The sequence below is a fragment of the Archocentrus centrarchus genome, unplaced genomic scaffold (assembly GCF_007364275.1).
Source record: "Archocentrus centrarchus isolate MPI-CPG fArcCen1 unplaced genomic scaffold, fArcCen1 scaffold_134_ctg1, whole genome shotgun sequence".
NCBI classification, from domain to species: Eukaryota; Metazoa; Chordata; class Actinopteri; order Cichliformes; family Cichlidae; genus Archocentrus; species Archocentrus centrarchus.
In genome coordinates, this window is record NW_022060179.1 from 1 (window position 1) to 63807 (window position 63807).

General features: G+C 43.8%; 4 protein-coding genes across 5 annotated transcripts; 1 reads left to right on the forward strand and 3 right to left on the reverse strand.

Moving 5' to 3' along the window:
- The first annotated feature begins 935 nt into the window (after positions 1-935).
- Positions 936-7442, forward strand: LOC115775442 (uncharacterized). The gene is made up of 2 exons (XM_030722978.1): positions 936-1185; positions 3515-7442. The coding sequence occupies exon 2, from the start codon at positions 5874-5876 to the stop codon at positions 7203-7205; it is 1332 nt and encodes a 443-aa protein (XP_030578838.1). The 5' UTR covers positions 936-1185; positions 3515-5873; the 3' UTR covers positions 7206-7442.
- Positions 7443-13358: 5916 nt separating this feature from the next.
- LOC115775441 (PX domain-containing protein kinase-like protein) lies at positions 13359-31909 on the reverse strand. 2 transcript variants are annotated; one of them, XM_030722976.1, is made up of 17 exons: positions 31671-31909; positions 27743-27793; positions 27282-27329; positions 24968-25154; positions 22960-23037; positions 22189-22262; positions 20148-20222; positions 19710-19814; positions 18614-18715; positions 18311-18472; positions 17991-18108; positions 17759-17837; positions 16268-16316; positions 16103-16180; positions 14157-14243; positions 13915-13978; positions 13359-13684 (listed from the first exon to the last, which is right to left on the reverse strand). In XM_030722976.1, exons 1-17 carry the CDS (start codon positions 31770-31772, stop codon positions 13497-13499), a joined length of 1647 nt encoding a protein of 548 aa, XP_030578836.1. In that variant the 5' UTR covers positions 31773-31909; the 3' UTR covers positions 13359-13496. The 2 variants fall into 2 exon arrangements, with proteins under 2 accessions (XP_030578836.1, XP_030578837.1); XM_030722977.1 differs by lacking the exon at positions 22960-23037.
- Positions 31910-33279: 1370 nt separating this feature from the next.
- LOC115775443 (hydroxyacyl-thioester dehydratase type 2, mitochondrial-like) lies at positions 33280-33940 on the reverse strand. Its single transcript, XM_030722979.1, has one exon. The coding sequence runs from the start codon at positions 33913-33915 to the stop codon at positions 33433-33435; it is 483 nt and encodes a 160-aa protein (XP_030578839.1). The 5' UTR covers positions 33916-33940; the 3' UTR covers positions 33280-33432.
- Positions 33863-38099, reverse strand: LOC115775444 (ribonuclease P protein subunit p14-like). Its single transcript, XM_030722981.1, has 6 exons — positions 38010-38099; positions 37257-37410; positions 37090-37174; positions 36814-36890; positions 36644-36722; positions 33863-33999 (listed from the first exon to the last, which is right to left on the reverse strand). The coding sequence occupies exons 2-6, from the start codon at positions 37346-37348 to the stop codon at positions 33943-33945; spliced, it is 390 nt and encodes a 129-aa protein (XP_030578841.1). The 5' UTR covers positions 37349-37410; positions 38010-38099; the 3' UTR covers positions 33863-33942.
- Between the last annotated feature and the right edge of the window lie 25708 nt (positions 38100-63807).

The window sequence follows — 63807 nt, forward strand, 5'->3', positions numbered from 1 at the left end:
AGGGGGAGGAATAGGAGGAGGTGGTGGTGGTGGTGGTGGGGGAGGCGCAATGTTGGATCCTGGGAATGAGAAAGAAGAATGAAAGGAGAAAGTGTGAGAGAAAAACAGAGGTTTCAGGTAACATTCCTCAGGAGCTGATTGCACAAAGATACTTCAGAAACTGTTTCTACTACCGGGCCAATCGGGGCCAGGGTGGTCAAACTTTGCCTTTACGGATCTAAAAAGGTCCCAATGCTAAACAAGTAGGTAAGGATGTCTTGCTCTGTCATGTGATTATGCTTCACCTAATTACGTCCACATAAACAGCAACCTGGCCAGTGTCAGTAGTTTCAGTAGATCATTACACAAGCAGAGAGTAGAAAATGTTTGCATATTCACATTGAAAAAGTTTCAAAATATGAATTTCCAAAATTCTTGTTCATTTAGAGCAGACTCTCACTCCTAATATGTCAAAGAAAAGTCATGTGTGGGGGGTGTTGGAGTTATGGTATAAATTCCATTCTGTTTATTATAAATTATCATATCTTCTGTTTGTATATTTTCTATAAGTTGTTTTATGTACATATGATACTGTTTTTATGTTTGAAATGGGAACACGTGGTGGTATTTCTTACAAAGGAAGTTGTAGTTACCTGCAGGCTGCTCTCAGCCTGCAGAGAACACATATAGGATACGTGTCTCGTATACGCCATGTTACATGCGCACATGTCACAGTATGCTTACGACCATATATGGTAAGGAAAAAGCCAAGAATGTTGTTTATTACATGTTGTAAACTGTGTTTGATGTAACCCACGTGATCTTATTGTGAAAATCCGAATAAAAGCGCTGCGCAGGAAGCAGTTCGCCAGGACAGATAACTTCCGCTCAGCTGAGAGCTGAGTTCAAGGAACGGATCTCTCCTCCTTGCGCAAGTTGAAATGAGTTGTGTGTTTGTCCTCTGAGTTTTTAAAATGATCTGAACCTATCATTTTTTGGTCCTTCGAGAGCCGGAGCGGGACAGTTGCTGACTGACGCTGGAGGAGACGAACACCGAAGACTGTCTGACAGCCAGGATCATCAGTTGACCTGACGAGAAGTCCTGAACCGTGAATTCGTCTTCAGGCCGGTGATTAGCTTCGCTCCTCCAGCGCCGTTCATCGCTCTCCCGGAGTCCGAGGGGACGTAACACCAACTGTAACACAGGTATGTGAAAGCCGCGCGTTATAATTAGGTAGGCTCGCCGAAAGGAGTCCGTTTTATCCGATAGTTACCGCTGTGGTTTTCGGTTCAGAAACGCACAGGTCTGCTCAGGTTGGAAGAACGTAAAAAAGAACTCCAGTGGTTACCGCTATACTTCTGAACCTTGGTCCAGATTTCTGGACCAGTGAGGTATAGGTCTGCTTCGGGCTGGAGAAAATTGGTTATCCTCAGTGGTTACGCTGCATTGGGAATGGCAGGCTGCACCCGCGGAGAAGACGGTACTGTGGGGTTTACTTTTGGTAATAAAAAGAAAGTAAATAGGCAACTCTCGCCAGGAAGAGAGGTTTCCCAAATTCGGATTTTAGAGATTTAAAATAGGCGCCGAAAATACGCGTATGTGTGTGTGAATGTGAGTGAATGAGAGCTTGAACGCCGCCTTTTGACGTGGAAGCAGCAGCGTGAAGGGATACCCTACGGGTGCCAACGAACTTTACGGCCTGTTGAAGTACACAGTGACGGGCGGATTTGTTATTAGGTCCCAGAAGGACACGTGGTCCGATCGGGACAAAGCACGGGAAGTAAAATGGGGATTATGAACAGTAAACTGAGTAAGCCTGCCCTAGAAGGGGATTTAAAATGCATGGACAGCATGTGGGCAGCACATTTTGTGATAAATGGAAGTAAAAGTATGGTCTTAGTGGAAAGTTGGAGTTAAGAGAATATGAAACTTTGGTGGGAGATTTAAAAATAAGTGTGGTAACAAAAGAAGGGAAGAGGAAAGTTGAAAAAGAAAGAGTTAATGGTGGCAAAAACGTGGTTGGAGCAGGCAGAAAAAAGGGCAGTGTGTAGAGAACAAAGAAGGTAAAACAAAGAAACTTGCTGCTTTGTTAAGGGCTGAGGATGTAGGGTGCAACCCCCACCTCAACCATCTCCCCAGCCCAAGCATCTCCCCCGCAGTTACAGGGGGCAGATGGTAATTTACAGGTTGAGGAGGAGGGGGATTTAGTGCAGTAATAAAATTTAACAGCAGGAAGGATGAGGCGATATCTATCTTTTAGGGGAAAAAAAAAAAAAAAAAAAACAAAAAACAACTGTAGCATTATTGAGCCATGGGCCTTACCATGCCTCAACAGGGGGGAATGGTAAAGATAAGTAAATATTTAAATGTAAAAGGTTTTAATAAATAATTAAAAAAAAAATAAATAAAAAATAAAATTTTTAGAGCATGTTTAATTTGCTATAAAAATAATCCACATGCATTCTATAGAATTGAATCAATGTAGGTTGTAAAAACTGTCCAGATGAGCATTCCCTTATCTGTAACCTACACACACCCTTCCTCCCTCAGGATCTCCTGTGTTAATGGGGGTCACATTTGTTAGTTTTATTGTCCTTTGGTTAGTCTTTTATGTAGGGACATGTAACTGGGGGAGGATCTCCTCTTCTTTATGGAAGGGTTAAGGAGGGGAGAACAGGGGGTGTAAAAAGATATAGGTGCATTGTGTTTCTCTGTAACAGGCAGAATTCATATACATACTCAGGAATGTATGTATGTGACTAATCCTTGCACGAGTGATAAAGTATGTAAAGGAATCTTCTCTGCCTCATTTGATAAATACATTTCTAGAACAATTTTGGTGATTGTTGGTAAGATCCAGTGAGTTTTTCCACAAAGAGTGACGAGTCTCTGGCCCAGCTGAAGAAAAAAAAGCTTCAGTCCTCTTGCATTTGCAAATTGAGGAACTCGAATTTTCACTTCTTTGTTGGACAGCTGCCTGGATTCAACAACCCTGCCTTAGAGGCACGGCCGTAACACCCACCAGCAAGTGGGTGGCACGCAGACTGAGGCACGTGTAAAAGAGGTTAAAGATAAGTTGTTTGACTTAAGGTGATTAGGCCTCATTGAATGTGATCTTTTTCTTTGTTTTCTAGACATTGAAGAAAACTTGTGAGAGACGTCTCACTAGGAAAAATGGGATCTTAGAGCAGTGATGTTAACCCTTCCCCTGACAGTGCCACATGAAAATGAGATAGAGATATGGATCCAAATATTTGGGATCTGTAAATTTTTGGGTTAGAGTGTGCAGAAAAAAGTGAAAATTTGTAAAACGACTAAATATGAAAAACAAATGAAATGTTTGAGTGTTAAGGAAAATGGAAATGGGAACGTAGGAATAGAAAATTAATAGTTAAAGAAGTCGGTGTAGAGCGAGATCTTAGCAGAACTTGAGCAGCAGAACAGCTGAAGTCCCAATTAATGGAGTGGCGGTTTTGGGGCCAACTCCATTTGTTGTTACTTGTGATACCTCATCTCTCTGTGCCCTTTTTGCAGGCAAATTTATAAGCGCTGAAAATCTCTGACCCAGATCTGGACTCCTGCCCTCTGATCAGACATCGTCTGGACCAGAATGATTGTCGGTAAAAACGAGACCCACCACCTCCACCTCTTCATTGAGTCGCTACTGCACCACAACCTGCAGACAAGCAGTACAGCTCCACCTCAGAAGAGCCCTTAATACTGCTCTCTCCTGTATGGAGACAGACCAGATCGGCTGCTCAGAGCAGAGACCTGAAGTGTGACAGCCGTCACACTGAACTGAGCAGCATGCGCAGGAGATGGTTAATGAGAAGAAGAACCACCAGAAGAAAAAAGGACAAATAAGATGCTGACAGAGAACAGCAACATTGACTCTGTACTGAATCGTTGTCACTAGGTAAAGTGTTGCCCGTGGAAGAAGAAGGGGTGACTTTTCCAGGTGCGTCGAGATGACAGATGTTACAACTGCAGCCTGATGGGTCATTGGTGAAACGAATGCCCAAGACTGGTGAAGGGAACACGGACTAACCAGACTGTGTCACACTGATCGGAGAGGAGGACTTCAGACAAGTCAGATGAAGGCGAGTTGCCTGATCAGCAGAAAAGGGAAGTGAGATATCACACACACACACACACACACACTCATTCATTACTGGCGTCTAACACACAGTCTAGCACACGTGCAGCAACCTGCTCAGCAGGTTTCCTGTAACATATTATTTTAATGCATCCATGTACAGTTGCATTGGAATTGCATAGGAAAATGCTTATGCTAAATTTAATTGTAAATGGGAAAATTTTTCTTTTTTGGTTGATTCGGGAGCAACAAATTCTACTGTCCGTGAATATGCATTATTTGTTTCATTTAAGTTAAAGTGGACACCACATCTATTCAATGTCCACATCTGGGAATACAGTTAAATAAGTTTTGCAGTTCCAAGCTCAGGAAAAATAGTCAGGACAACTGTTCACCCAGTCTTTTAGTGCCTAAAATGTTTTAGCTTCCAGGAGTAAAATTAAGTCTAACTTTGTCCGATTATATCTACCAGTGGAAACTAAGTCAAAATTCATTTTTCTAAAAAATTTAGATGAAATACGCAATTTGGTGAGTCCTAATTCTGATTTTATGCCAAAGTATGATGTAGGCCCTATTAGGGACTGTGAACCTTTTATCAGACTGAAATCTGCTTTTTGCCCTTGTTAAAAACAATATCCTCTTAAACCAGAGGCTGTTGCTGGCATAACACAAGTATTTAACTCCTTATTGGCTACTGGAGTTATTGTTTCATGTCTTCTCCCGTTTCTATTCCTTTTTTCCCTGTGGAGTTAAAAATAGGGCTGTTCCCAGAGCCCCTATAGTACCTAATCCACATGCCATTTTTTTTGTGGCTCCTTTCACAGATTACCTGATGGTGTCAACCATGTTGGCTCTGATCCTCTGTTTCAGGGATTCAAGCCTTTGCTACTCTGGAGGAGTGTCGTTTTTGAGCTAAGTGTACCTCCACCCTTCGTGGATGGTTTCTTCAAAGAAAGAAAGAAAAAAAAAAAAACCTTGTCTGCCTTCCCTTGGTTTGCAAAAATGGAGTCATGGGTCAGACCATGTCTCCAAAGGGGGGATACTAAGAATGATACTTTGAAAAACAAACTGGCCAAATGTTATGAGGAGACAGGACTTTCTTGGGTTAAAGTTTTGTTATTAGTGGAAATGTACATGCGCATAACACCATCAGAATTAGGACTTACTCCGTATGAAATAGAATAGAATGGTTTTACTGTCATTATATAGGATATACAATGAGATTGGAGGGTCACTCCTGTTTAGTGCCATATAATAAAAAGTCAAAACTTACTAAAATGAAAATAACATAATCTAATATAATCAAATATATAGAAAATAAAAGGTATATTAAAACTAAAGAAAATAAGAGATGTATAAAGTATACACTGGTGCATATATATATTATATTCATAAGAAATATATTCATTGTAATAGAAGGCAGAAGAGAGCTGTGATTTGAGTGAGTGGATGAGGAAATTTTTATAAAGCAAACAACTGATGCTAACAAGCGGCCAGAAGCTTCTCTCTTCACAGGTGCCACTGATACAGCCAGGAGACTGGGTGCTGGTCAAGGTCATCAAATGGAAGTGCTGGTCAAACCCGAGGTGGGACGGTCCATATCAAGTTCTACTGACCACACCAACAGCAGTGAAAATCGCTGAAAGATCTACGTGGATTCATCTGAGTCACTGCAAGAAGGTGGAGCCACTTACTTCGGAGTAAAGGTGGAAGTCTGGTTACAAAGGGGGAAATTCCTTATAGTGGTTTTTTCGTCTCAACCCAGTGAAGACAACAACTGATCCCTACTCCTTTAGAATGGCGCCCTTCTGCAGCCTCATAATTATTTTCAGCGTGAGCACACTGCTAATTTTAGGAGGAACATCTTCATTAAATTACACCCAGTACCCACATGAATATGCAACCAATGAATGGTGGCAGTTAATGAACGTCACAGCTCATGTTAATAATTGGACAAATTGTTGTGTGTGTGCACATATGCCAGTGGCAGGACACAATACTGGACTGAGGCCTTACAATGTTAGCTGGGAGCACTCATGGTGTCTCTATGGGTTGGCTACATATCCAGGGAGAAGAGCTAAATGGAGTGAAGCAAATTTTACCACAATTCTTAATGTAAAGGGGATAAGTTCTCCTATTAATAGAAACTGTTCTATGTTAACAGATTTACTCACTTGGCCCCAGTTAGCTAACCCCCTTCTTGAGGTGCTAATGTTGAATCATTTGCCAGAGAAAGCTTTTCCAGCATGTGTTATAGCAAATGGAACCATCAAGGTGGGTAGATTACCAGCCACTCTCTGTAATGCTACCTATTCGTACTGTCCACCAACAGATGAGAGACAATGCCTGACCTGCCTCAAAAATATTGCTTGTTATAATAATCTAACTGTACGGAGGAAGGAATGTCAGTCTGACCTGGCCTACAGAATACAGATGGACACTGGAGAGCTGAGTCAGTGCTCACGAGTAGCACCAGGACCCAAGGGAACAAGAGTGTTAGCGGACTGGTATTTCATCTGTGGTCACAAAGCATACGTGTCCCTTCCCCCAGATTGGGGAGGCCTGTGTAGTGTTGCATATGTGTCAGATCATGTCTTTTTCATGCAGTACCAGGCCAGTCATACACATCACAAGACGAAGCGACAGGTTGGAGAGTGGCTCACGAGCCATTCAGAAGTCCCAGAGGAGCTCCGGATTTGGGGAGTCGGAGCGAAGATTGCCCAGTCTATCTTTCCAGGAATTGGACTGGGATTTGTGCGTGACCAAGTGGAAATAAATCGCTATGTAATATTACGTCTGGTAAATACAACCATAGCTCTAGGACAAGGAACTTTAAAAGAGTTAAGTTCACTCAGAGCAATGGTGATGCAAAACAGGATAGTATTAGATCTTTTGACAGCGTCCCAGGGTGGCGTGTGTAAGATTATTGGTAAGACATGTTGTACTTACATCCCAGATGAAGATAATGCTGGTGGAGCCATAAGGGAGGCACTCGACAGACTGACTGAATTACAAAAATATGTACAACAGGACACTCAGGAAAGCCAGAGTGATTGGTTTTCCTGGCTAAATGCGGGAACTTGGTGGCAGGTATTGTTGAAATGCCTGACTCCTGTTTGTGTGTGTTAGTGTTGATTTGTGTGTTTACAATGTGCATTCTGCCCTGCATCAGATCCATGATAACAAAGATTTTTATTGGTTATGTTGTGTCATATTTGCAGCTTCAGATGGTCAACCAAGACGCTGAAATGACTGCAGATATTTTGTAAATATGTAAATATTTGGCAATGAATGAAACCCACACTGAAAATGTGCAAGCAAGTGGTGTGGTGTGGGAAAAAGATGCCAGTGAAGTTATGATAAACAGGGGGAAATGTTGGAGTTATGGTATAAATTCCATTCTGTTTATTATAAATTATCATATCTTCTGTTTGTATATTTTCTATAAGTTGTTTTATGTACATATGATACTGTTTTTATGTTTGAAATGGGAACACGTGGTGGTATTTCTTACAAAGGAAGTTGTAGTTACCTGCAGGCTGCTCTCAGCCTGCAGAGAACACATATAGGATACGTGTCTCGTATACGCCATGTTACATGCGCACATGTCACAGTATGCTTACGACCATATATGGTAAGGAAAAAGCCAAGAATGTTGTTTATTACATGTTGTAAACTGTGTTTGATGTAACCCACGTGATCTTATTGTGAAAATCCGAATAAAAGCGCTGCGCGGGAAGCAGTTCGCCAGGACAGATAACTTCCGCTCAGCTGAGAGCTGAGTTCAAGGAACGGATCTCTCCTCCTTGCGCAAGTTGAAATGAGTTGTGTGTTTGTTCTCTGAGTTTTTAAAATGATCTGAACCTATCAGGGGGGACAAATGTAATTCTTTTGTGTGTTATTACAATAAACTGGCCCAAATGTTCTGCAGGACTGTGTCAAAGGGATTTCTGACCTGTATCTGTTCATATTTTGGTTATTAGTAGCTTCTTTTTATCCAAGGATCATGAGATTATTTTAGGAGACATGTATTAATTTAATAATTGCAACTTCTGAAGCGTAATTTAAGTATTTCTTATGGTGACAACTTAAGAAAACACCAGCAAATAGAAAAATGCTGCGAAGGCACACAAAACATAACCGATGTTGAATAAAACGCAACAAAAAGTGTTTCTGGGGAGACAACGTGACAGAAACCAAAGCATGTGAAGGATTGCTGAGGCACACTTAAAAGAAGCTGAAGAGAGGGCGATAAAGATGCAGGTAATGTGTGTTTTAATCACATCATTCATATAATACAGTAGATAAATGTTTGCTATTAGCCGTTTACTGTTAGCTTGTCAGTTCTGCAGCTCTCCCGTCACATGATTGTCTCCCCAGAATCACTTACATTGTGTTTCATGAATTCTTTTTGTGACCTTTTGCTGTGTTTTTCTGTTTCTGTTGTGTAGCATTCAACTTCCTCTGTGCTGTGTGTGCTTCTGCACTTCTACCAAAACATGCCTCACAACTAGTTCCTTCATAATTGTTAAAAATACTTTATTATAGCTCTTAATATCTTCATACTGCTTAAACTGTGGTATCATTGGTCTTGTTGATGTATTACCTAAAGAAACAGGGATGCTGTTTCCAGGGAGACTTTATCTTTGTGAAAGCAGCACTCTCAGATATCAGTATGACCGGACTGAACTCAATCCACCATCAGTTTCAATGGAACACGACCCTACTCGCACCTTTTCCCAAAAAGTCGTGAAAGAAAATCGAGTCCAGTGGTTCTTAAATACACGCACATCTGCTGTCATATCACCATCAGTCAGTGGGTTTCTTTCCTCCAAACAGCTCTGACTGATTACAGCTGTGCTCATGAGCCTCAGTGCCAGTTTCTATGGCGATGGGCAGCTAAAGTTCCAGAACCTCCAGCATCATCCACAGAAACAGAATCCTAGGGTCTCTCTGATTGGATGACTCTTACACCAGTGCATTCTGGGACTTGTAGGAGACTTTTCCTCCCTCCGTGATGCCGACACATTGAACTGACAGTGAATTGAACTCAAACCTGTTAACGTCTCTTCCAGCTGCACCATTCTGTATCCCCGAGCTCCATGAAAGCCAGGGATCACAGGCAAAGCAGCAAAACGCGGGGAAGCGCTAACGTGGGAAAAGCGAAGGCCAATAGCTGCAACTGGAGTCCGCCGACTGCACAGCGAATAATCCGCAACATAATGAAAGGACATCCATCAGTCTGACAGATGGCAACCAGACCTGGAGAAACCTGTCAGTGCACGCAGGATGTTTGGAGATCATATTTTCAGTGGCATAACATTTTTTTTTTTTTTGGGGGGGGTGAACACATTAGAAACCATGAATATCCTACTTTAATAATTTAGTGACTGCAGAGCCTCTCGTCTGCAGTGGTGACTGATTATCTCCAGGATGGCTGGGTGACAAAATGACTTTCATTACGTTTGGCAGCCAGAGTCAGCGTGACCTTCAGAGATTTTTCATGTAATATTCAGATGACTCTTCAGTTACGTCCACATTTCATGGTTAATCGTGAAATTTGTGCTCAAATTTGTGACCACATGTTGGCATCTACTGTGCACCTGATTTACAGCTGCGGGCAGAAGTTTACATGTGCACTTATCATGGGCATGAATGTCACTGTAACTTTTTTTATTTCTCTGAACTGTTCTTTTTGCAGGGTGGAAGGACTGCACAGCATACATCTTTAATGACTTTCAAAAATGAGAATTGGGAGCACACATTTGAATTTATTTTGTGTTTTCTCTGATCCACATAGGATCAAAAGTAGACATACAAGTTCAAATATACACTGAGAAAGCTTGTAATAAGTGGTCCTCAAGCTTCTACAACGTCTATTAATCATTTCTGATTGTGACTGACTACAACTGGTAGCTGCTCTTTGGCAGCATAAAAAGGATTTGTTTGAAAGCACTCACTCAATGCAGAGAACAATGGGAAAGTCCAAGGAACTCTGAAGAGCTAAGAATGCAAATTGCAGATTTACACAAGTTGTACGCTAATATAAACTATTTGGATGTGTCACCACTTTGCCAAGGGACAGAGTTGACGGCAGACTCAAGCCTGACATGAACTGGGAACTGCTGGAACACCAGCATCGCTGTCCACAGTGAAGCCAGTTTCACATCATGGTGGACTGAGAGAGTGCTGACCAAGAGACGCTCCTGGTCCAAATGGACGAGCCAAATGCCTTCTGGAGAAATGTTTGATGATCAGATGAGACAAAGACTGAGCTGTTTGGCCACAATGACAGGAGGTATGTTTGGAGGAGTAAAAGCGAGGCTTTCAAACTTAAGAACTCTGCACCAGCTGTAAAGCATGGCGGTGGCAGCATCATGCTCTGGGCCCATTTTCCTGCCAGTGGCAGAGATACATTGAACAAAGGGGATGGATGGAATAATGAAGGCGAACTACATCCAAATTCTTCAACTTCACCTCAAATCAACAGCTAGATGGTTGAAACTTGGACACAGTTGGGTGTTCCAGCAGGACGATGATCCCAAACATATCAAAACTGGTTTTGGAAGCAGGCTAACATTAAGCTTCTGGAATGGCCTTCCCCAAACCCCCAACCTCAACCCTATAGAAAATTTGTGGACTACACCCGGGTCTGTGCCAGGAAACCATTACAAGCACAAACTTACCATAACATTCATGCCCATGATGAGTGCATGTATACTTCTGATCACAGGTGTATGTGTTGCATTGTTTCAAGCATGATGTTTTTTAACAGTCAGACTAAGATTAGTTATCTTACTGAGCTGGCTTTTAGCGGGGAAAATCACCCACAGGGAATATTTAATGTTTTTAGGATTTGGATTTCGGTGGATGTGCCAATCAAAAATATACTCTACATCTGTTTTAATGGCATCACTGACAATGTTTTCTCCCAAAGAACATCTCTGACTAACTGTCCTTGGATTTGGACCACCACGCCACCATAACATCACCCACTGGTTACTGAAGTCCGGCTATGAAGGCTGGAGCTGAGCATTCTCGCTGTCACCATTTTTGGTGTTTTGAAACCAGAGGTGATGAATGAGGGACGGATCGGACTGTGAAACTGCAGGATATCCTTGATAATCCTCTTTTCTGACTCTTAGAATGACCACAATTTACAAAATGGGCTTCATTTTTTTTTTTATTCACCACGACCCGAAATTACCAAATGAGCTCATTAACCCCCCGAGGAAAGTGTTTACTGAGGTGACAGAGCAGAGCTGCTGTTTTCCCAAACACTTCCATAAAGCTGATTTTCTTCCCTGAGAGTTTTGATAAATATGAACTCAGATTTTCTAAATGATTAATAAAAAGACCAGTTTTATCCAAAAGCCAGTTCTTTCAAGATCTTTGTGGACGAAGAATTATCTGAATATAAACCTTAAAAACAATTTAAAATTTTTGGTCATCTGCAGAAGAGCGCTATAAGACTGGGAGGAAAACCTACAGGTGTAAAATAAAATGACATTTCACAGCTACTATCAAAGAAAAGGTTCAAATATTACCACCTCACAGAGTGTGTGTGACCAAAAAAAAAAGAAATTTGGAAATGTGCCTCCCCACCCTAACAAATAACCAGCAGACAAAACAAACAAAACAGAGAGACAGAAAGACAGCTGACATGCTGTAACAGACTGACCAGGCAGAGCCGACCAATCACAATCTCCAATGAAAACAGCAGGTCAGAATCAGGAATCAGGAGTTTGACCGTCTGTGGTGTTTGGAAATCATTGCAGATTGTGAGGTTTTTGTAAAGATGTGCATACACCCCGTTAACAAGTTCTTTACTAACTCTTCATTTCAGGACTCAAACCTCTCTGAGAGCAGGATTAGCCAATGAGAGCCGAGAGACCGTGATTACATAACCTCACGCTAACACACATCTGGTTAATCATCATCCAGCAGTTTGGTTTGAAATAATCAAATGTTGATGTGACTGAACTGAAGACCTTTTCATAGCTGAGCTTGCTTTGCTCTCCCTTCAACATAAAAAAGAAACCTTCAAAAAAAAAAAAAAAAAAAAAAAGAACCTCTTTCTTTGTTTTTATAGATAATAATTAATGAACATGAACAAAGGGCGAAACTAAACAAAATGCACTAAAACTCTAAAAGCTTGACTACAGAAATATCCCATAATTTTTCATCTATTTTCTTCATTGGTGGATTTCATAAACGTGAAGCAGGTCTTGTAACGAGAAACTTGCTGGAAAGCCGGGGTGTACAAACAGCTTTAAAAAAAGGCACCGGAGACCTTCATCATCATCATCAGCATCAGAAATCATTTACTTTACCCAAAGACACGGTCAGAATGGAGCATGCTCTACGGTGGAGACAGCACAGGAAGGAGAAAGAGAAGGAGATGACGGTTATCTGTTCAGTGAACCAATCAGCATTTACACAGTATCACCAGGACAAGGAGAGGAGAGGAGAGGAGTGAGGAGAGGAGAGGAGTGAGGAGAGGAGAGAGGAGAGGAGAGAGGAGAGGAGAGGAGTGAGGAGAGGAGAGAGGAGAGAGGAGAGAGGAGAGAGGAGAGGAGACACTGACAGCAGGGGAGGAAACTGGTGTTCACTTTGTGTCGGCAGGTTGTGCTGCTGGCTTTGGAGAAATTTTATATTTTTCTTACTGTGTATGTGCGTTGTACAGTTTATGGATGTATCTCACTAACCAAGCTTAGACTAAATATGCTCAAGAAAAAAAACAAGATGGCAAATTAAACTATGTTTATAAGCTGTTCTCTGCAGTACAAGGGGCAACCTCTGAATGTTAAAACTGAAGCCAACACCCGGAGTCCGTCCCCGCAGACTCCCCATGTTAAAAGGTCCAGCTTTGCAGCACATTTACAGCTTAGCACAAAGAACAGTTTTGGCCTCTATGGACAGTTTCTTTCTTATCCACTGGGATAACTGCCTTATGGGCGTTGCCGTGTTGATTGACACGTGTCCTCCTGACACCGGGAGCTTTAAATCAGCACCTGTTGGGCCTCATCCACTACTCCGAGTCATCAAACTCGACCCCATCACTGCGTGCGAGTGTTTTTTAACAATTTTAAATCTGCACATGGCTGTTTCTTTGAAATCAGTAAGAAAAATACAAAATATTACCAGACTTGAACTTGAAAATATAAAATAAAAACCTCCACGTTTCCCACCCTGCATTCACCTACCTACAGACAAAACAAAGGCAGTAAGACGTACTGCTACAGCGGAGACAGATACCTGGCTGAAAACCGCACGATGAGAGAGGAGGTGAAGAGACAGAGACAGACATCTCAAGTTAATGATTAGGCTTTATAATCACACAGGCAAATTTCAGATGAAAACTGTTATTGATGCGAGCAGCAGCGTGCCGAATCACAGCACGGCCCTGGCAGGATCTTGTCACGAGGGGGGGGCGCTACACAGGCTGTCTGGTAAGTTCCAAAACAAAGAGACAAACAGATGGGGAGAGGAGACAAGCAGACAGGAGAAAAGACCCACAATTAATGTGACAGGACAGACCAACATACCTGTGGTTGGTGGGGGAGTGGGGGAGGAGGGGCATGTGGGCGGAGAACTGGCTCCAGAACCTGAAGATGGACAGGAAAAAAAAAGAAAAAAAAAAAGACATGAGTGGCTCTTAATTTTATCATGTCCCGATATGTTAGAGGTTAGATGAGCTCTCAAACAGTAACACATACAGTAAAAGCTGAATGTGCCACCACAGCCAGCCTCACACGCTGCCCTAATTTCCCGCTCTGATTAACAGATGGAGGCGGTGCTAATGTGCCAAGAAATGCTTCTAACTGCAGCGACCTACCAGAGTTATTGTTGTTTCTGACTGAGGCATCTTCTTCATTTTCATAAGCTGAGTGTCTGGACTTCTGCAAAGATCAAAAATACACATCTGTGTTTATGCTGGAAAGATTTGAAGGTTCTGCTACACAAACCTCAATAAATGTACATCAGTCCTTTTACATGGACGGAAAATGACAACCTGTCTTCATCGCAGAGGAAGTGTTAAACTTTAATTAGAGCCTTTGTGTAATTGAGCCTGCCGACCTTCCTCGCCAGGATCTTTCTCCTCTTCTTCTCCTCCTCTGAGCAGTGGTGAGACTGAGCTCTGGTCAGCCTCCTGTGTTGGTGGAGCTGCAATCAGACATTCATATAGAAAATCAGTCGACATTTTCATACAAAAACCCACCACACTGTAACCCCGTACTTCAGTGAAGTGCTGCCTGATCTGCTTGGTACAATTCTGAAGGTGAATAAGCAAATTAGAGCAGAGTAAACCTGTTTTCATGGATCCCCTGAGAGTCTTGAGGATCACAGACTTTCAGAGGGCCATTTGCCTTCACCATGAACATAGACTGTATACAGAGGATGGACAAAGCCACAATTACATCACCCATTGGTTAGCAAAATGTCAGAAGCCTCAAACTGAGCCTTTCTGCTGTTGCCATCTCAGTGGTTTTAAACTAGCCAGATCATATCCTGCTTTATAGTTTCTTTTGACTCTAATTTACAAGATGAACATCAAGTTATATTCATTTAGACTTAAAGTTAGCGACTAAGACCGTAAACTCAGGTAAATGTTGTCTGAGGCTGCAGATCAGGGCAATTTTCTCACTGATTTCTTTACAACCAAACTTCTTTTTTTTTTCCAGTCAACATCATCACCCCTGCTGGCTGTTAGACAGAATGCAGGTTTGAGGCACTCAAGTGCCTGAAAGCTACATCCATCTTTTATATGCACCGATCAAGCATAACATTATGAGCACCTGCCTAATATTGTGTTTGTCCCCCTTTTGCTGCCAAAACAGCCCTGACCCATCGAGACATGCGCTCCACTAGACCCCTGAAGATGTGCTGTGGTATCTGCACCAAGATGTTAGCAACCGATCCTAAGTTGTGAGGTGGGGCCTCCATTGGATCGGACTTGTTTGTCCAGCACATCCCACAGATGCTCCATTGCACTGAGATCTGGCGAATTTGGATCAGACCACACGGGCCAGCCTTTGCTCCCCACATGCATCAATGAGCCTTGGCCCCCCGTGAACCTGTCGCTGGTTCACCGCTGTTCCTTCCTTGGACCACTTTTGATAGATTCTGACCCCTGCAGACCGGTTGCAGATGGTCTGACCCAGTCATCTACCCATCACAATTTGGCCCTGGTCAAACTCGCTCAAATTCTTACGCTTGCCCATTTTTCCTGCTTCCAACATCAACTTTGAGGACAAAATGTTCACTTGCTCCCACCCAGTAACAGGTGCCATAATACAGAGATAATCAGTGTTATCCACTTCACCAGTTAGTGGTTAAAATTTTAGGTCTGATCAGTGTTCAGTCTACAGCCATAAATTTATTCCACCTTATTGGCTTCACATGGAGGTCTGTGAGTTTTCTGATTGGTCACAAGCTGTCAGCCTATTAGCTCCAGAACTTTACTGACAATGCTGCTCACACAGTTTCTTATCCCAACTTCATCTTTTCTGCGGAAATAAAACATATTCAGGGACAGATTTACAGTTTTTCAGGTTGGCTAAATGATTCCTCTTACTCAAACTGGTCTTTCAGAGATTCCTTTCCCATGTGCTTTTAATGCAAGTAACGGGGTGGAGGGGGAATCCACAGTTTTTGTTCCCGTAATAGTCTTAATCAAAACAAGACAGGATTGTACAAAGTTGCTCTGTTTTACATTCAAAGCTTCCTCTTTTTGTGTCTACAGACAGTGAGGTCAGATAGTTGCAATATTCTGGGAAAACCCTGCTGTAAAGTTTTCCAAAGCCTGGAAATTTCTCACTGTAGTGGGGGCTGTATGTACACTATGAAGGATTACAGGAACTACAGAGATCTGTGGAGCATTGTAGCTAAGCAGCATGAAACGGAGAAAGTTAGAAAACAGTTTAAATATTTCTGGGATTTTCAAAAGAGAAAAATCTTAGTGATGTAAAAATAATAACTATGGAAGTACTGTGAGAGCACAGGAGATGGGAATATTGACCCACCAGTCTCTGCTCCTCCCGCAGCCTCTTCTCCAGACTCTCTTTTGCTGCTTTCAGTGCCTCCTTCAGCCTGCTGGGAACCTGGAGGAGGATATTTCAGATATTTTCCATTTTTATTCTTCATCTTTTTTTTTGCTGTCAGAAGTCACATCAAACCAAACCTCCTACCTTGATCTGGAGTTTTTCTGAACGCTGTAGCTGGACGTCACTGAACAGCCTGCAAAACACAAACTGTGACTCAGTAGAAGAAAAAGAAGCTTTAGGCCTCTCCTCATTCAGCTTTTATGTGACCGCCTGCCTCTCACAAACACAAGATTTCAGCAGCAGGTGGCCGAGGTTTCTGTTCTCACAGCCAAAGCTGTGCGCCCGATGTGACCAAAGAGGAGATCCCCTCTCACTGAAATCATACAGGGCCGAGAGCAGAACCAGAATGTCAGCGACGTAGTTGCTTATATGGCTCGATTTACAGGTTACTGTAACGTAAGGTTATTGTAATCAAGAGAATCCAAATCTATTGAGAAGCCAGAGTGGCTCACAAACAGTCATATCCAAGACAAATTCATAAAATACTTGAGGAGGAGCTGCGATTCTTCTGAAAATGGAAATATGCCCAAATATGAGCCATTAGGTGATCAGAGTTTCACAAAGATCGGATCACAGCTCAGAGAGGTAGCAGTTCTTGTCCATCGTGAAGGGACGGCTTTGGGATTGCATGAGCTCATTGTTCCTTCTTACAGTGAGTGTTTAGAGCAGTCTGAACCTTTGGCTCACAGGGATTACTTGCACACATGCTGGCCTCATTATTTATACACAAAAAAAAAAATAATCACACCATCTGTACAAAAAGACCTAAGTGTTCTTCTCATCCTCTCCATTTACCGCAGGTTTGTTCCACACAGCAAAATAGAGTAACTGACTTAGGAGGAATTTATTTGGGAAATCCTCTTCTGGCCATGTGGGACTGTCACCATGCCAAGCAGGACGGGCTCGCATGCTTTTGAAGACCCTGAAAACGACGCCAGCTGGAGCTTCAAAGACGAGAAGCCAGGCGAAGGCAGGCCCCGGTGGTGGGGAAACAATACCATCTGTAACAACCTTGTGTTACAGAAACAGCTAAAAGGAAAGTTGTCTGTTTGCAGACAAGCTGCTTGTTTACTTCATCACAGATCTTTAAATGTGGCAGATTTCCCTCGATTTCCTCCACTACATTCATTTTAGAGCTTTAGTTACTAATTATTTTGCAGATGTGGATTATTAATATAAACTTTATTACAGATTAAGCTAGCCTGCAGCTTATAAAGTAGTTAAGGTCTGAGCTACTGGCCGGGAAAAGGGTGGGAAAAATGTAGCACTGGACACCGATTTGAGATACCTGCTCTCTCTGACATCACACAGAGCCCAAAGTAGAAGAAACCTTCGACTTCAAAGCCAAATTTAATACAGCCAACACAAAGAGCCAAATAATAAAATCAAAATGATAATCCTTCCTTTTCACTGCACACTAAATAAGTTGAGCTTTAGTGTCAGAGTGGAGAGGAAAATGTGCATTTATAGGTGTTTTTTTCCAGCTCCTGAATAAACTTTCAGCATAACAAAGACTCACTGAGCGCTTTCAGGCTGCGCGCTTCTTTCAAAACTGCTAAAAAGAGGTGAACTCACGGCGTCTGCATGAGTGCCGACACTGTTGGCATCCCGCTTTTACAGGCTTCTGTGGACAGAATGGACTGCAGCACTGATACTGAACACACACACACACACACACACACACACACACACACACACACACACACAGAATAAACCATCAAAGATCACCAGAAATAACACAGCAATGGCACTTTTTAGACATTTCAATGTCTGCATAGAGTATTAATGCTTCTGTGCATTTACGGACCCACAGCAGTGGAGGGGGCAGGGGGGTACTGCTCGATGGGGACGCTGTCCGGTGGTTGGCCGTACGTCATCTCGTACAGTAAATGTCCGAAGCAGAAGACGTCGATGCTCTCCGTGGTCTGCCATGAACACACAAACAGTTTGTGTCTCTCAAACCTTCAAACAACAAGTGTGTTTCTATATTTGTGGATCATTTGGCACCTGCAGAACCTGAGACTGAAATCTTTTTCTAGGGTTTATTTAGTCTCTCATCTCAGACGTCACACTAATTTCTGCAATGATAAAAGTATCTGTGCACTAAATGAACAGGTGTGGACGTACGTTGATCTTCCTGAACTGGGTGAAGGCAGGTCGCAGTACAGAGGGAATTCCCAGCATGCCGTTCTCCACGTCCATCAGTCGACACACGCCGTCATCCACAAGAACGTTACACGTGTGCAGATGACCAAAAAATACACCAGCATCATGGAGCAGCCTCAGTCCCTGAATATAAACACACATTTCTTCAGTGTGTGTGTGTGTGTGTGTGTGTGTGTGTGTGTGTGTGTGTGTGTGTGTGTGGTTATTTTTCCCTTTTTCTCTGCAGGTGTGTTATTGTTTTATTGTTATTGTTTGTTTACGTACCTCCAGGATCTGACGGCCGTACAGTTTGATGTGCGAGAGTTCAAGGCCCTGACTCTTCTTCGGGTTGCAGTACTTCTTCAGGTAACTCTCTCTGGGTTTCACCTGGAGAGAGGAAGAGGAAGAAGAAGAGGAGGAATGTATTTTTTTAAAACTACTTTTGACCAAAGATAAAAGGTTTCTAATAAAAACTGCCTCCAGTGTATTTCAGAGTTCACCTGTTTCTCCTGATTGTCTTTGACTTGAGTTTTGTAAAACTTTACTCTGTAAATCTTTCTATGTGAGCAGGTTAACCAGGCTGACGAAATCCAAAAAACTACCATAAACATCTGAAAAGACTTCCCAGTCTTGCAACATTAAAAACCAATAAAGCAACAAAAATTACAATAAAGACAAACAACACTTTTTCAGGTCTATTTCCAGAAAACATATCACCTTATAATAATGGAATTACTGTGCTTACATTAGCTGTTATGCAAGACATACAGGAATCCTTTCATATGCAACAAAAAAACCCCAGCTAAGTAAGAAAAACACGCCGGCAGTGGCTTCAAATCACACAGGGAGAGATTCAGAGTGTTTCCTGCCTTCCTCACCTGCTCTGTGCAGCCTGATGCAGCATCTGCAAAAAGGAGGCTCGGCCCTATTTTAAGCGCGCTCTCGTTACTGAATCGTGCTGCGGTGGACTCATAAGGATAGGCTTGGGTAGGTGCAATCAACTCCGGCGTCACCAGGTGTGTTCTCAGCATAATTCTGACCTAGCTGGTGCACCAAAGCACCAACATCTTTGCCGTGTGGTGACATGCAGGCAGCGTCTGACACCCTGGGATGACAACGCTTCAGTACAGGGATAATAGCTTTGCTAGTGGTGGTTTTTCTTTTGTTGGTTTTGCACATGTAGGTCAAGTTCTGGGAAAATACGTACACCGCAGTAAGCTAAAAACAACTCATATGTAGACAGAAGTGATGCCGGTGCTGCCAACTAAGGGGATACTCATGAAATCAAGTTAAAATTTAGACTGGCCCTCTCTTTGGTTCAGACGCTGTCCGACCACCTGACGGTTTGACTGAAGCACGCAGACACGAGCACACAGTTTACCTTACAGATGTGGTCTCTCAGAGAGCCCTTCTCACTGAACGGCCGGATGAGCAGCGCTGAAGACTCACTGGTGCTGGAGAACAACAGTGGACAGAGATACGGGATCTGTGGAGGAAGAGGAGTTTAATCACTTGCAGGACGTAACTGGAAATATGTGCAGGTCTGATCGGGTGTTCGTCGGGGTCCATTTGATGTGACGTTATCTTTGTGTTCATGTGCAGCTTCAGTTAGCTTCAGCTGGATTTTCATTTGATGATTCATCAAAATGAACAGTTTTTAAATGCAGATAACATAAAAAATGTGATCATGTGAGTAACTAGCTCTGTAACAGACTATTGAGCTTTTTGTGAATTAAAACAGAGCTGATTATTAAACTCATATATTTGGATCTGTTTGGTTATTGTGTGGTTATTGTGCTTGGACACAGTGCGTACGTACAGACAGGCTGGTCAACAGCTTTATGGCTGACTGCAGGTCTTTGTCTGACAGGAACTTATCAGGACCCAGGTCCACCTACACACACACACGCGCACACACACGCGCACACACACGCGCACACACACGCGCACACACACACAAATGTTTTACCCCTCCAGCATGACAGGTGCTTTTTAAAAAAAAAAGTTATAGAAGTGATTTTCATTTTTTAAATTTATTTGGTTTTATTTGAATTAATAGAGAAAACGTGGTGTGTGTGTGTTTAAAGCGACACACAGTCAGAAATATCCCTCAGTAACAAGAAAAATATTTTAATTCCTAATTAAAGACTCACTTTAAAGTTTAAAGGTTTAAATGATCTTTGTCATAGTTCCTGGTAGTGTCTGACCAACATATCAGCCAATATTAGCCGTTTGCTGATATATCAGTATTGGCATTTATAAATGCCAATAAATGAAAACCTAAAGAGTAAAGAAGAGATGGGAGAAACACCATTCAACTATGTTACAAGTATTAATGTTGCATAGTTTGTCCACTAGAGGGCACCCTGCAACTTCCCTGTTGGCAATGAGCTGATCCGAGTCGGTCAAACCGTTTATTTTCATATTAGCTCAGTAAGGACTCATAAATGACTACACGTAACAAATCAGCCAGGGAAATCTGTTTATGTTTCATGTGCCTGAAAGAAAAAATATCATCTGATATAAAAATCTTCTGCCAGTTGAGCTCTAGTCCCTGGATTGGGAGTTTTTAGTTTTTCCGTTTTAAATTCTTGGTTGGTAGATTTCAGTCATGGTTTAAGTGTTTGTTGTTGTTGCAGGGTTTGAAGTTTTGATTTTTGGGTTTCCTGGATTCCTGTTTTTACTTTAGGGGTATTCTAGTAACGAGTTTCAGTTTTCACGATATTTTGTGATTGGCTTCATGTCTTTCGAAAGGAGCCAGTTGAGGTGGCTCGGGCATCTGATTAGGATGCCTCCTGGCCGCCAGGGTGAGGTGTTCCAGGCATGTCCCACCGGGAAGAGGTCCCGTGGTAGACCCAGGACACACTGGGAAGATTATATCTCTCGGCTGGCCTGGGAACGCCTTGGGGTCCCTCCGCATGAGCTGGAGGAGGTAGCTGGGGAGAGGGAAGCCTGGGCTTCTCTGCTTAGGCTCCTGCCCCTGCGACCCGGCCCCGGAGAAGAGGAAGAGAATGGATGGATGGATGGCTTCATGTCTTGTTTATTATTCTCATTAGTAGGAGCAGCAGTCCTCTTTGCTTTTGTGTTATTCCCTCGGTCCTTCTATGCTTCCTTGTCTGTGTTGGTCTCTGTTTTACTTTACAGGCTGTTTCTGTTTTTCATGCTTTGCATGAATTATACTTCCTCCACTGTGAACTTCCTGATTATGTTCACCTGTGTCTCATTCCCTCCTGTTTCCAATCAACCCTCGCCGTATGAGCATGTCTGTTTCTTTGTTAAGATCTCAGTGCGGCTCTCCTGCTCACCCTCACACAAACCACTGATGTGATTAACACACTGCAAAGAGACAGTACTTACAGTCTCAGTCTGCTCATTTAAACCTCTGTCTGGGTGATGCAGTAACATCATGATCATTTCATTTATTCTGGGAAATCACCCAGTATTCAGATTTTACTGAAACAGTCCAAAGGGTGTAAAAGAGGATTTTTTTTTCTCGTTCCCACATATTTAACTTTTTCTGAACTCCCGTATAAAACCAAGTATGTGTTGTTATATATAAACAACACATTTATGACAGTCTTGTCATCAGGTTGGAGGCTGTGAGAAATGTGAAGGATTTAACTCGAGGCAGTTGGGAGTTTATAACTCTTGAGCTCTGCGCATAATCTGAGCAGACAAGCTTTTTTATCCAGGAGGGAGAAAAACTTGTGAAATCTTATTTTGGGAGTAAGGTCTGCAAACTTTTAAACCAGTTTTTATGAGATTTGACTGGTGATTCTATACATGCAGTCTTACATGTAGTTAATCACTAATTACTGTTCACCAGGGATGCAGTGACATGAATCCTTTGTTTTACTCACCCAGCTCAGCAGGTACCTCTCTTTGGGCTGCTCTTTGTTTTTGACTAAAAAATATTTCTTTCTGATCCTCCAGCCTGAAAAAAACAGAAAACACCACAACAGTTAATCTGCAGCTCAGCCAAAAAAAAAAAAAACAAGTATTTGTTGTGTTTTAATTCCTCTTTGCATATTTCCAGGAGAAAAACTGTTGGAAGATGAACATAATATAAAGTCAATGATGATAACTGATGAACAACCCCTCCATAATCATCTCACATCAGAGCAAAACAATGCTCATTCATTCACTGTAATCACAGCACTCTGTTCATTTGATTTCACATTGATTATGCAGACACAGTTTTCTGCTTGGATTCAGTGAAGTCAGACAATAACAGATGCATAACGCATGATCAGACTGCAGTGTTAGCCCTGCATTCATGTGAGTGAGTCTAGTTCCCATGATGCAATGAGAGATTCTTCTTCGCCCACCTTTTTTTTCTGTGTTTATACCCCACTCTGAATTTAATCATTAGTTATTATTAATCTCTGGCTCTTTTGTCCTGTCTCCCAGATGACTGCCCCTCCCTGAGCTGTTCGAGGTTTCTTCCTGTTTAAAGGGAGTTTTTCCCTCCCACTGTCACCAGGTGCTGCTCGTAGGGGGTCATTTTTGCCTGTTGGAGTTTTCTCTGCATTGTTGTATGGTCTTTAACTTACAATATAAAGCACCTTGAGGCGACTGCTGTTGTGATTCAGAACTATATTAATAAAACTGAATTGAACTGAAAGTCTTACCCATGTCTCTGAGAGGCTCCAGGACCTCCCACTTTGGGTCTGACCTGAAGAACATGGAGACCTGCTGCAGGGCAATTTCTGAGACACACACACAGACACAGACACACACACACACACACACACACACACACACACACACACACACACACACACACACACACACACACACACACTCTAATAAAAGTGAAGAAACATTAAACTGCATGCTCTCTTATGGTGGGATCCCACAGCTGCGAGTGTAACAAGTTCTGGGACCACAACCAATGTGGGAAATATTACGTTTGCATATCAAAAGAAACAAATGTTACAAACTTAACCCTAAAACAGTAACATCAGGTTGATTTTCATTCATGTGATTGTAGTCACATGATTTTCATTGTGTTGCTGCAGAATTTATATGATCAAAAAATTTTATAGTCAGCCAGTTATTTTTTTTCCCTCTCAAAAAAAAAAAAAAGCCACTTTTTGTTTATCTGTCCCGCAGTTGTCAGCGATGCAGGGAGACCTTCACTGGACTATGCTCACCTGTCCAGGAACAGGCAGAGCTGTTCCATTATTTATTTTAAAGGTATTTTTTTTGTTAGCGATTCCCTAATTTTTTGCTAATTTTAGAACCTTTTTATAGGTCCCCCATGATACTTTTTTTTGAAGGGTACTTCTGTTTGCCATGAATTTAATGTATTTAATGGGAAGTATGTTTTATGGGGTATATTATATCGAGTTTAATTTTGATGTTAACTGCAGCCCTGTGAAGTTTTGCATCTTGCAGGGTTGCATCGATATTGCCCACAGAGTTACCGCAACTATCTGCCTTTGTGTTAGTTCCTGCTACAGTCAGTGTTTCCAGGGACTCGTTATACACAGATCAGACACACAACACTACCGTCACTACTGTAGCTACACAGCTACGCTGTCACAGCTGCCTAAAGATCAGACGTCATCGTTCTTCCTAACAGCGAGTGTTCGTGTCATCTGCTGCTCTCCATCTGTCTCCTGGTATATCGTAAACTGGGAATGACGTGACTCATAACCAGAACAGATCTGATATGAACCCTGTTCACACAGCTTTAAAGGTCTATTTGTATTGCCTGCACAATATTTACATACTAATAGCCAAATACAGACAGGTTAAATGTTCACTGCTAAATGCGCGTCACATCATTTTGGCTTCATCGTTTTTGTCTCCGCTTTCTGTGACCGTAGCTGGAGCCTCAGCTGCACTCAGCTTGTTGAGAATTTGATGGTTTCTGAATCTTCAAAAGAAGAAATCAATGATGACAGCACATTATTCCCTATGCAAGAAACAGACGGTTGTTATGCACCACGAACTGTTGGTTTCCTGAATTTAAAATAACAGATGCTGCTTCAGTAACCGCTTCTTGTCGATCTTATCACTTTAACAGTACAAAAGATGAACAAAAACACTTCTGCTGTCTGATGTGTCACTCTGTGGCACCAAAGTTAGAACACATTAAAAACCACAAATATTTCTCCCACAGATATATATTCATGAGTCTACAAACCAAGCTACAGGGACATGATTGTAATCTCTAACAGTGCTTCACATTTTAGAAACTGAGCTCCTCTTTTGTAGGCAATACCTGTGTCTGCAAACCGAATAATAACACCAAAAATATTCAAGTATGTGCAGAGAGTAAATGTAATATTTAGTGCTGCTTAACCCTGGACAGAAAATAAAATAGCAGAGCACTCGGTTGTTATATGGACGTTTTCTTAGCTCCTAAAAGGCCAGACAATACAGACTAAACACCTGGAGACAGAAGTAACCCAGTGGCCATTCATGCATCTAAACACCATCAAACAGGTAAGATGAAGGCTGTGGAGCATGTGTTTGTTGTGTTTGTTGCTGAGGTACCTAAAGAGCTTTTTATGAAGCTGTGAGGGACTAACTGGATCATTAGACTTATTTAGGAATTCGTCTGGAACGTCCACCGAACCGCCGAGCTTACGAGCGTGAGAAACACGCGTGAACTGAGAGGAAACAAACCTGTGTAGTTGGCAGAGTAGTTGTTGGGGTCCAGGAACTTCTTGACAGCCAGGGAGCTGGAAAGCAGCGGATGCTGGGTAACGGTGTCCAGATAGGTTTGCAGTCCTCTCTGCCTCTCTGCGATGAACTCCCGGTCCATGTTTCCGATGAGCTTCTTAGGAGGGAGGGGGAGACTGATTCCGCACACCTGAAGAGGAAGACAGGAAAAGTGTTCATACCTTTAATCAATAAGCTTAAAGCAGACTTTAAACATCTTTCTTTAATGTAGCGTGTTCAAGTGCTACATTAAAGCAAGATCACAGTCAAACTGAGTTCTGGTCTCCACAGTTCGTCTGCATGCTGATTGAGGGTCGGGGCTGATGGGAGGTCAGGGTCAGTGTGAAACCACTGGCGAGGAAATGAGCAGGCGAAACCTCAGCAGAAAAACTGCTGACTTCCTGTTATCCAGGAATGATGTGTCTTTACTATCAGCCGAGTCCCAACCGCATCTTCAGCACTCAGATATGACTCAGCTCCACTATGTTAAATTACCACAAAGACATGCTGACTGACCGTTCTGCATCATCAAGAAAACATCCAGAAAAATTCCATCAGTCCTCCTAAACTGCTTTCATACTGAGGCCGTATGACCCGACAGTGCTACCTGACACTTATTGATAACATTTATTGGTTTTTAGGCTTTTTTTCTGACTTCATGTTTTTAAAAACTACTTGAAATATCCATCAGCGAGATGGATGGTTTTAGTCAGCTGTGACCTGAACCTAAACCCGAACTACCTGCAGATTTACACACAGTGTTAGCAGGACACATCTGTTGGTGTAACCAGCTCACTGTGCAGCTTGCTCTGGACTACGTGCTCTCCACGAGACGGACGTTTTTATTCCAATTTCATTTATTTTTGTTTAAATGGATCGATGCTCAAAGACCGCACACAACATTAGATAACACATGCATAGGTGACAGGAAGCCACTGGTGGCTGTGCTCTTACAGTTTACTGCAGAAATTACCATTGAAAAGTTTAAAGTTCATGGTTTTCCATGTTAAGCACTTTCAGGACCTCTGAAAGCTCCTCTGACTAAACAGAAGTTTACAATCAGTCGTTTATTTTTCTAGCCTCGGTGCCATGAGCTGATACATGGGGGTAGAAATTATAGCAATGTCACTCTGTTGGAAAATTTTAGACATGGTCGAGGTTTTCAGAGGACCACCTCCTGAGGTCCATGTTCATGAAGAACGGTCCCCTGGCTTGGTGCTACCATAAGTTCAAACCCGCTGTGCTTAATAACACTGCACATGGTAGTATCTGTGTAACATCAGCATGCTGGAACTGACACTGGATCTTGTTACCATTTGGCACCAAAAATACTTTGTTAGATTCAGGAAAAGATTATTTCTGGGTTGAATAAATCCTTTCATTAGTCACGTCTTAGAGAACCTGTCTGGTAGAAAGCCTTGAAAAGCAAACTTCTCCTCTGTGCTAATATTTGCTGGTTGTGTTTTTATATATAGGATACTCAGCACCGTATATTGCAACCTAAAAATGTGCAGAGTGGAGCCTAAAAATGAACCACAACATAATCTGAGGGGTACAGGCTGTGCAGACTGAGCACACACAGGTTTCCTGAATTGAAGCACCATTCTCTGTTCTCTGCAAATGGAGGAACAGTATGTTCCAGATTAACCATACACTTCAAATTTTACCATCTGCCTACTTACTGTATGTTTTGTACTGAACTCCATGTTGAAGCACAATGTTTTATTGTTGTTTCCTCTCTGCGTACGTGTACACTGTGGACCCTGAGCTTCTTGTACATGACTGAGATGACAATAAAGTTCACTTTATTAAGTTAAGATTATAGCTGCACAGCAATAACAGTGAAGCAGTGCAGAGAGGACTGCTGGCCTCTCAGAGCACCAATTTTAAAAAGCAGAGCTTTGAAGCTGACGTAACCAACCGTCCCTGAGCTTTCCCAAACAGGAAGGAGATTGGCCAACACTACGCTGGTGTGTGTTTGAGTGAATAAAGGGACTTCTGGCCACTGGACCCACTGCTGTTTTTCAAAAAGTTGCAACACACACACACACACCAACCTCCTCGTACTGCACATTACTGCTGCTCACACCCACAGCTGCCCACCGTAAGCTTCTGTGGTGCCTCCTCGAGAGTCGTTTCCACAATGTTCACGGGAGCAGCGTGACAAACTCAGTGTTTAGACTGTTCAAACATCAGTGAAATAACCTACGAGCTGAGTCAGTCTCCACAACGCAGCGAAGCTTCATTCTCTGTTGTGCAATTCGTGACTGAAACTCACCATCAGGCTGCTGTTAAGAACGTCAAAGTCGCTGTAGCGCCGAATCACCTGCAACAAATCAGAGTCATCAGAGTTACGCAGCTCGCTCAGCTCAGCGCTGAAAACATTCTGGAGCGGCGTCTCTGGAGCTTAAAAAAAGGCGACTGGACTTCTTTAAATTTGTAGAAGATGTTTCAGCTCTCATCTGAAGGAAAAAACTAAACTCGATGTGATTGTAAAACTAAACTTTATAAAAAGAAAATACAAAAGGAATGTCTTTGATTTTAGTCTTAAAATCTGTCAACACTTCCAGCCTGAGGAGGCTTTGGTGTACGCAGACTGGGATGTCTTTATGGATTAAATGTATAAACAATATGTACTATTAGCCAAAAAAAAAAGTATGTGACTTTGAACTCGGGGTGTATATCAGGCCACTGATTCTGCAGGTGCCCAAAACCTGAGCCTGTGATTAGAGCATTTACCTGCCAGCTGTTGTCTGAAGACACGCCCCTCTGGACTCGGATGATGTACTCCTGAGAGACAGAAATGACACACAGCCATTAAAACGCTATCAGCCATTTTATAAAACATAACAGTAACAAAAACAGCAATTTCATATATATATATATATATATATATATATATATATATATATATATATATATATATATATAAATAAAAGAGCTGAGAATATGGTTGAAGTTTCGTTTGGACTAAATTATATGTATCTGTTTAATGTCACAAAGGAAGGAAGGATGGAAGGAAGGAAGGAAGGAAGGATGGAGAAAATGAAGGTTTGCACCCAAAGACAAACCTTGAGATTATGAGGTTTTAAAAATCACTGGAGGCCAAAACCTGAAGCTAAAATCACCTGCACAGAACTAACAAACAGCAAAAAAACAACAAAAAAAAAACACTCAAGGAAATCAAACTTTCAACTTATTACAATGACTGAACAACAGAATTCATAAATAACTCCCAGAGTGAGGCTGGCTGCACAGGAAAGTTAAAGAGTTCACTTTCTGTTTCATTTCCACATAAATGATCCAGATGAGGGGAGCTGTCTGCTCACGCCCTCCTCTTCACAGACGTCTGCGATGAAGCTACGGAGCGAAACACTTTCTCGACCGACAGAAATGACAGATGTGAAAATGATGAAAAAGATCCAGACTGTAAACACGTCATTTTTTCCCCTTTAATCTAATCCCCTCAGTCCTCTTACTGTCTATTTCCAGCTCTCAGAGGTTCAGGTTTCTGCTGTAATCCTGCAGTCAATCATGTGAGCCAAGAAGCTTCAAACAGCCAAAACAAACAACCGAAGGCCTGAAATCACCTCCCGTCAATCTGACGTTCTTCAGTAAGATCCCTCACCGAGGACTTTAATTTGCTGCCAATAAAATCTAAATGTTTTTCACCTTTTGAACTTCTGTCTTTCTCATCTTTTCTTCTGTGTCTCATATACAGACCAACTTTCTGAGATTTTACATGGATGAGACTCAAAATGCTGAACTTTCACTGTCTCCGTTTCTGCTTTGCGTCACGCTTGTTCGGTTCTCGTCGTACAGGTCGGATAACGGAACAAGGTGATGCTCAATTATCTCACACATCTTCGTCCAAAGCGAAAATAACATGTAAAGTTTTCACACTGTTGAACTCACACATGTATATTTGCATTAGCAGAAGTATGACGATGAAAGGAGGAAACACCAAAAAATTGGCATTTCTTACTGTACAACTTTGACAGCTTCAAATGATGATACTCTGTGCACCTAACCATTCAGGCAAAGCTGAGATGGTTTGGACGGAGCAGGGAGAGTGGATGCTGAAGATGGAGCTGCCAGGCAGGCAGAAAAGAGGAAGAGCACAGAGAAGATTCATGGATGTAGTGAAGGAGGATGTGCAGAGGGCTGGTGTGACAGAGGAGGGCAGTAGGGATAGGGTGGGAGATGATCGGCTGAGGTGACCCCGAAAGGGAGCGGCTGAAAGAAAGAGACAATGAAGACTTACCACATAGTGTGCAAACCTAGGGTTGTGTAAAGTGTATTTAACTTTAATATAATTAGCGCTCTTTCACTTTTGTATAACTGTTGAAGTAGGAAGTAAAGTTTATTTATATAGTACTTTACAAGAACAGAGTTCACAAAGTGCTTTACAATACAGAATAAAATGCAATATTTAAAATGGTATAAATAGAATTAAATAAAAGCTAGCCTGCACAGGTGGGTCTTCAGTATGTATCTTACCTCTTATAAGCATAACTTGCCCCTCTTAAGTTTTACTTAATTTAATTACTTTTTTTTTTTTAAAGTAAAGCCAGTGTATCCAGGTTTTTCATGAATGTAAATGTTTCAGCATTCACCAACTGGAGATCACCAGGACAAACTGCTCAAAATATCTTTGAGCAGTTTGTTAAGTATTGTTTAAGTTACTAAAACCTGAAAAGCATGTTTGTTTATCAAATGGCCTTTTTGGCCATTTGATAAACAAGGAAGCGCGCGCGCGCGCACCCACACACACACACACACACACGCACACACACACACACACACACACTTCTTTTAAGTAAGTTAACACTGATCTTCTCAAATTTTACAGTCTTTAAATTCCCTGAAACTTCCCGTTAAGGCTGTTACCACATCGGAATTTCAACTACACACAGCCGGCTACAAGAGTTCACTATAATGAAATTATTCACATATCTAACAGGAAGGGAAAACTTTGTTTATAACCCCCCCACACACACACACACACACACACACACACACACACACACACACACAAAGAAGGTGCAGAGAGTGAGTCATAACCACAGCTGTATAAAAACAACAACCACACCAGCTGATCCCATAAAATCTCCACAAAGCAAACTGATTATTTATGATGTGCATCATAAACATGATTTCAATACTTTACTGTCAGCACCACTATGGCAAACCCCCCCGTGCTTCTCATGATTTCTTCCCACTGCATGCACTCACATCAGCCAGAGCTGGAAACCTGTCACTGTAAATGAACCCACAGACTGAAGCCCATCAGGCTTCCCTGCCTGAGCACAGGCCGTCCTTTCAGCGCTGCATTAACTCTGGAGCTGCTTACATGTTGGGAAACTCTGAAACGGTCTTGTGACAGTTTTGGCATCACACAAACAGCAAATAATAGTTTTAAACTTACAGAGAGCTGCTTGTTGTGTTTATTCTCGCAGTGGGCTGAAGAATTAACGAAAGCAATAACTTGATGGGTTAGCAGATATAAAGAAATATGTGAAAACATTATGTTAATAATCAGTAAAAATATCCACCTGTATTGGAGCCTCCAGTGGAGGGCATGACTCTGTTTTACGGTGCCTGACGTTAACGTGCTAAGCTAAGTGGCTACTCAGCTGATCCCAGCCGGACTGTCAACAAAAAAACACGCTGCCATGCATCCATTATCGGACAACCATAACAGTTCACTGGCATTAATTATATCTTATTTAAGGTCGCTTCTCACTGTAAGGCCGCATATTTTAATATAAAAGTAACAAAGAACATTGGTTTTTGCCCTTAAATCTTCGGCCTCTAATGCCGTCAGAGACGCCGCGCCAAACTCCATTGAAAAATCGGAGCATTTCACAGTTTCTGTGGATTTCAACAGACGCTTAATATTAATCACACGGTTTTTTTTAGCCTGTATAAACACACAGACCCATTCTCACTCTCATCTGGCCAAGTTAACGTGCCAACATGACCAATTTATTTTAAATATCCAGCTCTAATGAATATTGAGCTGAAGCAAATAATAAAAACTGCATCATCCAGCTGAATTGTTTCTAGTGATTTACATGCCGAGTATTAAATTAGACCATCATGAATTTAAAAAACACCAGCCCCCGAGTTTTAAAGCTCATCTGTTTCAACATTAATCTAAAAACTAAACCTTTAATAGGACTTCACTGTATAACTGAAAAAAGAGGGTTACGCAGCAATGACAGCAATACTCGAGTGTTAGTAGGCATAATCTGGGCTCCACTACACTCCACAACAGGGAACAGCTACAGGACAACAGCAGCCCGGGTAAACTGTCCGATAATAGAACTACACAGACCATTGACGGTCTTCCTCGCGTTAAAAGCCTGTGATCTGAGTCAGGGGGTATGCTCTCGCCGCCACGCCGACCCTGGCAGCCTGGGGTCGGTGAACGGGACGACAGCTCACAGGAAAAGCGACCAGAGTGTCTTCTCCAACCGCGTCCGATAATGGAACTAGACACGCAGCCATCGCCTTAAAACGTCCGCTTAAAAAGGAAACTTTGCTCTATTTTAGCCACAACAGCGCTGAAGAGTCTGTTCGACTGCGGGGAAACATTAACGGCGGTTCTTACTACTGAAGCCGCGGGCTGTCACCGGTGAACCGACGGGGACTGAACACTCACCGTGTGTGACTGCAGGTTCTGGCTTGCTTCGATCACCGCCGTCAGGGGCACCGTGTCGTCCAGCAGCAGCCTGCCGGGGACCGGCTTCTCCAGGAAAGACATCCCGGAGGATTAACGGTGGGAATCCGATCTGAGGGTCCGCTTGTCACCGAGGAGGCCGCTGAGGAACGCAGGAACCCGGGAGAAGGCAGCCAGCGAACTGCTAGCTTAGCTTACATATGCCGTAACCAGGAAGCGCAGCTCCTAGCAAACGTCAAGCTGATTCTCTGCTATAATTGGATGTCGGGAAACCACGTAGACAAGCGTCATTGCCGCCTGCTGGCAAGAATGTGTATCTAAAGAATTCTGTCTGTTTTTTTAAGCATTGTTTATGTGGTCATTAGTCATAAATACATTCATTCATATATATATATATATATATATATATATATATATATATATATATATATATATATATATATAATTTGCCATCAAAGGAGCTGGTCTGAATGTTTGCAAAAAATAAACTAAACAAAAAAGAATATCAAGTTGAAGGATAGAATAAATCAAATAATACAAAGGAAATTGAAAAAAAAAATCTACAACCGTCTGTGTGGAGTAAACAAACGTGCAAAAAAAAAAAGAAAACAAATGAAGCCAAAGACAGAAGACAGAACCTAGAAGTGTAACTTCCTGGAGAAAAAAAAAATCAGTTAAAGTCTCATTTGGTTTAACTATCATCGTGGAGATTAAAGTTTAATTTAGTGAATGCTTTAAACAAGAGCTTAAAATAAACACCCACAAATTTAAGGATGGCTGCCAAGTAAGACTTCTAGAAGGTCTAGCCTACTTTTAACAGAGGGTTTCAGCCACAGTATGGCCTTCCTCAGTAGATGTGTTTGAATTGCAGTTTGGAGGAACTCAAATTTAATTGCCAGGGACAAAGCGCATTTAGGAATGCAGAGATGTTCTAGACCAGGGCTCTTCAACTCCAGGCCTCGAGAGCCCCTGTCCTGCAGGTTTTAGATGTGTCCCTGATCCAACACACCTGAATCAAATGGCTAAATTACCTCCTCAATATGCAGTCAGGTTCTCCAGAGTCCTGCTAATGACTTCTATATTTGACTCAGGTGTGTTGAAGCAGAGACACATCTAAAACCTGCAGGACAGGGGCTCTCGAGGCCTGGAGTTGAAGAGCCCTGGTCTAGACGACCTGCTGAAGTACAACCCAACCGTCAGAATGTGAAAGAAAGGTGATTTAAGTGACCATGAAGGTGGCATGATTGTAGGTGGTCTGAGTATTTTGCAAACTGCTGATCTGCTGGGATTTCCTGTACAATCATCTCGAGTTTACGGAGTGGTCCAAAAAAATAAAATATCCAGTGAGCGGCCGTGCTGTGGGTGAAAATACCTTACTGATGTCAGACGAGGATGGCCGGACTGTTTAAGTATTATAGGAGGCCAACAGTAACTGAAATAACAAGCATATCAAACCTTGAAGCAGAAGACCTGCAGTGTGTTAGGCAGTGACTCAGCTCTGCAATCAGCTGAAATAAAAAAATTGAAACAGATGAGCAAAACAACACGAGTGGATTTCAAAAATTCAAAGAAATTTATTATTTTTATTCCGCACAAAAAATTTTAAACAAAAAACAAACATTACAGAGCTGGAAACAGTAAATGTTCTACCTATAAATATGTGCTTTTCTTATAAAGTCCCTCATGTACAAACAACTAAATATCTGAGGAGATGGTGAGATGTGGCATCCTCCTCCTCCTGCTCTCACTCCTGCTGCTGCTGCTGCTCATCGGGCATCATCACCATCACCTCGCCCTCCATCACCACTTTGTCCTTCACCGAGCACGTCACAGCGATGAAGGCAAACGACATCTTGATCTTGCGGACCTCAGCTTCGGCGAGCACCTCCTCTCCGATGTAGAGGGGCGCCGGGAAGCGGATCTCCTGGTCCAAGAAGACGCAGCCGCGGCCGGGCATCCTGGTCCCGAGTACGGCCGAGATCAGGCCGTTGATGAGGACGCCGTGCACGATGGGCGTCTCGAAGGAAGTGGTGCTGGCGTAAGCCGGGTCCAGGTGGAGGGGGTTGGTGTCGCCCGTTAGCGCAGCGAACAGCTCCACGTCGTGGGAGGAGAACGCTTTGGTGAGGGAGGCTCGCTGGCCGACGTGGAGCGGCCGGCTGTGGCGAGGAGCTGCTGCCAAGGAAGACAGCCACGGTTTATTAAAGACGCGCCTCCACGGGAAACTCATCGCAGAGACGACGACACTCCTCCAGCCTCAGTCAAGCTGCAGATCCCGACTGTTTCCTGTCAGCGCCAACAGGAACGGAGACACCTGAACAAAGCACGAAGGGAGACAAAGGGATGCTCTTCATAATGGAAATGAAATGTTCAACAAACATAAATGATGCAACATTTTTGCCAGATTCCTTAAATCAAAGGTGACCTATTCAGCTCATCTGTCACTCTGCGAGATGCACAGTTTAAAATAATTGTCATGGAGGTGCGGTTATGATTTTCAGGCTTTAAATGAACAAAGAAATTATTCATGGAAGCTCATTTCAGCCACTGGGGGAAAAAACTGCCATCAATAAACCAAAATTTTGAGTCATTATCTCAAATTTTTGAATTAACTCAAAATTATGCTTATTTTCTCAGAAGTTAGGAAGTCTACATTTTGAGATAATAACCCAAAATTTTGACTTCTAGAAGTTTTTTTCCCCAGTGGTGCAAAGAAAGCTTCCATATTTATTTGACTATTTCTGGTCTTAAAATAAATGTCACGTTCTTTTACTGATGCCTGGTAGGATGTAATGCACCAGAAGGTGGCAGTACAACAACATGTTGCTGTGGTGTGTCGATTAGATGCGACTGTACAAAGAGGATCAGTGGTGCAAAAGCCAAAGACGACTACAGCTGTCAGAAAGTTTTAAAAAAATTAATGTAAAGTCAACAAAGGATGATGAAATTATAATATTAGAAGAATATGAACAGGTTAGACAGAAGACATTTGAATGCACCTCAGACAGTTTTAGTTTTAGATGCTACTAAAAAACCTTAGACCCTCCTGCTATCTGCACACAGAGGTCTGCGGAGGGCCGAGGGATCTTTCAGGAACGGTATTGCTCTCTTCTGGAGAGCTGAGTGGTTAGCAGGCGGTGATTTCATACCTGCTGATCTCTAATCTTGAACATAACCTGCTCCACCTGGCAGGTTAGGCCTGCAGCATAAGTTACCATGGCGAGCACCTTCGTAGTATAAAGATGAAATCCTGCGTCATGGCACAGGCCTCAGTTCACAGCGAGTACTTAAAGTATTTCTGGCATGGTGGTTAGCACCATCACCTCATAACAAGGTCATGGGTTCAATTTCCACCTGGGGCCTTTCGGTGTGGAGTTTGCAAGTTTTCCCGGGTACTCTGCGGGGTTAGGTTAGCCGGGGACTGGCTGGAGGCGTGAGTATAAAGGATCGTCTGTCTCTCTATGCACCCCGCCTCTCGCCCTGTGCCAGCTGAATTGGATAAGCAGAAGAAGATGGATGGATGCTTGCTTGAAATGCCCATCATCGCTCCTTCATTCATCTTACACTGGGCCGAACCCTCTGACATCATACAGAGCTAAGAGTAGAAAAAAACTGTCTGAAACTGAGTGTTTATAGCAGCCTGACTCCTGAACCTTTGCCTCACAGGGAGTACCCGTACCTACACTGACCACATTATTTAAAAGGACCTTATGAGAGCCGGGTCCACGGCTACAACTGACCAGTTTTGAAGAAGAAGAAGAATCCGGGTAATGCACTGCCCCTACATCTCCCAGTGCTGAAAGCATCAATATGGAGTTCTGAGGTAACATCTGAGGGCATCTGGGGAGAACATTCAGAGATAATGATCTCTGATGCCATTGTGTGTCCACAAAGAGCACCCTGAGAAAGCAGGAAGCTTTTCTTGGCCATCCAACACAATCTTTGCTCACCCCCTGCCCTATTCATGCAATTTGCACAAGAAGCTATAACACCAAGAGATCTGAAAATAGCAGCCCTGCTGAAACAGTCTGGAGATACATGAGAAGATGAGCCTGAACAGGAGAGCAGCGACTCTAAATCAAATGAGGTTTTTCATTTTTAGACTCCCCTTTCTGGACCTATTTGACCAGAGGAAAGGCCCAAAATGTCCCCTTTAAGTCAACAACATACCAAAGAATGAGTCCCAGTCTCTTTCTCACAAATGCAGCTTATTATTTTCACCACGGTACTGGATCAATAAAATCACACATCAATCATCACCTGTTCTATCGTATATATAACCATAACCTAACTGTAGTAGCTACAGAATAAATGGTTACATATTTTTCTCCCTCTAATCTGAGTAAAACCTGGTAACAAAAAAACAAAAACTGTAAACATCATAATCAAAACTTCAAGCAAGTCTTCTTCACTTCATTTTAAATCCACTGTCTCGGTATCCAGCAAAAAAAAAAAAAAAAGAGCGAAGGCTCACGTTTCACCTGCAGAGGTTTAAAGTGAGCCACAGAAAATGTCCTCTTCAGCTCAGGAGCGCAAAGACAAGCAGCAGAAACGCCAAACAAAGCTCAAACATACGCGTGAAGCTACGACACAGACGTCACCGTTCTGTGGCTGGCAGCAGAGATAATCTCCTCAACGGTAATGTGGTCGGGACGGGCGGTAAGGTTTTCACAGCTGATAGGCCGAAGGTCAACGCTGAGCTTTGATGCTCGGCAGGAAAACACAAGTTCGAACCATCGGGGAATCGCTGGAGAGCGAATGATCGGTTCTTCGTGTGTTTGCGGCTCAGAGGCTGAAAATCAGCGATGAAAAGCTTCACTCTGCTATTTCACACATGTGGATACTAAAATGAGAGAAGCTGCTGTGTGAGTGTGTGAGAGAGCACAGAGGATGATCTGCATCAAATTAGCAGCTATGACGAGCTTTGACTTTAGTCAAAACAATAACTTTTCTTTTACCTGCAGGACTCTGAAGGCACAGGCTTTGTTCTGATAGGAGCCAAGCAGGGTCAGGGAGCTCCACAGCGTCACCAAACCTCTGTAACCACAAACAGTACAAAAAGAATCAAACAAAAGTGCCAACAAGTGGCCGTCAGTCGAGCTGCGTTTCAGCCGTGACTGAAGCTCACCTGCTGTAAACACGGAGCAGAGCGGTCAGGGTGTCCTCATCGTACTTCAGCACATCGAAGTTCAACGCTGCTCCCACCTGAAGAGCAAATATAACAACGTAAGAAACGTCAAACTGCATCCCTCCACCAAGCCCCACATCTGGTACAACATTTAGTCCAAATCCATCCGTACATTACATGAGTAAACCTTCTGAAACCAGAGGAACACACCAAGTAAACCAATCACAGGAGCTCCTGGGCTCCTCACTGGTTTACGTGATTTTCTGTTGAGCTCACCTCTCCAAACAGAGTCTTCAGGCCGGTGATGATGAAGTGCTTCAGTTCAACTGCGCTCAGTCTGGTCGACTCATCCTCCAGCACGCTAAACACACGGGGAGAGTGTTTTAGTTCCCGCTCCTTCATCCGGATTAACATCCAACCCTAAAACAGGCAGAGGGACTTACAGGCGGACCTTCAGGTAGTGGTAGGGCGAGGCGTCTTTTAACACGACCCGTTGGTATACAGACGCTTCTTCCTTCTCCTCCACCTGTTTCATCCTATCTAAGCAGCAGGTGGTTCAGCCTCCCTCAGGTGAAGAGCAGCAGGTCGATCAGAAGCCTGAAAAACAAACCAGAAGAAGCTTCAGCGATGTTAACATGAAGCTCCTCATCACGACTGCGCCGGTAAACGTGTGTGTGTGTGTGTGTGTGTGTGTGTGTTACAGCTTATGGCCCATAGGCCTGTGGGGGCTGTTAGCGCACATTCACAAAGACTTTTAGCAGCCGTTTAAAGTATTTTATCTGCTTTTTTCCATGTCTTATTGAAGAGACAGCTGCATGTACTCCAAATATTTAGAGGCTGCACCTTTGGACAGCATAAAGCTGCTGATCTTACACAAAACACAACAAACTCAGAAAGACACGTCAGACGAAATCCGATATATTCTAAAATATTAATTTAATTTAAAAGCCGAGACGTGTGGCAGCGGAACTTCTCATTAAAACAGTATAAAAACTCTGCTGTGAGCCTTTAAAGCTTTAGGCTGAGCCCAGCTAACGTCAGCTAAGGTCATCGGGAACCAGCGGAACCCGTCAGCCTGAGCGGAGCTGTTCTGGCTGCCAGCAGCTTCCCTGCCGGCGGCTCCGCTCACAGACAACAAACCAGCGCTCTGAATTTGTTCCGAAGCTCAACAAAAGCAGCAGCAGCGCTTCACTCACCGACTGCAGCAACGTGGACCTCTCAGCACGCCGCAAACCGCTCCGGAACCTGCGATCTTTCACCCAGCGGCCTGCGGCGCATGCGCAGCCAGCTTTTACAAAGAGCCGCATAGCAACGCGATGGATCACTCTGTCAGAGATTCAGGAGCCCGAAGCTGCCGCAGGGCCCGGCGTGTTAGAAAATGCCACCCACGAGTCCCAGAAGAAAAAAAAACAGTTTTTCCCAGTGGCAGAAACAACCTCAAATTAAAACCGCAAGCGGTGATATCGGGCCCTCGCACTCCGCGCGCGTCGACCTGTGGCGCTCGTCGACCCGTGCCGCACTCGGAGGTTTTGTCATCGTGATGGGTCTCTAGAAAGTTTAATTCTTTTATAGGAAAAGGTATCTTTTGCTCTCGGCATAGACGCAATGGAATATTTGGGGGTGTGGTCACGGCTCCAGCATGCAAAATAGGGCATGGGTCTGATTGACTTTTTTGATGGGCTGTTTGTCTAGATGATGTGGAGCCAATTTGGTCTCACTGGGTGAAATGCCCTAGGAGGAGTTCATTCAAATAGCAGGCCTGAAAATGGCAAAAATTGACACTTTCAATTGAAGATGCTGGACTTCCTGTAGGGTTTGGAGTATGGCTCCAAGAGACTTTTTTGTATGTCTTAGGATGTTACATGAGTGTGCAAAATTTCAGAGCTGTAGATAAAATGTAACTCAGGGGCTAGCTAAAAAACATGGTATATTATGATATTTAAAGCTGCCAGTAGGGGGCGCTCTAACGTTTATGGACTTTATGCATATCAATGTGTTCAGGGCAGGAGGCTTATCAAATAGATGAGGATTTTGTAAGGAATGGTGAAAGATATTTCATGTATTTCAGAGCAAAACTAATTCTGTGGACGGTCATACACGTTAAAGCTGCCAGTAGGGGGCGCTCTAACGTTTATGGACTTTATGCATATCAATGTGTTCAGGGCAGGAGGCTTATCAAATAGATGAGGATTTTGTAAGGAATGGTGAAAGATATTTCATGTATTTCAGAGCAAAACTAATTCTGTGGACGGTCATACAAATTTTCATTTGCTTCTGTAGGGGGCGCTATTGCGCCTACAGTCTTGAATCTGTAGTTATGGATTCAGCCTGGGTGTGTACATGAGTGATTAAATTTTCAGCCTGATCAGACAAAGCATGTGCGAACAAGTGCACAAACAATTTTGGTGGTGAGGGAGAAAAACAAAGGCCAAATTTAATGGCCTGGTGTGACAAGGCCGTTTAATATTTTGTAAAGATTTCCACAATATTTGATGGGCTACTTGTGTAGATGATCTGGAGCCAATTTGGTGTCAGTGGGTGAAATGCCCTAGGACGAGTTCGTTCAAATAGCAGGCGTGGAAATCGCAAAAATTGACACCTTCAATTGAAGATGGCCGACTTCCTGTAGGGTTTGGGGGATGGGTCCAAGAGACTTTTTTGTACGTCTTAGTATGTTACATGAGCCTGTACATTTTCATACATGTAGATAAAACGTAGCTCCGGGGCTACTCAAAAAACATGCTATTTTAAGATATTCCGAGCTGCCACTAGGCGGCGCTCTAACGTTTATGGACTTTATGCATATGAATGTGTTCAGGGCAGCATGCTTATCACACCACTGAAGTTTGAGCCAGATTGGGCAAGTTGGCTTTGAGTTACAGCCATTTTTGTGTTCATGGCGAATCATCGAACTTTGCCGTCCCATAAGGGTCACGCCCTTTTGTCAAAAAGTCACAGTTTTGAAAACACAGTAAGTCCAACTTCTTAAGGCTGTCCAGGTGAAATTTGAGATGGTTCTGCTAAACCACCTTGGAGCTGGACCTCCAAGTGTAAAATATGACATTTCCTGTTCCCACTAGGTGGCGCTGCGACTGATATTAAATATTGTCATATGTATGTGTTCAGGGGGGCACCCTCATCCTACTGGAGAAGTTTGATGCACATTGGATCATGTAGGTATGAATGAGAGGCAATCAAAATTTCATGGCGAATGATCAAAGTTCAAAGGGGCATAAGGACCCCTCCCCCTTGGCAAAAACTCACCATTTTCGAGATTTAGATTCCCCTGGGGGTGTAGGTTAGACAAACCAAATATGAAGATGATAACGTCTAAAACCTCTGAGTTATTAGAAAAAGTGTGAGGGCTGCAAATCGCCAAATTTGCATAATTAATTCAAAATGGCTGACTTCCTGTTGGGTTTAGGGCATGGCTCCAAGAGGATTTTTTGTGCGCCTGGACATGATATACATGTGTATGAAGTTTCATTCATGTACGTGAAACACAGCGGTGGGGCTCCAGTTTAGGGGGCGCTAGCGAGCCATTTGGGCGCGCCCTTGCCCGAGCCCATTAAAATACTTAAATTTTCACCAGGTGTGACGCATGTGCAAAGTTTCATGAGTTTTTGAATATGATAAAGCCCCCAAAAAGCCAATTCATTTGCCTGAATAATAATAATAATTAAAGCCGCAAGCGGCGATGAGCGGGCCCTCGCACCCGGCGCGCGTCGACCCCTGGCGCGCTCCAGCCAAGCCGCGCGTCGACCCGTGGCACGCTCCAGCCGAACCGCGCTCGGAGGTTCTCGCAGACGAGAGAGTAGCTGGCTCACCCGGCTGCTGACAGCTCAGCAGGCTAGCCGTACTTCGCGTCGATCGTCTCCCGCTTCCACTAGGTGGCGTCGGTGAGTGCCCACTAATTAATATGTCACAATGCTCTATGTAATGCCTGCAGCCATCAATGAAACTGTAATGACCATAGGATGATGAGTATCAGTGTCCTACTGATTTCCTGTTGCCACTAGGTGGCGTTATGAGTGTGAAACAAAGCTGATAGAGGGGTGTGTCCGGTCTCCCTTACCCTCCCATTAAGCCTGTGAAGTTTGAGGCAGATCGGACAATGTATGTCAGAGATGTAACAATTTGGTGCACTGTGGTATATGAGTAAAATCCCACATTTAGAGGGTTGCTACGGCAACACCGTTCAATATTCTACAAAACCATGAATATCTTTTGATGGGCTACTTGTGTAGATGATCTGGAGCCATTTTGGTGTGACTGGATGAAAAGCTGTAGTAGAAGATGATTCAAATAGCAGGCCTGAAAAATGTGAAAAATGCTGCAAAAATGACACCTTAATTAGAACATGTCAGGCTTCCTGTTGGATTTCGGCTATCGGTCCAAGAGACTTTTTTGTACGTGTTAGGATGTTACTTCAGCATGCACGATTTCAGGTACACAGACCAAGCACTGCCCTGGGGCTGATGTTTAGAACCTATCTGGGCCTGAAATGGAAAAAAAGTCCAAATTCAGAGGGTTGCTACGGCAACACCGTTCAATATTCTACAAAACCATGAATATCTTTTGATGGGCTACTTGTGTGGATGATCTGGAGCCATTTTGGTCTCACTGGGTCAAATGCCCTAGGAGGAGTTGAGGCAAAAAGGCCTGAAAAAGGCGAAAAATGCTGCAAAAATGACACTTTAAAGTAAACGTGGCTGACTTCCTGTTGGGTTTGGGCTATCGGTCCAAGAGAGTTTTTTGTAGATGTTAGCATCTTACATCAGCAGGCACATTTTCAGGTACATAGAGAAAGCACAGCCCAGGGGCTGATGTTTAGAATCTCTGTGAATTTGAAATTGAAAAAAGTCCAAATTCAGAGGGTTGCCATGGCAACACCGTTCAATATTCTACAAAACCCTGAATAACTTTTGATGGGCTACTTGTGTAGATGATCTGGAGCCAATTTGGTGTCACTGGGTGAAATGCCCTAGGACAAGTTCGTTCAAATAGCAGGCGTGGAAATCGCAAAAATTGACACCTTCAATTGAAGATGGCCGACTTCCTGTAGGGTTTGGGGTATGGGTCCAAGAGACTTTTTTGTACGTCTTAGTATGTTACATGAGCATGTACATTTTCATACATGTAGATAAAACGTAGCTCCGGGGCTACTCAAAAAACTTGCTATTTTAAGATATTCCGAGCTGCCACTAGGCGGCGCTCTAACGTTTATGGACTTTATGCATATGAGTGTGTTCAGGGCAGCATGCTTATCACACCACTGAAGTTTGAGCCAGATTGGGCAAGTTGGCTTTGAGTTACAGCCATTTTTGTGTTCATGGCGAATCATCGAACTTTGCCGTCCCATAAGGGTCACGCCCTTTTGTCAAAAACTCACAGTTTTGAAAACACAGTAAGTCCAACTTCTTAAGGCTTTCCAGGTGAAATTTGAGATGGTTCTGCTAAACCACCTTGGAGCTGGACCTCCAAGTGTAAAATATGACATTTCCTGTTCCCACTAGGTGGCGCTGCGACTGATATTAAATATTGTCATATGTATGTGTTCAGGGGGGCACCCTCATCCTACTGGAGAAGTTTGATGCACATTGGATCATGTAGGTATGAATGAGAGGCAATCAAAATTTCATGGCGAATGATCAAAGTTCAAAGGGGCATAAGGACCCCTCCCCCTTGGCAAAAACTCACCATTTTCGAGATTTAGATTCCCCTGGGGGTGTAGGTTAGACAAACCAAATATGAAGATGATAACGTCTAAAACCTCTGAGTTATTAGAAAAAGTGTGAGGGCTGCAAATCGCCAAATTTGCATAATTAATTCAAAATGGCGGACTTCCTGTTGGGTTTAGGGCATGGCTCCAAGAGGATTTTTTGTGCGCCTGGACATGATATACATGTGTATGAAGTTTCATTCATGTACGTGAAACACAGCGGTGGGGCTCCAGTTTAGGGGGCGCTAGCGAGCCATTTGGGCGCGCCCTTGCCCGAGCCCATTAAAATACTTAAATTTTCACCAGGTGTGACGCATGTGCAAAGTTTCATGAGTTTTTGAATATGATAAAGCCCCCAAAAAGCCAATTCATTTGCCTGAATAATAATAATAAATAATAAAAATAATAATAATAATAAACGAAGCAATTACAATAGGGCCTTCGCACAGTTCGTGCTCGGGCCCTAATTAAAACCGCAAGCGGTGATATCGGGCCCTCGCACTCCGCGCGCGTCGACCTGTGGCGCTCGTCGACCCGTGCCGCACTCGGAGGTTTTGTGATCGTGATGGGTCTCTAGAAAGTTGAATTCTTTTATAGGAAAAGGTATCTTTTGCTCTCGGCATAGACGCAATGGAATATTTGGGGGTGTGGTCACGGCTCCAGCATGCAAAATAGGGCATGGGTCTGATTGACTTTTTTGATGGGCTGTTTGTCTAGATGATGTGGAGCCAATTTGGTCTCACTGGGTGAAATGCCCTAGGAGGAGTTCATTCAAATAGCAGGCCTGAAAATGGCAAAAATTGACACTTTCAATTGAAGATGCTGGACTTCCTGTAGGGTTTGGAGTATGGCTCCAAGAGACTTTTTTGTATGTCTTAGGATGTTACATGAGTGTGCAAAATTTCAGAGCTGTAGATAAAATGTAACTCAGGGGCTAGCTAAAAAACATGGTATATTATGATATTTAAAGCTGCCAGTAGGGGGCGCTCTAACGTTTATGGACTTTATGCATATCAATGTGTTCAGGGCAGGAGGCTTATCAAATAGATGAGGATTTTGTAAGGAATGGGGAAAGATATTTCATGTATTTCAGAGCAAAACTAATTCTGTGGACGGTCATACAAATTTTCATTTGCTTCTGTAGGGGGCGCTATTGCGCCTACAGTCTTGAATCTGTAGTTATGGATTCAGCCTGGGTGTGTACATGAGTGATTAAATTTTCAGCCTGATCAGACAAAGCATGTGCGAACAAGTGCACAAACAATTTTGGTGGTGAGGGAGAAAAACAAAGGCCAAATTTAATGGCCTGGTGTGACAAGGCCGTTTAATATTTTGTAAAGATTTCCACAATATTTGATGGGCTACTTGTGTAGATGATCTGGAGCCAATTTGGTGTCAGTGGGTGAAATGCCCTAGGACGAGTTCGTTCAAATAGCAGGCGTGGAAATCGCAAAAATTGACACCTTCAATTGAAGATGGCCGACTTCCTGTAGGGTTTGGGGTATGGGTCCAAGAGACTTTTTTGTACGTCTTAGTATGTTACATGAGCCTGTACATTTTCATACATGTAGATAAAACGTAGCTCCGGGGCTACTCAAAAAACATTGCTATTTTAAGATATTCCGAGCTGCCACTAGGCGGCGCTCTAACGTTTATGGACTTTATGCATATGAGTGTGTTCAGGGCAGCATGCTTATCACACCACTGAAGTTTGAGCCAGATTGGGCAAGTTGGCTTTGAGTTACAGCCATTTTTGTGTTCATGGCGAATCATCGAACTTTGCCGTCCCATAAGGGTCACGCCCTTTTGTCAAAAACTCACAGTTTTGAAAACACAGTAAGTCCAACTTCTTAAGGCTTTCCAGGTGAAATTTGAGATGGTTCTGCTAAACCACCTTGGAGCTGGACCTCCAAGTGTAAAATATGACATTTCCTGTTCCCACTAGGTGGCGCTGCGACTGATATTAAATATTGTCATATGTATGTGTTCAGGGGGGCACCCTCATCCTACTGGAGAAGTTTGATGCACATTGGATCATGTAGGTATGAATGAGAGGCAATCAAAATTTCATGGCGAATGATCAAAGTTCAAAGGGGCATAAGGACCCCTCCCCCTTGGCAAAAACTCACCATTTTCGAGATTTAGATTCCCCTGGGGGTGTAGGTTAGACAAACCAAATATGAAGATGATAACGTCTAAAACCTCTGAGTTATTAGAAAAAGTGTGAGGGCTGCAAATCGCCAAATTTGCATAATTAATTCAAAATGGCGGACTTCCTGTTGGGTTTAGGGCATGGCTCCAAGAGGATTTTTTGTGCGCCTGGACATGATATACATGTGTATGAAGTTTCATTCATGTACGTGAAACACAGCGGTGGGGCTCCAGTTTAGGGGGCGCTAGCGAGCCATTTGGGCGCGCCCTTGCCCGAGCCCATTAAAATACTTAAATTTTCACCAGGTGTGACGCATGTGCAAAGTTTCATGAGTTTTTGAATATGATAAAGCCCCCAAAAAGCCAATTCATTTGCCTGAATAATAATAATAAAAAAAAAAAAAAAAAAAAAAAAAATAATAATAAACGAAGCAATTACAATAGGGCCTTCGCACAGTTCGTGCTCGGGCCCTAATTAAAGCCGCAAGCGGCGATGAGCGGGCCCTCGCACCCGGCGCGCGTCGACCCCTGGCGCGCTCCAGCCAAGCCGCGCGTCGACCCGTGGCACGCTCCAGCCGAACCGCGCTCGGAGGTTCTCGCAGACGAGAGAGTAGCTGGCTCACCCGGCTGCTGACAGCTCAGCAGGCTAGCCGTACTTCGCGTCGATCGTCTCCCGCTTCCACTAGGTGGCGTCGGTGAGTGCCCACTAATTAATATGTCACAATGCTTTATGTAATGCCTGCAGCCATCAATGAAACTGTAATGACCATAGGATGATGAGTATCAGTGTCCTACTGATTTCCTGTTGCCACTAGGTGGCGTTATGAGTGTGAAACAAAGCTGATAGAGGGGTGTGTCCAGTCTCCCTTACCCTCCCATTAAGCCTGTGAAGTTTGAGGCAGATCGGACAATGTATGTCAGAGATGTAACAATTTGGTGCACTGTGGTATATGAGTAAAATCCCACATTTAGAGGGTTGCTACGGCAACACCGTTCAATATTCTACAAAACCATGAATATCTTTTGATGGGCTACTTGTGTAGATGATCTGGAGCCATTTTGGTGTGACTGGATGAAAAGCTGTAGTAGAAGATGATTCAAATAGCAGGCCTGAAAAATGTGAAAAATGCTGCAAAAATGACACCTTAATTAGAACATGTCAGGCTTCCTGTTGGATTTCGGCTATCGGTCCAAGAGACTTTTTTGTACGTCTTAGGATGTTACTTCAGCATGCACGATTTCAGGTACACAGACCAAGCACTGCCCTGGGGCTGATGTTTAGAACCTATCTGGGCCTGAAATGGAAAAAAAGTCCAAATTCAGAGGGTTGCTACGGCAACACCGTTCAATATTCTACAAAACCCTGAATATCTTTTGATGGGCTACTTGTGTGGATGATCTGGAGCCATTTTGGTCTCACTGGGTCAAATGCCCTAGGAGGAGTTGAGGCAAAAAGGCCTGAAAAAGGCGAAAAATGCTGCAAAAATGACACTTTAAAGTGAACGTGGCTGACTTCCTGTTGGGTTTCGGCTATCGGTCCAAGAGACTTTTTTGTAGATGTTAGCATCTTACATCAGCAGGCACATTTTCAGGTACATAGAGAAAGCACAGCCCAGGGGCTGATGTTTAGAATCTCTGTGAATTTGAAATTGAAAAAAGTCCAAATTCAGAGGGTTGCCATGGCAACACCGTTCAATATTCTACAAAACCCTGAATAACTTTTGATGGGCTACTTGTGTAGATGATCTGGAGCCAATTTGGTGTCACTGGGTGAAATGCCCTAGGACAAGTTCGTTCAAATAGCAGGCGTGGAAATCGCAAAAATTGACACCTTCAATTGAAGATGGCCGACTTCCTGTAGGGTTTGGGGTATGGGTCCAAGAGACTTTTTTGTACGTCTTAGTATGTTACATGAGCATGTACATTTTCATACATGTAGATAAAACGTAGCTCCGGGGCTACTCAAAAAACTTGCTATTTTAAGATATTCCGAGCTGCCACTAGGCGGCGCTCTAACGTTTATGGACTTTATGCATATGAGTGTGTTCAGGGCAGCATGCTTATCACACCACTGAAGTTTGAGCCAGATTGGGCAAGTTGGCTTTGAGTTACAGCCATTTTTGTGTTCATGGCGAATCATCGAACTTTGCCGTCCCATAAGGGTCACGCCCTTTTGTCAAAAACTCACAGTTTTGAAAACACAGTAAGTCCAACTTCTTAAGGCTTTCCAGGTGAAATTTGAGATGGTTCTGCTAAACCACCTTGGAGCTGGACCTCCAAGTGTAAAATATGACATTTCCTGTTCCCACTAGGTGGCGCTGCGACTGATATTAAATATTGTCATATGTATGTGTTCAGGGGGGCACCCTCATCCTACTGGAGAAGTTTGATGCACATTGGTTCATGTAGGTATGAATGAGAGGCAATCAAAATTTCATGGCGAATGATCAAAGTTCAAAGGGGCATAAGGACCCCTCCCCCTTGGCAAAAACTCACCATTTTCGAGATTTAGATTCCCCTGGGGGTGTAGGTTAGACAAACCAAATATGAAGATGATAACGTCTAAAACCTCTGAGTTATTAGAAAAAGTGTGAGGGCTGCAAATCGCCAAATTTGCATAATTAATTCAAAATGGCGGACTTCCTGTTGGGTTTAGGGCATGGCTCCAAGAGGATTTTTTGTGCGCCTGGACATGATATACATGTGTATGAAGTTTCATTCATGTACGTGAAACACAGCGGTGGGGCTCCAGTTTAGGGGGCGCTAGCGAGCCATTTGGGCGCGCCCTTGCCCGAGCCCATTAAAATACTTAAATTTTCACCAGGTGTGACGCATGTGCAAAGTTTCATGAGTTTTTGAATATGATAAAGCCCCCAAAAAGCCAATTCATTTGCCTGAATAATAATAAAAATAATAAAATTAAAGCCGCAAGCGGCGATGAGCGGGCCCTCGCACCCGGCGCGCGTCGACCCCTGGCGCGCTCCAGCCAAGCCGCGCGTCGACCCGTGGCACGCTCCAGCCGAACCGCGCTCGGAGGTTCTCGCAGACGAGAGAGTAGCTGGCTCACCCGGCTGCTGACGGCTCAGCAGGCTAGCCGTACTTCGCGTCGATCGTCTCCCGCTTCCACTAGGTGGCGTCGGTGAGTGCCCACTAATTAATATGTCACAATGCTCTATGTAATGCCTGCAGCCATCAATGAAACTGTAATGACCATAGGATGATGAGTATCAGTGTCCTACTGATTTCCTGTTGCCACTAGGTGGCGTTATGAGTGTGAAACAAAGCTGATAGAGGGGTGTGTCCGGTCTCCCTTACCCTCCCATTAAGCCTGTGAAGTTTGAGGCAGATCGGACAATGTATGTCAGAGATGTAACAATTTGGTGCACTGTGGTATATGAGTAAAATCCCACATTTAGAGGGTTGCTACGGCAACACCGTTCAATATTCTACAAAACCATGAATATCTTTTGATGGGCTACTTGTGTAGATGATCTGGAGCCATTTTGGTGTGACTGGATGAAAAGCTGTAGTAGAAGATGATTCAAATAGCAGGCCTGAAAAATGTGAAAAATGCTGCAAAAATGACACCTTAATTAGAACATGTCAGGCTTCCTGTTGGATTTCGGCTATCGGTCCAAGAGACTTTTTTGTACGTCTTAGGATGTTACTTCAGCATGCACGATTTCAGGTACACAGACCAAGCACTGCCCTGGGGCTGATGTTTAGAACCTATCTGGGCCTGAAATGGAAAAAAAGTCCAAATTCAGAGGGTTGCTACGGCAACACCGTTCAATATTCTACAAAACCATTAATATCTTTTGATGGGCTACTTGTGTGGATGATCTGGAGCCATTTTGGTCTCACTGGGTCAAATGCCCTAGGAGGAGTTGAGGCAAAAAGGCCTGAAAAAGGCGAAAAATGCTGCAAAAATGACACTTTAAAGTGAACGTGGCTGACTTCCTGTTGGGTTTCGGCTATCGGTCCAAGAGACTTTTTTGTAGATGTTAGCATCTTACATCAGCAGGCACATTTTCAGGTACATAGAGAAAGCACAGCCCAGGGGCTGATGTTTAGAATCTCTGTGAATTTTAAATTTAAAAAAGTCCAAATTCAGAGGGTTGCCATGGCAACACCGTTCAATATTCTACAAAACCCTGAATAACTTTTGATGGGCTACTTGTGTAGATGATCTGGAGCCAATTTGGTGTCACTGGGTGAAATGCCCTAGGACAAGTTCGTTCAAATAGCAGGCGTGGAAATCGCAAAAATTGACACCTTCAATTGAAGATGGCCGACTTCCTGTAGGGTTTGGGGTATGGGTCCAAGAGACTTTTTTGTACGTCTTAGTATGTTACATGAGCATGTACATTTTCATACATGTAGATAAAACGTAGCTCCGGGGCTACTCAAAAAACTTGCTATTTTAAGATATTCCGAGCTGCCACTAGGCGGCGCTCTAACGTTTATGGACTTTATGCATATGAGTGTGTTCAGGGCAGCATGCTTATCACACCACTGAAGTTTGAGCCAGATTGGGCAAGTTGGCTTTGAGTTACAGCCATTTTTGTGTTCATGGCGAATCATCGAACTTTGCCGTCCCATAAGGGTCACGCCCTTTTGTCAAAAACTCACAGTTTTGAAAACACAGTAAGTCCAACTTCTTAAGGCTTTCCAGGTGAAATTTGAGATGGTTCTGCTAAACCACCTTGGAGCTGGACCTCCAAGTGTAAAATATGACATTTCCTGTTCCCACTAGGTGGCGCTGCGACTGATATTAAATATTGTCATATGTATGTGTTCAGGGGGGCACCCTCATCCTACTGGAGAAGTTTGATGCACATTGGATCATGTAGGTATGAATGAGAGGCAATCAAAATTTCATGGCGAATGATCAAAGTTCAAAGGGGCATAAGGACCCCTCCCCCTTGGCAAAAACTCACCATTTTCGAGATTTAGATTCCCCTGGGGGTGTAGGTTAGACAAACCAAATATGAAGATGATAACGTCTAAAACCTCTGAGTTATTAGAAAAAGTGTGAGGGCTGCAAATCGCCAAATTTGCATAATTAATTCAAAATGGCGGACTTCCTGTTGGGTTTAGGGCATGGCTCCAAGAGGATTTTTTGTGCGCCTGGACATGATATACATGTGTATGAAGTTTCATTCATGTACGTGAAACACAGCGGTGGGGCTCCAGTTTAGGGGGCGCTAGCGAGCCATTTGGGCGCGCCCTTGCCCGAGCCCATTAAAATACTTAAATTTTCACCAGGTGTGACGCATGTGCAAAGTTTCATGAGTTTTTGAATATGATAAAGCCCCCAAAAAGCCAATTCATTTGCCTGAATAATAATAAATAAAAAAAAAAAATAATAATAATAAACGAAGCAATTACAATAGGGCCTTCGCACAGTTCGTGCTCGGGCCCTAATTAAAGCCGCAAGCGGCGATGAGCGGGCCCTCGCACCCGGCGCGCGTCGACCCCTGGCGCGCTCCAGCCAAGCCGCGCGTCGACCCGTGGCACGCTCCAGCCGAACCGCGCTCGGAGGTTCTCGCAGACGAGAGAGTAGCTGGCTCACCCGGCTGCTGACGGCTCAGCAGGCTAGCCGTACTTCGCGTCGATCGTCTCCCGCTTCCACTAGGTGGCGTCGGTGAGTGCCCACTAATTAATATGTCACAATGCTCTATGTAATGCCTGCAGCCATCAATGAAACTGTAATGACCATAGGATGATGAGTATCAGTGTCCTACTGATTTCCTGTTGCCACTAGGTGGCGTTATGAGTGTGAAACAAAGCTGATAGAGGGGTGTGTCCGGTCTCCCTTACCCTCCCATTAAGCCTGTGAAGTTTGAGGCAGATCGGACAATGTATGTCAGAGATGTAACAATTTGGTGCACTGTGGTATATGAGTAAAATCCCACATTTAGAGGGTTGCTACGGCAACACCGTTCAATATTCTACAAAACCATGAATATCTTTTGATGGGCTACTTGTGTAGATGATCTGGAGCCATTTTGGTGTGACTGGATGAAAAGCTGTAGTAGAAGATGATTCAAATAGCAGGCCTGAAAAATGTGAAAAATGCTGCAAAAATGACACCTTAATTAGAACATGTCAGGCTTCCTGTTGGATTTCGGCTATCGGTCCAAGAGACTTTTTTGTACGTCTTAGGATGTTACTTCAGCATGCACGATTTCAGGTACACAGACCAAGCACTGCCCTGGGGCTGATGTTTAGAACCTATCTGGGCCTGAAATGGAAAAAAAGTCCAAATTCAGAGGGTTGCTACGGCAACACCGTTCAATATTCTACAAAACCATGAATATCTTTTGATGGGCTACTTGTGTGGATGATCTGGAGCCATTTTGGTCTCACTGGGTCAAATGCCCTAGGAGGAGTTGAGGCAAAAAGGCCTGAAAAAGGCGAAAAATGCTGCAAAAATGACACTTTAAAGTGAACGTGGCTGACTTCCTGTTGGGTTTCGGCTATCGGTCCAAGAGAGTTTTTTGTAGATGTTAGCATCTTACATCAGCAGGCACATTTTCAGGTACATAGAGAAAGCACAGCCCAGGGGCTGATGTTTAGAATCTCTGTGAATTTGAAATTGAAAAAAGTCCAAATTCAGAGGGTTGCCATGGCAACACCGTTCAATATTCTACAAAACCCTGAATAACTTTTGATGGGCTACTTGTGTAGATGATCTGGAGCCAATTTGGTGTCACTGGGTGAAATGCCCTAGGACAAGTTCGTTCAAATAGCAGGCGTGGAAATCGCAAAAATTGACACCTTCAATTGAAGATGGCCGACTTCCTGTAGGGTTTAGGGTATGGGTCCAAGAGACTTTTTTGTACGTCTTAGTATGTTACATGAGCATGTACATTTTCATACATGTAGATAAAACGTAGCTCCGGGGCTACTCAAAAAACTTGCTATTTTAAGATATTCCGAGCTGCCACTAGGCGGCGCTCTAACGTTTATGGACTTTATGCATATGAGTGTGTGCAGGGCAGCATGCTTATCACACCACTGAAGTTTGAGCCAGATTGGGCAAGTTGGCTTTGAGTTACAGCCATTTTTGTGTTCATGGCGAATCATCGAACTTTGCCGTCCCATAAGGGTCACGCCCTTTTGTCAAAAACTCACAGTTTTGAAAACACAGTAAGTCCAACTTCTTAAGGCTTTCCAGGTGAAATTTGAGATGGTTCTGCTAAACCACCTTGGAGCTGGACCTCCAAGTGTAAAATATGACATTTCCTGTTCCCACTAGGTGGCGCTGCGACTGATATTAAATATTGTCATATGTATGTGTTCAGGGGGGCACCCTCATCCTACTGGAGAAGTTTGATGCACATTGGATCATGTAGGTATGAATGAGAGGCAATCAAAATTTCATGGCGAATGATCAAAGTTCAAAGGGGCATAAGGACCCCTCCCCCTTGGCAAAAACTCACCATTTTCGAGATTTAGATTCCCCTGGGGGTGTAGGTTAGACAAACCAAATATGAAGATGATAACGTCTAAAACCTCTGAGTTATTAGAAAAAGTGTGAGGGCTGCAAATCGCCAAATTTGCATAATTAATTCAAAATGGCGGACTTCCTGTTGGGTTTAGGGCATGGCTCCAAGAGGATTTTTTGTGCGCCTGGACATGATATACATGTGTATGAAGTTTCATTCATGTACGTGAAACACAGCGGTGGGGCTCCAGTTTAGGGGGCGCTAGCGAGCCATTTGGGCGCGCCCTTGCCCGAGCCCATTAAAATACTTAAATTTTCACCAGGTGTGACGCATGTGCAAAGTTTCATGAGTTTTTGAATATGATAAAGCCCCCAAAAAGCCAATTCATTTGCCTGAATAATAATAAAAATAATAATAATTAAAGCCGCAAGCGGCGATGAGCGGGCCCTCGCACCCGGCGCGCGTCGACCCCTGGCGCGCTCCAGCCAAGCCGCGCGTCGACCCGTGGCACGCTCCAGCCGAACCGCGCTCGGAGGTTCTCGCAGACGAGAGAGTAGCTGGCTCACCCGGCTGCTGACGGCTCAGCAGGCTAGCCGTACTTCGCGTCGATCGTCTCCCGCTTCCACTAGGTGGCGTCGGTGAGTGCCCACTAATTAATATGTCACAATGCTCTATGTAATGCCTGCAGCCATCAATGAAACTGTAATGACCATAGGATGATGAGTATCAGTGTCCTACTGATTTCCTGTTGCCACTAGGTGGCGTTATGAGTGTGAAACAAAGCTGATAGAGGGGTGTGTCCAGTCTCCCTTACCCTCCCATTAAGCCTGTGAAGTTTGAGGCAGATCGGACAATGTATGTCAGAGATGTAACAATTTGGTGCACTGTGGTATATGAGTAAAATCCCACATTTAGAGGGTTGCTACGGCAACACCGTTCAATATTCTACAAAACCATGAATATCTTTTGATGGGCTACTTGTGTAGATGATCTGGAGCCATTTTGGTGTGACTGGATGAAAAGCTGTAGTAGAAGATGATTCAAATAGCAGGCCTGAAAAATGTGAAAAATGCTGCAAAAATGACACCTTAATTAGAACATGTCAGGCTTCCTGTTGGATTTCGGCTATCGGTCCAAGAGACTTTTTTGTACGTCTTAGGATGTTACTTCAGCATGCACGATTTCAGGTACACAGACCAAGCACTGCCCTGGGGCTGATGTTTAGAACCTATCTGGGCCTGAAATGGAAAAAAAGTCCAAATTCAGAGGGTTGCTACGGCAACACCGTTCAATATTCTACAAAACCATGAATATCTTTTGATGGGCTACTTGTGTGGATGATCTGGAGCCATTTTGGTCTCACTGGGTCAAATGCCCTAGGAGGAGTTGAGGCAAAAAGGCCTGAAAAAGGCGAAAAATGCTGCAAAAATGACACTTTAAAGTGAACGTGGCTGACTTCCTGTTGGGTTTCGGCTATCGGTCCAAGAGACTTTTTTGTAGATGTTAGCATCTTACATCAGCAGGCACATTTTCAGGTACATAGAGAAAGCACAGCCCAGGGGCTGATGTTTAGAATCTCTGTGAATTTGAAATTGAAAAAAGTCCAAATTCAGAGGGTTGCCATGGCAACACCGTTCAATATTCTACAAAACCCTGAATAACTTTTGATGGGCTACTTGTGTAGATGATCTGGAGCCAATTTGGTGTCACTGGGTGAAATGCCCTAGGACAAGTTCGTTCAAATAGCAGGCGTGGAAATCGCAAAAATTGACACCTTCAATTGAAGATGGCCGACTTCCTGTAGGGTTTGGGGTATGGGTCCAAGAGACTTTTTTGTACGTCTTAGTATGTTACATGAGCATGTACATTTTCATACATGTAGATAAAACGTAGCTCCGGGGCTACTCAAAAAACTTGCTATTTTAAGATATTCCGAGCTGCCACTAGGCGGCGCTCTAACGTTTATGGACTTTATGCATATGAGTGTGTTCAGGGCAGCATGCTTATCACACCACTGAAGTTTGAGCCAGATTGGGCAAGTTGGCTTTGAGTTACAGCCATTTTTGTGTTCATGGCGAATCATCGAACTTTGCCGTCCCATAAGGGTCACGCCCTTTTGTCAAAAACTCACAGTTTTGAAAACACAGTAAGTCCAACTTCTTAAGGCTTTCCAGGTGAAATTTGAGATGGTTCTGCTAAACCACCTTGGAGCTGGACCTCCAAGTGTAAAATATGACATTTCCTGTTCCCACTAGGTGGCGCTGCGACTGATATTAAATATTGTCATATGTATGTGTTCAGGGGGGCACCCTCATCCTACTGGAGAAGTTTGATGCACATTGGATCATGTAGGTATGAATGAGAGGCAATCAAAATTTCATGGCGAATGATCAAAGTTCAAAGGGGCATAAGGACCCCTCCCCCTTGGCAAAAACTCACCATTTTCGAGATTTAGATTCCCCTGGGGGTGTAGGTTAGACAAACCAAATATGAAGATGATAACGTCTAAAACCTCTGAGTTATTAGAAAAAGTGTGAGGGCTGCAAATCGCCAAATTTGCATAATTAATTCAAAATGGCGGACTTCCTGTTGGGTTTAGGGCATGGCTCCAAGAGGATTTTTTGTGCGCCTGGACATGATATACATGTGTATGAAGTTTCATTCATGTACGTGAAACACAGCGGTGGGGCTCGAGTTTAGGGGGCGCTAGCGAGCCATTTGGGCGCGCCCTTGCCCGAGCCCATTAAAATACTTAAATTTTCACCAGGTGTGACGCATGTGCAAAGTTTCATGAGTTTTTGAATATGATAAAGCCCCCAAAAAGCCAATTCATTTGCCTGAATAATAATAATAATAATAATAAACGAAGCAATTACAATAGGGCCTTCGCACAGTTCGTGGTCGGGGCCGAATTAAAGCCGCCAGCGGCGATGAGCGGGCCCTCGCACCCGGCGCGCGTCGACCCCTGGCGCGCTCCAGCCAAGCCGCGCGTCGACCCGTGGCACGCTCCAGCCGAACCGCGCTCGGAGGTTCTCGCAGACGAGAGAGTAGCTGGCTCACCCGGCTGCTGACGGCTCAGCAGGCTAGCCGTACTTCGCGTCGATCGTCTCCCGCTTCCACTAGGTGGCGTCGGTGAGTGCCCACTAATTAATATGTCACAATGCTCTATGTAATGCCTGCAGCCATCAATGAAACTGTAATGACCATAGGATGATGAGTATCAGTGTCCTACTGATTTCCTGTTGCCACTAGGTGGCGTTATGAGTGTGAAACAAAGCTGATAGAGGGGTGTGTCAGGTCTCCCTTACCCTCCCATTAAGCCTGTGAAGTTTGAGGCAGATCGGACAATGTATGTCAGAGATGTAACAATTTGGTGCACTGTGGTATATGAGTAAAATCCCACATTTAGAGGGTTGCTACGGCAACACCGTTCAATATTCTACAAAACCATGAATATCTTTTGATGGGCTACTTGTGTAGATGATCTGGAGCCATTTTGGTGTGACTGGATGAAAAGCTGTAGTAGAAGATGATTCAAATAGCAGGCCTGAAAAATGTGAAAAATGCTGCAAAAATGACACCTTAATTAGAACATGTCAGGCTTCCTGTTGGATTTCGGCTATCGGTCCAAGAGAGTTTTTTGTAGATGTTAGGATGTTACTTCAGCATGCACGATTTCAGGTACACAGACCAAGCACTGCCCTGGGGCTGATGTTTAGAACCTATCTGGGCCTGAAATGGAAAAAAAGTCCAAATTCAGAGGGTTGCTACGGCAACACCGTTCAATATTCTACAAAACCATGAATATCTTTTGATGGGCTACTTGTGTGGATGATCTGGAGCCATTTTGGTCTCACTGGGTCAAATGCCCTAGGAGGAGTTGAGGCAAAAAGGCCTGAAAAATGCGAAAAATGCTGCAAAAATGACACTTTAAAGTGAACGTGGCTGACTTCCTGTTGGGTTTCGGCTATCGGTCCAAGAGAGTTTTTTGTAGATGTTAGCATCTTACATCAGCAGGCACATTTTCAGGTACATAGAGAAAGCACAGCCCAGGGGCTGATGTTTAGAATCTCTGTGAATTTGAAATTGAAAAAAGTCCAAATTCAGAGGGTTGCCATGGCAACACCGTTCAATATTCTACAAAACCCTGAATAACTTTTGATGGGCTACTTGTGTAGATGATCTGGAGCCAATTTGGTGTCACTGGGTGAAATGCCCTAGGACAAGTTCGTTCAAATAGCAGGCGTGGAAATCGCAAAAATTGACACCTTCAATTGAAGATGGCCGACTTCCTGTAGGGTTTGGGGTATGGGTCCAAGAGACTTTTTTGTACGTCTTAGTATGTTACATGAGCATGTACATTTTCATACATGTAGATAAAACGTAGCTCCGGGGCTACTCAAAAAACTTGCTATTTTAAGATATTCCGAGCTGCCACTAGGCGGCGCTCTAACGTTTATGGACTTTATGCATATGAGTGTGTTCAGGGCAGCATGCTTATCACACCACTGAAGTTTGAGCCAGATTGGGCAAGTTGGCTTTGAGTTACAGCCATTTTTGTGTTCATGGCGAATCATCGAACTTTGCCGGCCCATAAGGGTCACGCCCTTTTGTCAAAAACTCACAGTTTTGAAAACACAGTAAGTCCAACTTCTTAAGGCTTTCCAGGTGAAATTTGAGATGGTTCTGCTAAACCACCTTGGAGCTGGACCTCCAAGTGTAAAATATGACATTTCCTGTTCCCACTAGGTGGCGCTGCGACTGATATTAAATATTGTCATATGTATGTGTTCAGGGGGGCACCCTCATCCTACTGGAGAAGTTTGATGCACATTGGATCATGTAGGTATGAATGAGAGGCAATCAAAATTTCATGGCGAATGATCAAAGTTCAAAGGGGCATAAGGACCCCTCCCCCTTGGCAAAAACTCACCATTTTCGAGATTTAGATTCCCCTGGGGGTGTAGGTTAGACAAACCAAATATGAAGATGATAACGTCTAAAACCTCTGAGTTATTAGAAAAAGTGTGAGGGCTGCAAATCGCCAAATTTGCATAATTAATTCAAAATGGCGGACTTCCTGTTGGGTTTAGGGCATGGCTCCAAGAGGATTTTTTGTGCGCCTGGACATGATATACATGTGTATGAAGTTTCATTCATGTACGTGAAACACAGCGGTGGGGCTCCAGTTTAGGGGGCGCTAGCGAGCCATTTGGGCGCGCCCTTGCCCGAGCCCATTAAAATACTTAAATTTTCACCAGGTGTGACGCATGTGCAAAGTTTCATGAGTTTTTGAATATGATAAAGCCCCCAAAAAGCCAATTCATTTGCCTGAATAATAATAAAAATAATAATAATTAAAGCCGCAAGCGGCGATGAGCGGGCCCTCGCACCCGGCGCGCGTCGACCCCTGGCGCGCTCCAGCCAAGCCGCGCGTCGACCCGTGGCACGCTCCAGCCGAACCGCGCTCGGAGGTTCTCGCAGACGAGAGAGTAGCTGGCTCACCCGGCTGCTGACGGCTCAGCAGGCTAGCCGTACTTCGCGTCGATCGTCTCCCGCTTCCACTAGGTGGCGTCGGTGAGTGCCCACTAATTAATATGTCACAATGCTCTATGTAATGCCTGCAGCCATCAATGAAACTGTAATGACCATAGGATGATGAGTATCAGTGTCCTACTGATTTCCTGTTGCCACTAGGTGGCGTTATGAGTGTGAAACAAAGCTGATAGAGGGGTGTGTCCAGTCTCCCTTACCCTCCCATTAAGCCTGTGAAGTTTGAGGCAGATCGGACAATGTATGTCAGAGATGTAACAATTTGGTGCACTGTGGTATATGAGTAAAATCCCACATTTAGAGGGTTGCTACGGCAACACCGTTCAATATTCTACAAAACCATGAATATCTTTTGATGGGCTACTTGTGTAGATGATCTGGAGCCATTTTGGTGTGACTGGATGAAAAGCTGTAGTAGAAGATGATTCAAATAGCAGGCCTGAAAAATGTGAAAAATGCTGCAAAAATGACACCTTAATTAGAACATGTCAGGCTTCCTGTTGGATTTCGGCTATCGGTCCAAGAGACTTTTTTGTACGTCTTAGGATGTTACTTCAGCATGCACGATTTCAGGTACACAGACCAAGCACTGCCCTGGGGCTGATGTTTAGAACCTATCTGGGCCTGAAATGGAAAAAAAGTCCAAATTCAGAGGGTTGCTACGGCAACACCGTTCAATATTCTACAAAACCATGAATATCTTTTGATGGGCTACTTGTGTGGATGATCTGGAGCCATTTTGGTCTCACTGGGTCAAATGCCCTAGGAGGAGTTGAGGCAAAAAGGCCTGAAAAAGGCGAAAAATGCTGCAAAAATGACACTTTAAAGTGAACGTGGCTGACTTCCTGTTGGTTTTCGGCTATCGGTCCAAGAGAGTTTTTTGTAGATGTTAGCATCTTACATCAGCAGGCACATTTTCAGGTACATAGAGAAAGCACAGCCCAGGGGCTGATGTTTAGAATCTCTGTGAATTTGAAATTGAAAAAAGTCCAAATTCAGAGGGTTGCCATGGCAACACCGTTCAATATTCTACAAAACCCTGAATAACTTTTGATGGGCTACTTGTGTAGATGATCTGGAGCCAATTTGGTGTCACTGGGTGAAATGCCCTAGGACAAGTTCGTTCAAATAGCAGGCGTGGAAATCGCAAAAATTGACACCTTCAATTGAAGATGGCCGACTTCCTGTAGGGTTTAGGGTATGGGTCCAAGAGACTTTTTTGTACGTCTTAGTATGTTACATGAGCATGTACATTTTCATACATGTAGATAAAACGTAGCTCCGGGGCTACTCAAAAAACTTGCTATTTTAAGATATTCCGAGCTGCCACTAGGCGGCGCTCTAACGTTTATGGACTTTATGCATATGAGTGTGTTCAGGGCAGCATGCTTATCACACCACTGAAGTTTGAGCCAGATTGGGCAAGTTGGCTTTGAGTTACAGCCATTTTTGTGTTCATGGCGAATCATCGAACTTTGCCGTCCCATAAGGGTCACGCCCTTTTGTCAAAAACTCACAGTTTTGAAAACACAGTAAGTCCAACTTCTTAAGGCTTTCCAGGTGAAATTTGAGATGGTTCTGCTAAACCACCTTGGAGCTGGACCTCCAAGTGTAAAATATGACATTTCCTGTTCCCACTAGGTGGCGCTGCGACTGATATTAAATATTGTCATATGTATGTGTTCAGGGGGGCACCCTCATCCTACTGGAGAAGTTTGATGCACATTGGATCATGTAGGTATGAATGAGAGGCAATCAAAATTTCATGGCGAATGATCAAAGTTCAAAGGGGCATAAGGACCCCTCCCCCTTGGCAAAAACTCACCATTTTCGAGATTTAGATTCCCCTGGGGGTGTAGGTTAGACAAACCAAATATGAAGATGATAACGTCTAAAACCTCTGAGTTATTAGAAAAAGTGTGAGGGCTGCAAATCGCCAAATTTGCATAATTAATTCAAAATGGCGGACTTCCTGTTGGGTTTAGGGCATGGCTCCAAGAGGATTTTTTGTGCGCCTGGACATGATATACATGTGTATGAAGTTTCATTCATGTACGTGAAACACAGCGGTGGGGCTCCAGTTTAGGGGGCGCTAGCGAGCCATTTGGGCGCGCCCTTGCCCGAGCCCATTAAAATACTTAAATTTTCACCAGGTGTGACGCATGTGCAAAGTTTCATGAGTTTTTGAATATGATAAAGCCCCCAAAAAGCCAATTCATTTGCCTGAATAATAATAATAATAATTAAAAGCCGCAGCGGCGTTTAACTTTAGATGCCCTATGTCTCTAAATGATGCTGAGCCATTTTGGTGTTTGTGGGTCAAATGCTGTAGGAGAAGTTCGCGCAAATACAAGGTGAGCGAAATTGCTGACTCGGCAAAAGCCAAATTTCAAGTGAACCTGAGGGATTTCCTGTGGGTCATGCAGGGGTGCCTCAAGAGGATTTTTTGTTTGTCCTGACATGATCTATGTGTGACGAGAATTTAATGAATCTAGGGCAAACTTGAATTTGGCATCTCCCATAGGGGCCCGAAAAATGAAATTTCCAGGGGGCGCAGTGTAGCCGTGTTTTTGAGTTAGTTTGTGGCGACATTAAAATACGTAATTTTTCGCCAGACCTGACCACCATGCAAAAAATGGTGACTTTTCGCGCATGTTCAGGGGGTCAAAATTGGGTTCAAAGAGAGAGAAAGTATAATAATAATAATAATAATAATAATAATAATAAAGAATAATGGAGAATTCGAGCAAAAACAATTAGGCGTTTTCCCAGTCACCCCGACGCATACCTTTTCGGAAACGTCTCGACCTGACCCACGTCCCTATGAGGTCGGGGGTCACTGGCGACCGCGTCCCATGCGACCGTGGGGATTTTAACGCATTTTGGGGTATGTGGCATAGTGAATCCAATAGGCTCCTCGCCGAGACTTCGTCGGCTCGGGCCTAATAATAAAGAATAATGGAGAATTCGAGCAAAAACAATTAGGCGTTTTCCCAGTCACCCCGACGCATACCTTTTCGGAAACGTCTCGACCTGACCCACGTCCCTATGAGGTCAGGGGTCACTGGCGACCGCGTCCCATGCGACCGTGGGGATTTGAACGCATTTTGTGGTATGTGGCATAGTGAATCCAATAGGCTCCTCGCCGAGACTTCGTCGGCTCGGGCCTAATAATAAACGAAGCAATTACAATAGGGCCTTCGCACAGTTCGTGCTCGGGCCCTAATTAAAGCCGCAAGCGGCGTTTTACGGCCCTCGCTGCGTGCGCGACCGCCAAACCCAGCGCGAGCCGCAAGTGAGCCCCCGCGAACCCCCAGCGAGCCACCTACGAGCTCCGCAAATCTCCAGCCAGCCACCTGCGAGCCCCGCAAACCCCACTGCATGCCGCCTGAGAGCCGCTGCTCCTGCAACCTGCGACCTGCCTTCCCTGCGAACAACCTGCCCTGCAAACAGCCTGCAACCCACCTGCGAGCCACCTGAGATCCCCCTTCAAGCTGTCAGAGAGCCACCTGTTCTGCCAAATGTAATCCCCACTGGCAAAAGATGAAAATCTTGGCAAGGATGGACATGATAACACCGTTGAATCTATCTATTTGACTGTTGCGAAGTTTTCTACCTTTTTTCATGCATTTCAGAAAACCTAAATGTGATTCCCACCTATCTAATGCTTTTGTTCCATCTGTAGGGGGCACTAGTGCACTTGTTGCTCTGAATCCACAAATCTAAATGAAGTCTTGTACAGTACATAAGGGAAAGGAAAATGCAAGCAAAGTGCAGAAAGAGTGCGTGAGTGATTGCGCAATACGTGTGAGAAGGTTGTGGTTTCTCCATAATGATGTCATCTTGACATTGGGGTGGTGGTCACGGCTGCAGCGTGCAAAATAGGGCATAGGTCTGATTGACTTTTCTGATCAGGAGTATCTGACGAACATGTAAAAAAATTTTCATGCATTTCAAAGAAACCAATGCGGTGGACCTCCATACAAAATTTCAGTTTCTTCTGCAGGGGGCGCTATTGCAGCAATCGCCATTGTTTCTCCACTTATGGATTCAGTGTAGGTGTGTTCATAAATTATTCTATTTTGGGGCAGATCGGGCAAAGCACGTGCGATTGATGGCAGGAAAGAGGACAGAAATTTTTGGTCAAACGAACGCCAAAGTCAGGGGCCTCATGTGACAAGCCCGTTGAATTGAATACGAAGCCTTCGATAACTTTGGATGCCCTATGTCTCTAGATGATGCAGAGGCATTTTGGTGTTAGCGCGTCAAATGCCCTAGGAGAAGTTCGAGCAAATATGAGGTGTCCAACAGTGCAAAATTGGCAAAACAGAATTTCAAGCCAAGCTAGCGGATTTCCTGTGGGAATGTGGGCATGGGTCTCATTGACTTTTTTGATCGTGCTGGGGTACAGAATGTTTGTCTCGAATTGCATGCATGTCTGAGAAAGTAAATTGTTGGCTCCCCATAGAAACGCAACGCACATTTGCGGTGTGGTGGCGCCTGTGGCGTGCAAAATTGGGCATAGGTCTGATTGCCTTTTCTGACCAGGAGGATCATGAAGATTGTGTAAAAAAATTTTCATGCATACCAGAGAAACTAATTTTGTGGACCCCCATACAAATTTTCATTTTGTTCTGTAGGGGGCGCTATGGCATCAATCGACGTGGTTTCTGCACTTATGGATTCAGTGTAGGTGTGTTCATAAATGATTCCATTTTGGGGCAGATCGGGCAAAGCATGTGCGATTGATGGCAGGAAAGAGGACCGGAATTTTTGGTCAAACGAAGGCCAACTTCAGGGGCCTAGTGTGACAAGACCATTGAATTGAATACGAAGCCTTCGATAACTTTAGATGCCCTATGTCTCTAAATGATGCTGAGCCATTTTGGTGTTTGTGGGTCAAATGCTGTAGGAGAAGTTCGCGCAAATACAAGGTGAGCGAAATTGCTGACTCGGCGAAAGCCAAATTTCAAGTCAACCTGGTGGATTTCCTGTGGGTCATGGAGGGGTGCCTCAAGAGGATTTATTGTTTGTCCAGACATGCTCTATGTGTGACGAGAATTTCATGACTCTAGGGCAAACTTGAATTTGGCCTCTCCCATAAGGGCACCGAAAAATGAAATTTCCAGGGGGCGCTGTGGAGCCGTGTTTTGGAGTTAGTTTGTGGCGACATTAAAATACGTAATTTTTCGCCAGACCTGACCACCATGCAAAAAATGGTGACTTTTCGTGCACAGGTTCAGGGGGTCAAATTGGGTTCAAAGAGAGAGAAAGTATAATAATAATAAAGAAAAATAATAATAAAGAATAATGGAGAATTCGAGCAAAAACAATTAGGCGTTTTCCCAGTCACCCCGACGCATACCTTTTCGGAAACGTCTCGACCTGACCCACGTCCCTATGAGGTCAGGGGTCACTGGCGACCGCGTCCCATGCGACCGTGGGGATTTTAACGCATTTTGGGGTATGTGGCATAGTGAATCCAATAGGCTCCTCGCCGAGACTTCGTCGGCTCGGGCCTAATTAAAGCCGCAAGCGGCGATGAGCGGGCCCTCGCACCCGGCGCGCGTCGACCCCTGGCGCGCTCCAGCCAAGCCGCGCGTCGACCCGTGGCACGCTCCAGCCGAACCGCGCTCGGAGGTTCTCGCAGACGAGAGAGTAGCTGGCTCACCCGGCTGCTGACGGCTCAGCAGGCTAGCCGTACTTCGCGTCGATCGTCTCCCGCTCCCACTAGGTGGCGTCGGTGAGTGCCCACTAATTAATATGTCACAATGCTCTATGTAATGCCTGCAGCCATCAATGAAACTGTAATGACCATAGGATGATGAGTATCAGTGTCCTACTGATTTCCTGTTGCCACTAGGTGGCGTTATGAGTGTGAAACAAAGCTGATAGAGGGGTGTGTCCGGTCTCCCTTACCCTCCCATTAAGCCTGTGAAGTTTGAGGCAGATCGGACAATGTATGTCAGAGATGTAACAATTTGGTGCACTGTGGTATATGAGTAAAATCCCACATTTAGAGGGTTGCTACGGCAACCACCGTTCAATATTCTACAAAAACCATGAATATCTTTTGATGGGCTACTTGTGTAGATGATCTGGAGCCATTTTGGT

Coding starts and splice junctions, on each gene's coding strand:
- LOC115775442 (XM_030722978.1), top strand. CDS start 5,874: ATGGCGCCCTTCTGCAGCCTCATAATTATTTTCAGCGTGAGCACACTG.
- LOC115775441 (XM_030722976.1), bottom strand. CDS start 31,772: ATGTCTTTCCTGGAGAAGCCGGTCCCCGGCAGGCTGCTGCTGGACGAC. Junction 19,815..20,147: donor AGCTGTTGACCAGCCTGTCT/GTACGTACGCAC, acceptor CTTCCTCCACAG/ATCCCGTATCTCTGTCCACT. Junction 18,109..18,310: donor CCCAGTTCAGGAAGATCAAC/GTACGTCCACAC, acceptor TGTTCATGGCAG/ACCACGGAGAGCATCGACGT.
- LOC115775443 (XM_030722979.1), bottom strand. CDS start 33,915: ATGAGTTTCCCGTGGAGGCGCGTCTTTAATAAACCGTGGCTGTCTTCC.
- LOC115775444 (XM_030722981.1), bottom strand. CDS start 37,348: ATGAAACAGGTGGAGGAGAAGGAAGAAGCGTCTGTATACCAACGGGTC. Junction 36,891..37,089: donor TGAAGACTCTGTTTGGAGAG/GTGAGCTCAACA, acceptor TTTGCTCTTCAG/GTGGGAGCAGCGTTGAACTT. Junction 36,723..36,813: donor CTGCTCCGTGTTTACAGCAG/GTGAGCTTCAGT, acceptor TTGTGGTTACAG/AGGTTTGGTGACGCTGTGGA.